The 62,560-nt window shown below is 37.9% G+C and overlaps 4 protein-coding genes across 7 annotated transcripts; 1 reads left to right on the top strand and 3 right to left on the bottom strand.

The window, feature by feature from the left end:
- Nucleotides 1-9,192: 9,192 nt before the first annotated feature.
- On the bottom strand, nt 9,193-15,061 carry LOC112167053 (potassium transporter 10). Of its 2 annotated transcripts, none has more exons than XM_024304007.2 (8): nt 14,644-15,061; nt 14,272-14,497; nt 13,372-13,617; nt 12,396-12,446; nt 12,069-12,308; nt 11,752-11,919; nt 11,214-11,465; nt 9,193-10,281 (listed from the first exon to the last, which is right to left on the bottom strand). In XM_024304007.2, the coding sequence occupies exons 1-8, from the start codon at nt 14,755-14,757 to the stop codon at nt 9,224-9,226; spliced, it is 2,355 nt and encodes a 784-aa protein (XP_024159775.1). In that variant the 5' UTR covers nt 14,758-15,061; the 3' UTR covers nt 9,193-9,223. The 2 variants fall into 2 exon arrangements, with proteins under 2 accessions (XP_024159775.1, XP_024159774.1); XM_024304006.2 differs by having other exon boundaries at nt 12,048-12,308; nt 14,644-15,055.
- An 8,361-nt stretch (nt 15,062-23,422) lies between these two features.
- Nucleotides 23,423-29,845, bottom strand: LOC112202406 (potassium transporter 11). Of its 3 annotated transcripts, none has more exons than XM_024343412.2 (10): nt 29,438-29,845; nt 29,227-29,314; nt 28,749-29,096; nt 28,164-28,389; nt 27,439-27,684; nt 26,308-26,358; nt 25,953-26,213; nt 25,668-25,844; nt 25,169-25,423; nt 23,423-24,699 (listed from the first exon to the last, which is right to left on the bottom strand). In XM_024343412.2, the coding sequence occupies exons 3-10, from the start codon at nt 28,875-28,877 to the stop codon at nt 23,660-23,662; spliced, it is 2,385 nt and encodes a 794-aa protein (XP_024199180.1). In that variant the 5' UTR covers nt 28,878-29,096; nt 29,227-29,314; nt 29,438-29,845; the 3' UTR covers nt 23,423-23,659. The 3 variants fall into 3 exon arrangements, with proteins under 3 accessions (XP_024199180.1, XP_024199179.1, XP_024199181.1); XM_024343411.2 differs by having other exon boundaries at nt 29,509-29,845; XM_024343413.2 differs by lacking the exon at nt 29,227-29,314 and having other exon boundaries at nt 29,509-29,845.
- A 20,967-nt stretch (nt 29,846-50,812) lies between these two features.
- On the top strand, nt 50,813-54,089 carry LOC112164582 (peroxisomal 2,4-dienoyl-CoA reductase [(3E)-enoyl-CoA-producing]). The gene is made up of 5 exons (XM_024300814.2): nt 50,813-51,054; nt 51,910-52,069; nt 52,212-52,381; nt 52,497-52,719; nt 53,584-54,089. The coding sequence occupies exons 1-5, from the start codon at nt 50,869-50,871 to the stop codon at nt 53,736-53,738; spliced, it is 894 nt and encodes a 297-aa protein (XP_024156582.1). The 5' UTR covers nt 50,813-50,868; the 3' UTR covers nt 53,739-54,089.
- A 2,382-nt stretch (nt 54,090-56,471) lies between these two features.
- On the bottom strand, nt 56,472-57,722 carry LOC112164581. Its single transcript, XM_024300813.2, has one exon. The coding sequence runs from the start codon at nt 57,607-57,609 to the stop codon at nt 56,647-56,649; it is 963 nt and encodes a 320-aa protein (XP_024156581.1). The 5' UTR covers nt 57,610-57,722; the 3' UTR covers nt 56,472-56,646.
- Nucleotides 57,723-62,560: the final 4,838 nt, after the last annotated feature.

The raw sequence follows: 62,560 nt of genomic DNA, 5'->3' as shown, positions 1-62,560 counted from the left end.
GAAGTAAAACTCGGTTTTTGGACACCGAAGGAGCCCCTGCGCCTCATGGCGCCGTTCACCCCCAAATCCGGCCATCCTTGGCCGGCGCCGCCTTCCCCCTGCGGCCTCAGGGTGGCATTGACGCCACCAAGGCTCCTTTGTCTCCAACTTTTACTTCTAAAGTCACTTGTGACTTCATGGCTCAACCAAAATCCTCATTGGTTATTTCTAAAGCCCATTATTCGTTCTGCAAAGCCTGCTCTTTAGCAAAGTTAGGATCGAGACCATCCTATGCAAAGGACACCAAAGAAAATATACCATTCTTGCAAAGAATCCAAGGTGATATTTGTGGACCTATTCAACCATCATGCGGACCATTTCGATATTTTATGGTATTGGTTGATGCATCGACACGCTGGTCACATGTCATGTTATTGTCCACAAGGAACGCTGCATTTGCTAAACTCCTAGCACAAATAATTAAGTTAAGGGCTCACCACCCTGATCATCCTATTAAGTCTATAAGATTAGACAATGCTGGAGAGTTTACATCAAAGACTTTTGATGATTATTGCATGTCCATTGGGATTGATGTTGAACATCCTGTTCCTCATGTTCACACCCAAAATGGTCTCGCAGAAGCCGCCATTAAACGACTACAAATGGTCGCTAGGGCATTGGTAATGCGCACCAATCTCCCTATTTCTGCTTGGGGCTATGCAATATTACATGCAGCTGTGCTTATTCGTCTGAGGCCCACTGCCACTCAACCCTTTTCTGCGTCCCAGATGGTGACTGGGTATGAGCCTAATGTCTCACACTTACGCATATTTGGGTGTGCAGTTTATGTGCCAATTGCGCCTCCACAGCGCACCAAAATGGGTCCTCAACGACGATTAGGCGTTTACGTTGGTTATGATTCTCCAACGATCATCCGCTACATAGAACCCTTGACAGGCGATCTCTTTACCGCAAGATTTGCGGATTGTCACTTCGATGAGACAGTCTTCCCATCGTTAGGGGGAGATAAGAACACCAATGTTCAACAGGAACGACCGGAATTGTCGTGGTCTGTCCCCACTCTGTCTCATCTTGATCCCCGAACCGCACAGTCCGAAATTGAAGTGCGGAGAATTCTCGATCTTCAGAACGTAGCAGAATCGATGCCTGATGCGTTTTCTGATATCGCTAAAGTGACGAGATCACACATACCTGCTGCAAACGTGCCTGCAAGGATTGATGTCCCTAAAAGTAGAGGACATGACGCCAACTCAAGAGTGCATGAGCATGGCGCCAACGTCCCATCTCTCAATGATGGTGACGTTATGGCTAGGCCCACGGCTCCTGCCAGGAAGCGCGGGAGGCCCATAGGTTCGATGGATTCTCGCCCAAGAAAGAAAGCGAGTTTGGCACAGAATAATCCATTAATCATCGATATAAATAATCCATCTCATGAGAATATTCCGGATTATGGTTATGTCCAAGAGACATCATTGGGGGACGCTCCAATGTCAGAACCAACTCCAGAGAATAGAGAGATCTCCATAAATTACACTAGTGTACATGAGATGATGGATAGAAATTCTATGGCAATTGATGATGCATTTGCATATCATATTGCGAAAGGGATTATAGAATATGATGATATCGAACCTCGCTCTGTTGAAGAATGTCAACGAAGAGCAGATTGGCCTAAATGGAAAGATGCGATCCAGGTTGAATTGGATTCACTAACAAAGAGACAGGTATTTGGGCCTGTAACGCAGACACCCCCAAGTGTAAAGCCTGTTGGCCATAAATGGGTCTTTGTTAGAAAGCGTAATGAGAAAAATGAGGTGGTAAGATATAAAGCCCGCCTTGTGGCGCAAGGTTTCTCACAACGCCCTGGAATCGACTACGAGGAGACATATTCTCCCGTAATGGACGTTATAACGTTCCGCTACCTTGTCAGTTTGGTAGTTTCCGAAAAACTTGACATGCAGCTTATGGATGTGGTTACAGCATATCTCTATGGGGATCTAGATTCAGAGATATATATGAAGATTCCAGATGGACTTCAATTACCCAAATCAAGTGGCTCTAAACCACGGAGCGCGTTTTCAATAAGATTAAAACGCTCACTATATGGATTAAAACAATCTGGACGGATGTGGTATAACCGTCTAAGTGACTACTTGATTGGGAAGGGATATATTAACAATGAAATATGCCCATGCGTGTTCATTAAAAGAACAAGTTCCGGATTTGCAATCGTAGCAGTTTATGTCGATGACATGAACCTAATTGGAACTCTAGATGAGTTAAAGGAAACTGCTAATTACTTGAAATCCGAATTTGAGATGAAAGATCTTGGGAAAACACGGTTTTGTCTCGGTTTAGAACTCGAGCACCGTAGTGATGGGATTTTGATCCATCAGTCTGCATATACTCAGAAAATTCTAAGGCGCTTTAATGAAGATAAAGCAAAGCCTGCGAGTACTCCCATGATCGGCCGTAGTCTTGAGCCCGGAAAAGATCCGTTTCGTCCAAAGGATGAGGACGAAGAAGCATTAGAGGCCGAAGTGCCCTATTTAAGTGCAATAGGCGCATTATTGTACTTAGCTCAATGCACAAGACCGGATATCTCATTCGCAGTGAACTTGTTAGCTCGACATAGCTCTGCGCCAACACGCCGCCATTGGATTGGTGTAAAGACCATCTTTCGATACCTAAGAGGTACGATTGATATGGGCCTATTCTATCCCTACAGAGAGAAAAGGAATGACGGAAAATTGGGATCGGACCCCAAAAGGCAAAACGCCCCCGTCCATGGAATGGCCGCCGGCCATGTCGCCGGCGCCGGCGCCGCTCATGGTGGCCGGCGTCCTCCTATCTCCCTCCATCAAAACGACAATGATGTCTTGATGGGTTTTGCTGATGCAGGGTACCTCTCTGACCCTCACAAAGGTCGCTCCCAAACAGGTTATGTCTTTACCATGGGAAGCACTGCGATATCTTGGAGGTCTACGAAACAGACCCTTGTTGCTACTTCCTCAAATCATGCAGAGATTATTGCTCTACATGAAGCTGTTCGTGAATGTGTATGGCTAAGGTCTGTAATTCGACACATTCAAGGAAGTTGTGGTTTGAAGTCTACCACAGATGAACCTACATGCATTTATGAGGATAATGCAGCTTGTATTGAACAAATGAAGTTAGGTTTCATCAAGGGCGACAACACCAAGCATATATCGCCTAAGTTCTTTTATAATCAGCAACAACAATCACTTCTAAAGATTGAAGTGAATCAAATCCGATCAGAGGATAATGTAGCGGACTTATTCACTAAGTCGTTACCTAAATCCACCTTCGAGAAACATGTGAAGAGCATCGGATTAAGAAAGCTATCCGAACTCCCACGATTATAGCAATCAGGGGAGATATCGACATCAGGGGAGTTATGATGTCTACATGTTCAATCTCGAAGAGTGAAGGACGTGTTGTGCTCTTTTTGTCCTTCGACCAGGATTATTTTTGTCCCACAGGGTTTTTGTTACCTGGCAAGGTTTTTAACGAGGCAACGGATGAAGCGTCACCACCAAGTTTGAGCGGCACAAGGGGGAGTGTTGAAGGAAAATCAAGTTTAGTGTGCCTTATCAAACTAGGAATAGGAATAGGAGAGAAGGTTCTAGATTTCCCAATCCTACACGGATTGGTATTCCTTGTAACATTAGATTATGCACTTTGTAATCCCTATATATAGGGCTCCTATTCTCTATAATGAAATACACTTCTCTCATCAATCTCTCTCAATACCAATATACTTAAACATTTAACACATTATCAGAATTCTTCATGAGATAGGCAGCCTGACCAGAATATGCTAATATTCTTATAATTAAGGTTGCTGCTTTCTTGTATTTAAATTCCCTTTATTTTATGCAAATATTGGAATATATGTTGCCAAATGATTTTGATATTTAACAAAGCGGAATTGTGGGGATTCACGCTTAATGAACTAAGAGTGTTCATAATTAAACGAACTAAGAGTGTTCGTGTGAACTAAGAGTGTTCACAATGCTTGGACTAAGAGCGTCGGTAAGCATCAAATTGTGACCATATTAAAACATTATTGTTTGGTCTAATCCAAAAGAAATTCTTGGAAATTGATTTCTTGGCAGCATAGCTCGGAAATCTTATTGTTTTAGTTTACATGGAAGTTTAACTCCGAAACTAATATTTCTTCTCTTCTTATTTTCAGGATGTCGAATGAACCTAGACTAGACTTTCCCATGCTTGACTCAACAGGCTCGGATTACCACAGTTGGATAACCGATGTTGAGAACCATCTCACTTCAAAGGGAATATTACCTATAATCCAGGCACCTAACCCGGATCTTGTGTTCGTGCGAACACCTACAAAGCATGCTTAAACAGTTATCTTGATGCGACGCCATATGGACAAGGCACTCAGATTGAAGTATATGTCGATCAAGAATGCAAGAGAGCTATGGGTAGCGCTAGAAGAGCGCTTTGGCAATGTCCAAGATTCCCTCCTCCTTGACTTGAAGGTTCAATGGAACAATCTGCGCTTTGCTGATTTCAAGTCTGTTGCTGAATATAATTCAGAAGCTTTTCGCATACAGTCCATGTTGAGGTTTTGTAGACAACTTGTCACAAAGCAAGAGCTAATTGAGAAAACTCTCTCCACCTTCCCCGTTTTAGCCATTGTGGTATCAAAGCAATACCGTACTGAAGTCAATGCTGGACGGATCACGAGGTTTCATCAACTTATCAATGTTATTTCTGTAGTTGAGAAACATGATAACATACTCGTGAGGAATTATAATTCAAGGCCCATTGGAACTAAGAGAGTTCATGAGGCGAATTATAATGCACCCAAAGGAGGGCGCAAGGAGCGGTACCCTAAGAATGGGGGATATGAGGGACGTATGGGCCCATATAACCGCCCTAACCAGGAAGGAAACCGCAAGTTTGGTGTGGATACACGTGGTGGTAATGCCACACGTGGGAGAGGAGGTCGTGGTATCCCTAGCCGTAATGGTGGCGCCATGGGTCGTGGTGGTGGCACCAACCCTCCTCGGGAACGCCCGCAACGTGCACAACGTGCACCTCAATCAAAGGGAAGCAACCACAATGATGAGTGTCATCGATGTGGATCAATTGAGCATTGGTTCAAGCAATGCAAGGCAAGCGAGGAATTAGCTGAAAGATACAGGGCATACAGGGCATACAGGGACCTGAGAGAGCAAGAAGTGTACCTTGCAGAAGAAGAAGAAGAAGATGGTGGAGATGTCAATCTCACCATAGAGGACTTCAAAGCTGAAGATGAAGTGCACAAGGATGCAACAGACTTTGATTAGATTAGTCTTTTTATTTTTCCAAGAACTTTTGTAATGGCAATTTGCCTTGGTCAATAAATGACAATTGTATTAACTCTTTCTTATGTGGCGGACCCAATAAAATGTGATGTCTAGGAAAGTCATTGAGATTATTGGAACTTAAGAGAGCCTCGCTCCACCAACGTCTCTCTCTACTTTCCTGGTCATATTTGATTGGAGTTACCAAACGGATAGAGTGACTACAATGTGTCTTACTTTGATTTTATTTTGGATTAGATTTTGGAAACTTTGATGTAATCATTGGCTATTAATAAAGTGTCAATTCTTTTACTTAATGTCTTGGACATACCTTAATTCGAACTTTATAAGAGCCAATGGTTTTCATGTGGAAACACATTATGAGAATGGATAGAGTTCCTTTGCATCACCTCTAATGACTACGGACATAAACGAGTATTAGAGAAACTTATGTGTCGCTCTAGTTGGTTGTATGCAACCACTATTTGAGTTATTGAATCCAACCATGTCATGAGAGACGATTTATGGGATTTTGACACATATAAGCTTTGACATGATGATCCGTGTATTAAAGACTTTACACGGACATCCATTTTTAGAACGAAGAAAAGTAAGAACCAAGAATTGGTTCGAGGAGCTGCACATGCGCCTCCTGGCGCCATGATTGTGCAAAGGCTGGCCATACATGGCCGGCGCCGCCTACCCCCTGCGGCAAATACATGGCATTGACGCCATAAACTCCTCTCTCTACTTCTCAAGTCTATTGTGACATTGTGGCTTAACCAAAACCTTTATTGGTTGATTATAAGGCCCATGTTTCGTTCTGTAAAGCCTGTTATTTAGGATTGAGACCATCCTATGCAAAGGAGATTGAGGAAATAATTCCATTCTCACAAAGAATCTAAGGGAATTCTGTGGATTTGATCAACCAACTTGCGGACCGTATAGATGTTTTATGGTGTTGGTTGATACACAAACACGCTGGTCCCGTGTTGTGCCATTATCCACTCATAATGCTGCTTATACTACACTCCTAGCACATAACATATGGCTACGAGCTCACTACCCAGATCATCCCATCCAGTCAATTTGACTTGATAATGCTAGAGAGTTTACATCGAAAATTTTCGATGACTATTGTATATCATTGGTTATTGATATCAAGTATCATATTCCCATGTACACACCCAATTAGTATGGCGGAAAAACCATCATTAAAAGACTGCGATGGTAGCCCGGACTTTGGTAATGCGCACCAATATTTCCGCTTGGGTTATGCAATATCGCATGCAGCTATGCCCATTCATCTACTACTCATAGCATCCACTCAACTTTTATTTGCATTACAGCTAGTGACTGGGTTCGAGTCTAAATATCTCGTACTTATGCATATTTGAGTGCGCGGTTTATGTGCCAATTGCGCCGCCACAGCGCATCAACATGAGTCATTGCAACGAATGCATATATATATATATATATATATATATATATATATATATTTGTTGGACATCAGTCTCCAACTATAAGTCAGCTATGTAGAACCCTTGACAGGCGATCTCTATTTCGCTGGATTTGTGAATTGTCACTTTGATGAGACAGTCTTTCCGTTGTTAGGGGGAGATTAGAACGTCAATGTTCAACAGGAATGACAGAAATTGTAGTGGTCTGTCCCCACTATGTCTCATCTTGATCCCCTAAAAGTGACAAGATCACATATACTTGCTGCAAACATGCCTGCAAGGATTGATGTCCCACAAGAGGACATGGTGCCACCCAGAAGATGGGTACGGCAACACCACCATGGATGGTGGTATGGTGACGCCACAAAGGTGGCATAATGGCGTCATAGGTCATGGGTTCCGCTAGAGAGAGTAGGAGACCCATAGGTTCGATGGATTCTCGCCCTAAGAAGAGAGCGAGTTTGTCATAACTTGATCCATTGATCATTGATACTCAAAATCCGTCTCATGAGAATATTTTGGATTGTGGTTATGTCCAAGAGACATCATTGGGGGACTCCTCAATGTTAGAACCAATTCCTGAGAATATAGAGATCTCTACGAACTACACTAGTGTACATGAGGACGTGGAATTGTTGAGACCAATGATATCGAACCTTACTCCGTTGAAGAATGCCAACGTAGATAAAATTGGCCTAAATGGAAAGATGCGATCCAAGTTGAATTGGATTCACTAACGAAGAGGAATGATTTCGGGCCTGAGATGCCAACACCTCCTAACATAAAATCTATTGACATTAATAGGTCTTCATTAGATAGCGTGATGAGAAAAAGATATGGTAATCTCGCCTTATGGCGCAAGGTTTCTCACAACGCCCTGGAATCGACTACGAGAAGACATATTCTCTCGTAATGGATGTCATTGCACTCCACTACCTTGTCAGTTTGGTAGTTTCCAAATAACTGAACATACAGCTTACGAATGTGGTCACTACGTATCTCTATGGGGATCTAGATACGGAATATAATGAAGGTTCTTGTGGACTTTATTTACCCAAGTCAAGTGGCTCTAGACCACGGAGCGTATTTGCAACGAGGTTGAAATGCTCACAAAAATGACTACTTGATTGGGAAAGGATATGATGAACTATGCCCACGCGTTTCCATGACAAGTTCTGGATTTGCAATTGTCGCGGTTTATGTTGATAAACATAATTGGAACCCTTGAGAGTTAAGGGAAACCGCTGAACACCTGAAATCCGAGTTTGAGAGGAAGGACCTTGGGAGACCACGGTTTTGTCTAGATTCAGAACTTGTATACTGTGTCAATAGACATTTTTGATAAAGTCAAAGATGCACCATGGTTGTCAATAGACATTTTTGATAAAGTCAAAGATGCACCATGGTCGTCCGTAGTCTTGGCCCTAAAAAGGATCCTTTTCGTCCCAGGGATGATGACGAAGACGTGTTAATAGCAGAAGTGCTTACTTATGTACAATAGGCGCATTATTGTACTTAGCACAATACAAGACCGGACACCTCAATTATTATGAACTTGTTGGCCAGATATAGCCCCGCGCCAACGCAACACCATTAGATTGGTAGAAAGACAATCTTTCGATATTTGAGAGGTACGATTGATATGGGTTTGTTCTATCCCTACAGAGAGAAAAGAAATGACGGAAGTGTGGGATCGGACCCCACAAGGCAAAATGCCACATTCCGTGCTCCTCTTCCCCTCCATCAAAATGACAACAAGCACTTCTAAATATTGAAATGAACCAAATCCGATCAGAGGATAATGTAGCGGACTTATTTACTAAGTCGTTACCAAAATCCACCTTCGAGAAACATGTGAAGAGCATCGAATTGAGAAAGTTATCCGAACTCCCATGATTGTAGCAATAAGGGGAAGATATTGACATCAGGGGGAGGCATGATGTCTACATGTTCGATCTCGAAGAGTGAAGGACGTGTTGTGCTCTTTTTGTCCTTCGACCAGGGTTATTTTTGTCCCAAAGGGTTTTTGTTACCTGGCAAGGTTTTTAACGAGGCAACAATCAAAGCGTCATCACCAAGTTTGAGCGGCACAAGGGGAAGTGTTGAAGGATGTCGACATTATGTGTGCCTCTACAAACTAACCTAGAGTTGTAATAGGAGAAGGTTTCGAGGTATTCAATGTATTCGGATTCTATTACCTTTTATGTACGTTGTAACTCCCTATATAAGGGCTCCTATTATCAATAATAAACAGACAATTACAATTCTCCTACAACACAAGAGGTCAATTTTAGTTCCGTGTGATTTTTTTTTTTTTTATTCTGTTTGTGGCTAGAGCAAAACTAGTCTTTGCCAAGTTCCGATTTTGCAATTTGGAGTCGGCACAAACATGATTTGGTAAGAGTCATTATATGAGACAACATTTTATACATAGAGTATCTGTCCAACATTCAAGAGGCTCTCTTGAGGAACGAAGAACAATACACTGTTTCCCCTGCATATCTTCCTAAGAAATGAATACAGATAATCTATAACTATCCGCTTCACAAAATTAGAATCCCTCCTAGCTCTTACTATGGTGTTTCCCATCATGTGAACTACCCCTGCATCTTTACAGTTGTGCAAGTATTCTACCTCATTCATCTCAATCTCGGCATTGGCGCTTGTCCGGTGTGACATCGTCAATGCACGACTTGCATTCAATGACACATCCTCCGGCGTTATTGTCATTGTCTCCACGGATGAAATTGTGAGGTCTGCATTGGAGAAAGGTATACTAACGTTGTTGTCAAACGGGATTTCTCTTGATTCGAAAGCTTGCTGGTCAAGTATAGAAGACACATCATCAGTATCAGAAGACGCTTCCATTAGGGACTCAAGCCGGATATACATGAAAAGACTGTCAAAGAGCTTTTCCTCAAAATCATCATCTTTCCTGTGGTCATCTTTGTAGCCATATCTCACAAAACAACGGAACATGTGGAAATTATTAGGTCCGATCCGCTTTACAAAGAACCGCTCTTCCTCAGGGACTGTACAGACAGGGAGGTACTTCACGCAGACAAATATGACAACCGAATGGATGGCAGGCAGGTTGGTTATAAAGTGAGAGAAGATACGGGGTACTCCACTAGCAAGCTCAGAATACACTAGTACTATGCCAGGTACACGAACCAGTCCTAAACTTGGACCAAGTCCAATAATCCAAGCCATTGACACCTTACTATGCATTTCAATGTCATATCGTCTTACAGTACCGTAATTCCAAACATACATCACGATAAAGAAAGCTGTTGCAATCACAAGAGGCGCCCAACCACCTTCATCAACCTTAAGGAGTACAGCAGATAGGTAAGGGCCCTCCACCAGTAATGATAAGCTGGTGAAGAGGAGGACAAAAATCCAATGTACGCGCCACACTAATATCATCACCAAAGTCATAAGAAAAGTGGTGACCAACATGACTATAACAACGGCCGTCCCTGTTGCAACATGTAATATCTGTTAGTTTGATTTAATCTTCATTCCACCCAGGAATCTTCAAATGATCTTTGGCAAGCAACTGTCAAAACAAAGAAGTTTGCCAGGAACTCTACCCGGTACACAGATGCTCTACATTAATTAAGAACCTACTGAGGCAGAACAGTAGTAACTCAAAACAGATGGAAAACAAATAAATTGGCAGAAACAGGAAGAAACTAAGAACGATTATGTATAAATCCACCTCATCATCAAGAACTATTGATATCAGTCTGGGAATTCAGCCCCCAGTATATGTGCAAAAGAAACAGTTATTTAAATTGATAAATAAAGTAGCTATATAGGTTTAAATGTATAAATACTTGATAAAGTTTGTACATATCAAAAGAAGGCAAAGGATGAAAGTCCAACTCATTGAAAAGGTTATAATTTAAGCTATCAATGGTATGTTCCTCAAGATGAGAACATGGTATGATAGGAGGAGGAAAATTCCTTTTTCACCAATGCTATACATATTAAGAAAATTTCAGTAGAAGCTTATTATCAAAATATACAAACCATGCAAGATCACTTTAAATAGATGATGCAAGAAAATAGAGGATACACGCACAGAGAAATTTCCAAGTCAGTTGTACACACTGACATGGCCTTTCATAAAACTTTCTGTACCGAAAAAAATTTCTGAATATTTATGGCACTAGCTGTGCACGCATGCATGCATAGAAGATACACATGCTTAGATATGTTTGGCCATAATATTGGGCCCTCAAGATGTATAAAGGTTGGTCCATAGTGCTTGGACAGTCTCTGGAAAGTAAATTAAAAGCTGAAGCAGCTGAAGGAATCACAATACTCTCCTATGAGACATGGTATAGCAATTTCAAAGAAGACAGATTGAATACGATTCAAAACATTCAAAGGAAGATAAACTTACCAGCAGCATTTCCAATCTGGGTTTTTTGGTTAAATCCAGCTGTCACAGAAATGCAGAGGATCATAAGAATCCAATTAACATCTGGAATATATATCTGGTGGCGGTGCCTTGAAGTATATATAACTTTGACTCTTGGGAAGCAGCCAAGTGAAAGGGCCTGCTTAATTAGTGAAAAAGTTGCTGTTATGGTGGACTGACTTGCAACTATAGCAGCTGCAATTGCAATGACATACACAGGCCAATATATAGTGTCTGCAAATATTATCAATTGGCATCTGTCAGTAACAAATTATAATGAATATGCCCCACGCCACTGTTGAAAATGTATTTAAAATTTAAGGAGTTTCTTGAGCAACAGACTTTTCATCGCATGAAATTCATCATGTATAATTTTCAAAGTTACTTTTAAATTCTACATGGTGTTAATATCTCATCCAACTATTACAAAAGTAACAGACTCCTACACCCAAAATCTGCAACACAGTTTAGTTTTCTTTTAGTGTTTGTGTTATATTTATACTTCTAAGATGAAACAAACCTGGAACAGACTGATAAAAAGCACGGTCCATATTGTTGGAATTTTTCATGAGGTACGCAGCTTGACCACAGTATGCTAAAAGAAGGCAAGGAAATACAACTACCGTAAAAGCAATCTGTATGGACAGGACTGGGAAATGGTTTAGGTCAGCGAAAAGTGTTTCTGTGCCTGTAATGGTTCACAAACTGTAAAGTATTAAAAGACTAATGTCATCAACTTGCTTGCATTTTTGGAATAAACTAATATTTATCAAAACAAGGACAAGGGATGCCATAAGAGCATAAGAGAACTTTTACCGTTTATACTAAGCATAATACCTCCTAGAGACTCCCACCCAGGTCGACCTCTCCTCTTAAAATATCGATACATATACACTGGTGAAAAGGCTTTTAAAATGCTACTATCATACTTCTTAATGTTGAAGATGCCAATTCCTCCAATTAAGAGAAGCCAAAAAAGTACTATTGGTGCAAACAGCCACCAAACTTTGCCTGTGCCATATTGTTGCATGATAAACAAAAGTACCAGTATGGCAACAGCAAAGAGCACGACCATTTCTATATAACAAAAGTGCACATAAAGTTAGATTTGGAGAAAGGCATAGATTGAGTCGCAAACATGACTATGAAATTGAAAATATGTACCCTTACTAATCCCCTTGTGATGCACATTCATCCCACCAACAGCTGAAAGAACTGCAAAGATAGTATGGTTAAGCAATATAACCGCATCCACATTACTGAAACATTGATCATTATAGTAACAAAAGCTTCATTCAAGAGCAGATCTAAGATTCTTTCAAAAGGGGCTCGCTTAATTGGCATATACGGATCACGATAGAAGTAACAAAAGATCCAGTGATGAAAAAAAATAGTCAGCTACTTAAAAACCTTGTTAACAATATAATAGTTTTTGACGTTTTTCAATCTTTCATCTTGGCATCCGACCAATTTAACCAAGTGTAATTCTTCTAGAATCAGGCCCTCTATATATCAATTATATTAGTTCAAATTCTACCATATGTTTGAACTCAGAAACCAGAATCAAGCCCTTAACTGGAGGCTTCAACAAGATTAGAATGGTGGTAATCTAATGTCCAGATAAATTGTTTAAAACTAGTTTTTTTTTTTTTTTTTTAAATAAAAAAAATAAAAACACAAGTAGATCAATAGAAAGAGAGAAGCTACAAGAATGAGGGATAATGTCCATTGCAAGAAGCTCCCTAACCAAGGCTTCCAGTCTGACATTTGAAATAACCCAATAGAACATTAAACCTTGCCTGGCTGCTGTTTTAAACCAAATACCTATATAACCCTCTTTTATATATGGCATTATGTATTTGATTATATATGTACAACTTGCTTGATCTCCAACAGTGGAAGTGCACTGTTATTCTACAAGATGCAGAAATCTGTTCTCATTAACACGCTAAGCTCTAACAGTTTATAGTCTTATACCATCACTTTTCTAATTTCATTTTACCACTCGCACCATCTCTTCTACTTTTTTGTTCTAACCTACTCACATACCATTAATTGAAAGGATCTGTGATTTTAAGCAGATTATTCGTGACAATCTAGGATAGACAAAAGAATGATACTATAACATGAAGATTTATACCTGATATGGCCGGAGTCAAAATCCCATCCCCAATCACCATGCAAGAGCCGATCAGCACAAGGATAAGAAGCAAGTTCTGCAAGAATTCATGTTTCTCCAACCCCCTCTTGATTCTTGCTGCAAATGATTTCTCACCAAATGTAGAACGACTAAATGTTGTTACCTCCTCATCAGTTACATCTTGGTTAGGAACACTCTTTATTTTTGCATGTCGACAAAGTAATGAATAAAGAGCAAATGTTCCGCCTGGAAACATGAGGAGGATAAGTTTACAAAAACTAGGTGTCTCACCAGAATCCCATAAAAGTTTGCCTCATTGAGAGGGTAGATAGCACACTTTGCATTTTATATGGAACTCTTCTTACATCAAGATTTACTTTTTGTACACCTATAATTTCAAATAGTAATTTCCCTTCTCTAACTGCTTCTATGCTGTCATAGAGTAAACTATTAGTGGAATGGCGGTTATATTATAAGGGGAAAAGATGTTGAAATGGATCAAACATGAGAAGACTACCCTCCACATTTTGAAAGAAACAATGAACGTCATTCCTTTCAAAATATTTATCTGACCTACTTTACAATCTCGCAAAAATTCTTATCAGCATTCATTCACTCTGTTTTGGTGCATCTGCATAAAATGATGCACATAAATGACTACAGACCATTGTCCCGTAAACGGGGCCTATAAAAAATCAAAATCAAAGCTTAGCTTCTCAAAGAAACTGGAAGTTAATGTAAACTGTGAAGTATGCAACACCTGATGGCCTATATTGTCTTACTCCCCAATTGTTAGTTAATTATCTAACCACAACATTCAAGGTAATGACAGCTTTAAACATTGATTATATAGAACTACAATAAGTAACTTCAATAGGTTGAGAACTTCAGATGAGTTACCTTGACCATTGTCATTTGCTCTACAGACAATAAAGACATACTTCAGAAGTGGAACGAAAGTAAGAGACCATATAATCACAGATAAAGCTCCAACAACATCCTCTTTGTCATCAACCCCATCAGGAAATATATTATAGAATACATATAAAGGAGATGTGCCCAAGTCTCCATAGACCACACCGAGGCTTTGAAATGCAAGTTGCAGAAGCATCATTGATGAACAGTTCTGGTAAGAAACATAAAAATTAAAAAAACCAATGATCACCAATCAAGACCAAGATTCATTCTTTTGCACATATTCAATTAGTCTTTACAAAAACATGAACTGGGTACCAAACAAAAAATGATTTGTAATATTTTAGAGTAAAATACCTTGTGAATGTTCGTTTCTTTGACCTTCTTGGCCTCCACATCAATGGGCTGATCAAGTTGCTGGTCCAAAACCCAGACACCACCTTTTTTGTCAGGGTCTTCCTGTGCAGCCATTATTTTGCAGAATTCTTCTCCTTCTTCTTCCCTTTACAAATTCATCTCCAAAATTTCTTTTTTGTTTTTTGTTTTTGTTGGGCCTTGTTCTGAGACCCCAGAATTTGCCATTTGTGTATGCGAGTGAGTTGGGGCAAGTGTTTGTGGATGGAGTTGTGTTAGTCTCATTGTTTTTCGGGAGGGCAATAGAGGAGTTGATGATGATCTTTGGGTATATTGTGAAGCTTACACCTCTCTTTCTATTCTGGGTGTCCTACTCTTCCGCCTTTTGCAGCTCTTTCCTTCTGTAATTCCTTTTTTTTCTTTTTTGGTATAATGCAAGCTGCTGTTCTCTCTAATGCAAACCACATCATTCATATACGTGGTGGTGTGTTCTATGACCTGATCCCGCCACCACATTTTCTGCAACGCGCATATATATAGTTGTTTGAAATGGACGGACAACAAAATATATAGGATATGAAGTTAACGGATTTGGACAGGCTATTACATGACACGAACATTGATATATTATTATCCGGCAGAGACGGATTGGTGTCAACTGTCAAGCATGTGTTTAACTATCACATGGCTCCTCTCACTTCACCGAGTAAGGCAGTGTGTGTGTTTTTGCACCCTCTAGATGGGAGTCATGGGACATTACATACATCTGGACAGAATTGGTGGCTTCCAAGTTCTACCAAAAGCCAAGCATGGTGTTAGTGATGTAATTATCGGTAATCATGAGAGACTTTTCGCAAGGTAATTTGATATTTCTATTTTCCCTCTAATGGTAGAGTTTGACCATCTTAACTCTTGAGATTGAGGTTGTTTTATTTGTGAATATCGAGGACTCTTTTACCATCTTGACTCTGCGTCTCTCTCCTTCCCTTCCTTTTCTTCACGAGCACACTATTAAAGAAACTATGTATATAGGTACAGAAAGATGAGTAAATTGAAGAAAACAAACTCTTATTTCTCTCATCTTTTTATACTATTCTTCTGACAAGTCACATGGAATCACTATAATTGATTCTATGCATCTCGTGAATTAGTGATTTTTGGTTTCTTGTTTTCAAAAGTAGTGATTTGTTTTCCTTAGGAGGTGAGGTTGTCTTTGCTTGCTTAGGGTTGCTTAAATACTGTTGTCTCTTAGACTTGAATGAGTTTCATTTGCTTAGGTAGGTTTTTCCAAATTTTCTGGTTGAAATTCTTATTTAAGTGTATGTAAGCCGTAGCTTTTGGCTATTGAACTTTAATGATATCAATTAATTCCAAAAAATAACAATAATAAAGCTTCCCAACAAAACCATATTCGTCTACGAAAACAAAAAAGGAAAATGATAATTAAGGTCATCTATACTAACGGGGGCTCGAACACGCAACTTCCTTCCACCTTGACAACATGTGATATGTCAGATTAGAGCACACAAAATATTTTATGTTAAATCACTCCGGGGGTGTATTATATTTGGATTTGTGCAAACTTTTTTTAATTGATAGACTTTTTAAAAAGTCCATATGTTGATAGACTACTATTGATTTCTTAAAATCATTGATTTTAGCAACAAACTTTTTATTCATTCTTGAAAATCCATATATTTTATTATGAATGACTTTTATAGATTTTCTAGTAAATAAAAATAAAAAACAAAGAACACAACCAATGCAATCTAAATGCAAAGCAAGATAATAACTCGTTATCTATTCAATGGTTGAGTATCTTCTAGTAGAACTTGACTCAAATGAACGATTACTCTGTCTAGCTAGTTTGTTCTCATTTCTAATCTCACAATCAACTTAAAGATATAATATAGCTCACTTGATGCTTATGGTTAATTATTCTCATCAATTTTGTTTTCACCTATATGGTTAATTATTCTCATAGATCAATTTTGTTTTCACCTATTAACATATATCATAAAAATATTGATCAATGTCTTGATCTATAATCAATCAATCGAAATTCAATTGTTCAAGGAAAGAGCTTTTCTTGAACAATGATATAAATTCAAATTGATTAGGTATCAAAAAATATTAATATCATGAAAGATTAGAGAAAAGATAAGAAGAAACAAGAAAGAGAGACAAGAGATAACCAACTTCTTTGCGCGCAGAAAGAAAAATTTGATAGAATAAAAAATAAAATAATAAGTCTTTGATAGACTTTTTCAAATCTTTGGTCTTATGGCTAGAAAATTATTAAAATTTAGTATGTATAGTTAACACTACAAAGTCCATGATTATCCTTGATTTTCTAATTCCATAAATATAAATGAAATTTTGAATACCTCTGAACTTTTGTTCATTTTTAAAAGTCTTAATTGAATACCCTTAGATTTTGGTGGAATTCATAAAGTCTTTAAAAATCATAATCGAATACCCCAAGACTTTCATGGACTCCTGAAAGTCTATATTGAATACAGTCAGACTTTTAAATTTCATAGATTTCTTAAAAAATTCCACTAATTCCATATACAGTACAGCCCCCCCCCCCTCCATCTTTTAATAGCATACCTTAAAAAGACTAAAAATTACAACTCATGTCATTCTCTCTCTCTCTCTCTCTCTCTCTCTCTCTCTCTCTCTCTCTCTCTCTCTCTCTCTCTCTCTCTCTCTCTCTCTCTCTCTCTCTCTCTCTCTCTCTCTCTCTCTCTCTCGTCATTGGCCTTCTATCCCCATCTCCATCATCCTGAGACTACGAGCTTCATCAACAGAATTTCAAAGAAGTTAAGACGTCTTCGACCTCCACGCTTTACAAAACAATAGTTCAAGGAGCCGGATTAGCTTAGGACTCCGGCGAGAGGTGGAGGAGCTCGATGGCTTGGGTTAGCGGAAGTTCCAGAAGTGCCATGAAAGAGTTGGCGTTCTCCAGCGGCAACGTCATGAGTCGCTGGATTTTTTCGCGGAATTGGAAGATCTCGACTCTGGGTTCTTCATGTTCGGTCAGGTACAGTGGTGATTCGGACACTGTTCCATCAGTTGGTTTCATGAGTTGTAGCAATTGAGAAGGTTTAGAGATTACATTGAAGCATGAAGCATCTCTTTCGGCGGCACCTTTATCGATCTGACACCTACTAATCTAGTTGAGATACACACATTGGTGAAGGTTTTGGGTTGATATTGATTTACATACGTGGATTGAAGCCCAGTTTAGGATTGCTATGTTGTGAGAATAAGTGTTTCTTATATTGTTATAAGAGGAAAACACTTCTGATATTGTTTTGAGAAGAAGCAACTAAGGTGTTTAGTAAACTGTTTTTAAAAGTGCTCTGAAAAAGAAAAGCAATTTCTAAGTGTTTGGTAAGTCATAAGTAGAAAGTGCTTTGATTGGGTAAAATGGACATAAGTACTCAATTTAGTACTAGAATTTCTCCTTAAGGTGGACATGGGAACATGAAGTTATCATATAATTTTGTAAGCCTCAGTGGAGAGATGGATATGTGATCTCACAAAAGCTGCCTGTTCTGCTGCTTCATCTACTGTCATCTTTTACTCCTGATGAGTCACCTTCGTTTGCACTTCCTTGTCTTTGATCCAAGTGCTTAATTCGGTCCGCGAACAAGGCTTTCAGGCTATCCCCGAGCTCCACGAGATCCGATGGCATGGCGAAATTAGCATCAAGCTTGGGCATGAAATTGTGAACCTGGTCGAGCCGCGACTCTCAGAGCTAGACAAGAGCTTCGAGCACATGCACCATTGCGTATAGAATAGCGACACGACTATGCAGTTTGAGGGGCTGACCTGAAACTCTCCAACTTCACCCTGCACAAGTTGAATATACCCGTAAATTTGGTTTAAGGGTAAAAGTGGAATCAAATGGCTCTTGACCATTTACCAATTTGGGCCCAACAAATGCCCACTTATTCCACTAAAAGATTTGTGTGCTCACTTATCCAATTTAAAGATAAAAAGACAAGTTTGCCCTTCAAATAATTAAAAAGTCATTGGAGATTTCACTGGACTCTGGTCACAGGCAGCCAGACTCTTGTCCGCGGTCCCCGATCGGAGGTTCCCAAAGAGGTCGCTAGAGACTTTTATTACCCCTAATAAAAGTCAATAAATTTTTACTAGGGGGCAATAAAAAGTTTATAGTTTATTGGGTATTTTAGAGAGCGGGGGGGGGGGGTAAACCAAACGCTAGACTCCGGTCACCGATCCAGAGGTTCCCAAAAAGTGATCGTCGGAGACTTTTATTATCCCCCAATAAAACCCAATAATTTTTTATTGGTGGGCAATAAAACAAGATGCCGTAGTCCGTCACAAGTCGCCAGACTCCAATGACCGATCACTGGTCGTCGGAGACTTTTATTACCCCCTAATAAAAATCAATAAATTTTTATTGGAGAGCAATAATAATTTATTGAGGGACAATAAAAGTTTATTGGGTATTATTTGGGGACAATAAAACCAGACACCGGATTTCGAACTTCGGCCACTGGTCTAGAAGTTGCCAGAGGTTCCCAAAGACTTTTATTAACCCCCAATAAAACCCAATAAATTTTTATTGGGGGCCAATAAAGTTTATTGGGTATTATTGGGGGGTAATAAAACTAGACGCGGGACTCCGATCTCTTGTGACCAGATTCCGACAGCTGATGACGGAAGTCCGGTGAAGTCTCCGATGACATCTCTCTCTCTCTCTCTCTCAGTGACAAAGAGAGAAAGGGAAAAATTTTTGGGATAAACAAAAGTAAATAAATAAAAAATACTTAATTAGGTATTAGGGCAAAAGATATGTGATTTATTGGGTAAATAGGTAATCTCATAAGATGTTTGGGTAAGTGAGATTAGTGTAGCTCAAATTTGGGTAAATTGACATTTATTTTTGTCGACTTAGGGTTCGAAGGAGATGGAAGGCAAATTCTCCAAAAATAATACCTGCGAGGAAGAGAATCTGAACAAAATCTGGAAGGAAAAGGTGGGAGCAGTCTTTGACTCTCATGGCCCTTCATGCAAACTGAAATGACCGTCGATCAAACATAATGTACTTGATCTTATGAAGCATGGATACTCCAAAAATCTGACTATGGTGTATCGTATCCGTATTGGATACAGATACGGGTTGGATACGTGTTAGGTGCGTATCTGAGACCTTCAATACGTATCGTTGACTATGTAGTGGTGTTGACCATGGGGTTACATCTTGGATACATGCTGACCTATTTTTGGATACGTTTTGGGGGGGTATTCTTGACAAATTGAATCAATTAAAACCTGAAACATACCACAGCCGCACTTGTCTCCAATTCTCCCTTCGCGTCTCTGTTCTCTCCTTCTTCACGGCTTCGTCAACGAAATGGTAGACCAAGACGTATGTTCAGATTGAAAGCTTGAAGATTGAAGCTTTGTGGGTTGAAGGCTTTAAGCTTGAAGGTCGATCTCCAGATTTTTGAATCATCTTATATCAATTGGTTTGATTGTTATTATCCCATGGCAGCAACCATCTGTTTGAATCGGAGTAGGGGTTGTTATTGATTGTCATTATAAAATTATAAAATTATAAATTGGTTTGAATTATAATCTTGTGGTAGCAACCGTCTATTATTAAAGCTTGAAGGTTGTTTTGGAGTAGGGGTTGTTACTTGTTAGGGGAAATGATCATTTACCCAATTTCAATAACAAAATTGCCCACTTGCTCCACCAACAGTTTTTTAACCTCATTTACCCAAAACACTCTAAGTTATTATTTCCCTAATACCCAATTAATTCTTTTTTAATTTTTTTGGGACTTTTTTGCCTTCTCCTTTTTTCTCACATAGAGAGAGAAGTCATCCTCCACCTTGCTGTGCTCCGGTGACCAGTGGCCGGCCGAGGTCTCCTACGACCGATGACAGGAATCCGGCAACCGATCACCGGAATCTCAAATCCGAGTGCCGGACTGGTGACCGGATTTCGGCGTTTGATTTTATTACCCCCCAATAATCATATTATTGCCCCCCAGTAACAAGCTCATTGGGGATCAATAATTACTGAAAAATGAAGATGTTTTTAATTTTGAATGTTTTAGTAGGTTTATCCAAATAAATAATCTTATTATTGCTCCCCATAATCTTATTATTGCCCTAATAAACATTTTATTGCCCCCCAGTAATATTATTATTGCCTCCCACTAATAAACCAAAATGAACATGCTACAAACTCATTTGATCAATTTATATGTTCAATTGTACACGTTACTTTTTCTTTCTTTTTTTTCCTTCCCCATTCTCGGAGCTCACAATATACCCAAAAAAAAAAGTAAAAAACACAAATAACAATATACCAAAAAAAAAAAATCTATGGGCACCCACCGGAGTGTGAGGCCGACAATTTCACTCTTTTCTGATCGAGGCTCTGGGTTCTCTGAGGCGAAGGCTTGGAAGTTGACGAGGACTTTTAGGTGGAAATGGGGTTGGGCTTCGAGGCGCGGCAGACTCCTCCTCCTTCGCTGCCGCCCCCAGAATTTGCTTTGGGCACCAGATCGGATCTACCGGAGATGAAATTGCTATGGGAACTTCGTCGACAGCCGTCAAATGGGTGGATAAAGATGGTCGACGATGGCTAAGCAGCGATCGGAGAGGTCGATGGTGGGGATTGGTTGGACGTCGGGTCGGGTCGTCAGTGAGGGGGATGGAGGAGAGACCCGAGTCTGGAGAGAGAAATCGATGAGAGAGAGAGAGAGAGAGAGAGAGAGAGAGATGTGTATTTTATTAATTAAAATGAGGGTAATAATGTCAATAGATGTTAGATTGGGTAAGTGGGGTTAAAAAACTCTTAATGGAGTAAGCGGACAATTTTGTAGCTGAAATTGGGTAAGTGGTCACGGCGCCTAATTGTTATTGATTGTTATTATAAATTGGTTGAACTTTTTGTTAAATAATTTAATCCTTGGACTTATGTTTTGTATGATTGTTTTAATATTATGTCTTTTAATTGCTTGTTTCATTGCAATGCCATCATTTTATATACAATATTCATCAGACACATTCATTAATACCATATATATATATATATATATATATATATATATATATACACACACACACACACACACACTATATATATACAGATCCTATCCAGAGCGGAGCTCCGCTTTGAAAATCAACGTGTGAAGTTCGAGTTTTCGGTCTCATATCCACATCTCGACTGTTCAGTTTTTAGGTACTAGTGTATAGATTGTCTCTGAAAATTTTCAACCAAAATGATGATCGTTAAGGCATTGATAAGTGCCTTAAAGCTAGTACGGTTCAGGTTGACAGATTCAGTCCTTCCATTGGTTTAAACGAGTTAGATGCCTTAATGATCATCAATTTGGCTGAAAATTTGCAGAGATGATCTATACAGTAGTACCTAAAAACTGAACGGTTGAAATGTGGATATGCGACCGAAAAGTGACTGAAAACTCGAACTTCACACGTTAATTTCAAAGCGGAGCTCCGCTCTAGATTGGATCTGTATATATATATATATATATATATATATATATATATATGTTACATATTATTTTAGAAAACGTATCCGAAATGTATTGTATCCTGTTTTTTTGAGAAAAAACGTATCCACGTATCGTACCTCGTACCCAGTACCCCTGTCAGTGCATCATAGACTTGATCTCAACCGAGATATGACATGCTCTCCTTGTTCTCACATGTGGTCTCAGCACAGAATGGGATGAGTCAATAATCTCAGACAGTGTATACCATGAATAGGAAACCAGATGGTATGAGTGAGGAAGATTTTTCCCGCAAGTACTATGATGATTTTATAGCCAAGTTTGAAAACGACTTTGGACTTGCTGAAAAATGGTCATGCTTTGTTTCTTATCAAGAAGCATCTGTTTTCGTTCTTGGCAATGTTCCTGTAAAGACCATTCTGATGTACGTCTTGTTCCTTGACATATATTTAAAGAACTGAACCGGATGAAGATTGGATAATGATCACATTAAGGGCACTCCTACTTGAAATAGGTATAGCAATGAAGCGAGTACAAAACATTTTAGCATAGGCTTTATATGTGTTTATGGGGTTGGTCTCAATTTCATTCTTTGTCTAAGAACCAGTTCCGCACCCAGAACCCTTTCTTCTTCTTCTTCTTCTTGGTATGGAAGCTTGGATATAAATTTGGTTTGTACGAAATCACATATTTTGTTTCACTTTCTAGGCCGTGAACATTTGTACCTTGTTTCTACCTCTCTAGTTCAACCGAATAATCTTCTACAATGTGCTTGTTTTTGTTGGGAAGGTAAGGCAGTCATTAACACCGCTCTGTACTGAACTACTCAAATTCAGCCTCCATCAGCGAATTAGAAATCAAATATTGATGCACTACAGAAGTGCCAAGAGTGGTGTCAGTGACGTGATCCGTAATCATGAGGGAGCTTATGAGAAATCTGAGCTCTTTGCTCTTAAAACGGGATTGAGCTTGCTAGTCCCATTTTCAGTAGTGAATAAACAAGCATACGTACTCTTCATGCTCCGAAAGGGATTCTTATTTCGGAAATCAGGAGGCTTCTTGCACGAATTCATGTCACAAAAGTGTCCTATCAATCACATAACTGCAGTCAGGTTGCTCATACCATAGTAAAATTTATTGCTCTGGCAGATATTTCATTTTGTTAGCCAGAAGAATTTTTTTCACAAAATCCATCTGTAAGGTTCAGTTCTGTATTAATGTGAGCAGCTTGCAAGAAATAAATTGATTCAGTAAAAAAAAAAAAAATTGTTGACATATAGAATACCAGAATTTACATTCCGCCCGTCAAGGCTAGAGGTCAAAACATAGCCATCCAGGAGTACAAATCTCAACTTTCTGATTGTAATCCTAATATATGTGCTACTATCTTACAGATCCAACAAAATGGGGGAGGCATTTACAAGTTTGATACAGGTATGATCTCAGTTTTATTGATAATGATGGCACCAAAAAAATCATATAAAGAACTTACACGTAGAAAATTTGTCCAACATTCAAGAGACTCTCATGAGGGACATTGAAGATCACACTGTGCTCCCTGCATACTTTTCTAAGAAATGCATATATATAATCAACAGCAATCTTCTTGTAGAACCTGGAATCCCTCCTTGCTCTTACTACCGTATTACCAAGTATATGCACCACGCCGGCGTCTCTACAATTATTCATAAATTCTAGCTCATCCATCTCAGTCTGGTTGCTCATCTGAGAAGAGACAGTATTGCTTGCATTATTCACCGGAGATCTAACAGGCACAATGGCATCCACTGTTGACATGGTAAGGTCCCCCAACGACGGAGAAGTGTTTCCATTATTGTTTAATAGGATTTCCCTTGACTTCTCGGTTTGCTGGCCATATACACTGTACTCATCTGAGTCTGAACACCCTTCCATCATGGCTTCCAGTCGGACAAACATGAAAAGATTATCAAACAGCTTTTTCTCAAAGTCATCATCTTTTCTGTGGAGGTCTTTGTAACCATACCTTGCAACACACCGGAACATGTGGAAATTCTTGGGGCCAATCCGCTTTACAAGGAATCTTTCTTCTTCTGGGACAGTATATACAGGAAGATACTTCACACAAACAAAGATAACAACAGAATGGATAGCAGGCAGGTTGGTGATGAAGTGGGAAAAGATATGGGGCACCCCGCTTGCAAGCTCAGTATACACAAGTCCTACCCCAGGGACCCGAACCAGTCCTAAACTGGGGCCAAGTCCAAGAAGCCAGGCCATTGAAACCTTGCTGTGCATTTCAAACTCATAACGTTTCAATGAACCATAGTGCCATACATACATGATGAGAAGAAAGGCAGCTGCAATCACAAGAGGAACCCATCCCCCTTGATCAACCTTGAAGAGTACAGCAGAAAAGTAAGTGCACTCCACAACCAGTGACAAACCAGTGAATATCACAACAAGAATCCAATGGCAGCGCCACACCAATATCATGATTAGAGTCATAAGGAAAGTGGTTGCCAGCATGACCACTACAACCGCCGTCCCTGTTATAACATAAGATATTATGCCATTGAGTGCAAGAGTGGTGAGAGTAAGAGTCAAAATCAGTTGATTTCACAGAAGACATTAAAGTGATAAAGGAACCTACACAGTTTTCTCTATTGGCTATGAAGTTGCTCATCACTTATGTGAAAGACTAGCTGGATGTTCATTCCCCAGAAACCAATCAATAAACTCCCAAACAAATAGTGAGCATTACATAAATAGTTTGAGAAAGGTAAACTAACAAAAACAGAACAATTTATAATGGTCTCCTCTAAAAGTTGACCACCCCTGCCATTTCTTCCACCTCCTAATTTCTCTCTTATTTGATTCTTGATTATCTATAAAAAATTTCACATATTTTTGTTCTTTTAACTTCACAAAAGCATTGAATTTGCTTAAGCCTATTAGCACAAAGTAGGAAACATGACTTGCTTAAGTTTCATAAAATTTAGGAGATAATGAACTTACCATAAGCATTTCCAATTTGGCTTTGATTTTTGAATCCAGCAGTCACAGCAATGCAAAGAATCATAAGGATCCAATTAATATCTGGAATATATATTTGGCCAAGGAACTTCTTTGATGTATGTACAACTTTGACCCTAGGAAAACAGCCAAGTGCAAGAGCCTGCTTAATTATTGAAAAAGTTGCAGATATAGTTGCTTGACTTGCAACTATGGCAGCTAGAGTCGCAACAACGAAGACTGGCCAATATATCCTATCTGCAATATAAGAAGCTTTTAGCATCTTGAAAGGAAAATATGGTATTTTGCTATTACATAATGTTAGTCATTTGCCCTATTTTTCTTGGCTTATGAGTACAGAATCAATAGAAAATGAAACAGTGAAAAAACTTTAGAGAACCCAAATTGTAACTAGGCACTCATGTAGATGAATGATTTCTTGATTTTCATATAATATATTCTTCATTATATGACATAAGCATCCTTTTATATTAGAACATACCTGGAATAGAACGATAAAATGCTTGAGTCACAGTTTCATTGTTATCATGATGTACTACAAGAAAGGCAGCTTGACCAGAATAGGCTAAAAGAAGGCAAGGAAACACGACTGTGGTAAAAGCAATCTGTACAGCTGAAACTGGAAAATGGGCAAGGTCGGCAAAGAGTGCTTCTGTCCCTGTAGTATTTCATCATTTGTCACCAGAATCCAAAATAGAAGATATTCTATGATTTTAATGAAACTTGAAGAGGGCAGGAAAGAAAAATTAGGATACAGAAATTTTACCTGTTATACTAAGCATAATACCTCCAAGGGAAGTCCAACCATCTCTCCCATTCCTTTTAAAATACCGATATATATACACAGGTGAAAAAGCTCTCAAAACACTACTGTCATATTTCCAGATGTTGAATACGCCAATACCTCCGATCAAGAGAAACCAAAGCAGCACAATGGGAGCAAAGAGCCAACCAACTTTATCTGTCCCATAATGCTGCATGCTGAACAAACCCACTAATATCACAACGGCTACAAGTATGACATAATCTGTACCAGAACATATAAAGTGTCAGTAAAAGACATAGTCAAGTAGTAGTGAATGACAGCTACAGAATGTTTAGTTCAAGTAACCCGATGGTACCATTATTCATCTTAGGGCTGTTTACTTTGATCCCCCCAGCAGCTGATAGAACTGCAAGAGAAAGCATAGTTAATCATCTACAATGAAATTGAGAAAACTAAAACAACTTATGAAATATTGATGAGTGTCACTTTTGTAAAGTTGGGTAGTAAAAGATAATTCATGTTAAGAATCCATGTTAGGGACTTAGGGTTGGGTTGATACAAGTTGAGAAAATCCAAGAGAGGTTGATCTCCCAACATGCATATAATAAAAGATATGAACAGAGAATCCATTGGAATCTCACTTTGCTGTCCACAAAAGAAAATGAATGATCAGGAGTTAGACATGAACCACATGGTCAATGAGCTCTAGCAACTAGATTATGAGGCAAGAAGCAAAGTAAGAAGGGAAGTCCAAAACAATTGGCAAGCTCAAGACTGTCCTGAAAGCAAGAGTTGGGGCACAGTTGCTTCATTGGGCACTATTTGACAGAACTGTACTCCTTTCCTTGGAGGAAGACTCAGTATTCTAAAACCCCCACTAAAGTGATTCCTTTGTTCAGATAGAAACTTTTGAAAAGAGTTTAGGTTGGGAGGAATTAGGAACCATTAGTTTTGTATGTGTATGCATGTAGAAAAGCAGTAAACTAATATCTCTTGTCACATTGGTTACATCTGGTGTGACATTGCCGTGTGGGATATGAGTAGTAAGCCTTTTCCCTATTGTATTAGGAGATCACAAGAGCTTACTTAGGCACTTGCTTCTTGGCATGGCCCCTTTGTTGGTAAGAGCAATCATGGAGTTTGGATAACTCCTTCTCTGCGTGGAAGAAATCCTAGATCATTTAAAGTTATGCACTTAATTTTGAGACTGTTAATCGTGTCAATAATTACACTCACCCCCATATCCCATGATCGTTTTCTAAATTTTCTTCATTTCGTTAAATTTTTTCCCGTGTATACTTCTTGTGTACCTGGGTTGTGCCACATTAAGCCTTTTGATTAAAACTAATAAATGCGTATCAGAGAAAAACAGGCGACAAGCAGATAGATCATCTGGTGTGACATTGCCTTTTCCTTATTGTTATTAGGAGATCACAAGAGCTTACACAGATTATGATCTATGCTTTCAGTGGGAAAGATTATGTACCTGATATAGCTGGTGTAAGAATCCCATCTCCAATAACCATACAAGTGCCAACAAGGACCAGAAGAAGAAGTGCATTCTTCCTTGATGCATGTCCCTCCAACCACTTCTTGGTTTTTGCAGCATACGATTGTTCATGAAAAGTAGAACGACTATATGTTGTTAGCTCTTCATCGGTCCGGTGCTGATTGGGAATAGTTTTTACTTTTGCATGCCGACAGAGCAATGAATAAAGAGCAAATGTTCCACCTGCACCACAGAAACCACAAGCTCTGTAAAACTTATGGTACCTCATGAGCAACAAAAGGTACCATGAAACTCTTGGAGGCATGCAGTTTGAAAATTTTGGTTTCACAATGGACACACAGTATGTTTAATCAACTTCAGGAAACACACAAAAATTGGAAATTTGGTAAACACATCAGGGATGGTCTATTTGAAATCAAGAAGTATAAAAGCAATGCATAGCCAAATTTTGAGTTCCCATGACTGATATTAATAAATAAAATTTACATTATAACCCAATTTGTTAACCATGTGTACTGCTTTTATCACTACAGGTAGACATAAATGTGAATCATCCAATCAAACGATGATCTTTCTGTGCTGAAGCAAATCTACATACAGAATTTGGTAAAATGTAACCATGAACATGTCCATCTATTGTATGATCCCACATAATTACTTGACATTTAATGAAGCAAGTCTACATACACAATTTGGTTTACCTTGCCCGCTGTCATTCGCCCGACAGACAACAAATACGTACTTGATGAGTGGGATAAGAGTAAGAGAGTATATAATCAATGAAAGAGCTCCAACCACATCCTCAGGATCTGCAATTCCATGAGGAAATGTATTGTAGAAAACATACAAGGGGGAAGTGCCTAAATCTCCAAAAACCACTCCAAGACTTTGGAATGCAAACCGTAGAAGCAATAGCGAGGAGAATTTCTGGAGAATTGAAAATTGCATCAGCAAAGGAAATCAAGAAAATATCAAGCAAGTTCTTAACCATATAGCCTACCACTATTACAGTCACTAGTATTACACTTAAATTGTGTCCAACTAAAACCAAGAAATTCCCATATTCGCTTCCAACAACCTAAGATGTGCACACCACTTTTCACCAGGTTTAAGTCATTGTATACAAGTCAAAAGCCTTTGCAAATGGGATTACATATCAGACTGAAGGTTTATGTTGATTGATCAAGGAGGAAATGTTGTTTTAAGTTAAATGAATTATATCTGTACTCCTGTAGACTGACATAAGTATAGACATACAAAGTCACAGACAGAGAGAGAGAGAGTACTTTTTCCCTGTACATAGTTCTAAGCCTGCCAGCCTCCTCATCCATGGGTTGGTCAAGCTTCTGATCCAAAACCCACATACTACCTTTGTTGGTATCACTGTCTTCACCAATCTCCCCTCCTAAATCCATTGGACTATTTCAAATGATTCTTCACTATGCAGATTTCCACAAAGCTATTCCTCTGATATCTCCTCCCACTCCTCAAATTGACATCCAGTAATATGAACACGTTTATAAGAACCAATACGAAATCACTTCAGAAATGACTGAATCCCAGATCCTCAGATTTTGATCTTCACTTGAAAACCATTCCCAGCTGAACTATGAATTCAAACCCCTCAACACAACCTGAAAATCAAAGAAGAACAGAACAAATACGGGTGATTAGGCTCATATGTCCAAGTCAAGATCATCTTTTTAAAACAACAAAAGACAATTCAAAACAGTATCCAGAAATTGACATCAGTTGTAGGTGTACCCTTGCTGAGCTCAATAAATTGACACCCACCAAAAGCTGAAAGAACCAAAACCAAAGCTTCAACCTTGGTGACTCCCACCAAGACAAGCTGAAAATCAATCAAAGCTAAAAGATTCAAACTTCAACCAAGCCAACAAACCCATATTCAGAAATTTAACTAAAACACACCATCTTCAAAAAAAGAAGAAACAAATCCCATTAAAACACAGACCCAATTGAGTAGAGAACAGCACAAGAACACCTCACACAGATAATAAGTGTTGAGAGTTGGAAGACAAAGACCTCATAATTATTGCTTTCCCACTGCAATTCCCAAGTGGGGTCAACTCGGACTTAGCCACAGATTCAATAAGCACCTCATGTACTTCTTCAGCAAACCCAAGTGGGGGAGGCTTGAAACAGAATCTTTGAGACTTCTTATTCTTCTCTGCAGGTTTCAGAGACGGTTTTTGGCTGTTTATAACAGTCAGAGGACCCAAAAGTTTGAGTTAAATAACAGAAAAAGAAACACTGCCTTTTATCAGTTGCTTTAAGGACAAACTGTTCAGACCAAAAAAAAATGGACAAACTGTTTACGCAAGAGAGAGAGAGAGAATTGGAGAAGGAGAAGAAGAACTTGTTCTGGTTTTCACTTTGTTTGGTCACTTCTTTCATATAAATACTTGATGAATAAGGTGAATCTGAAGCTGACGAAGTTGATTGGCATTAATCATTTGTCCTTTTATAGAAGGAAAATACCAAACAGAAGTAAATTAACGGTTATGAGTAGTAGTAAGAACTAGGAATAATTACTGGTGAAAGGTCTTGTCAGTAAAATTCGATTCCATAAAGTTTTTAATGTTCAAGTAGTGGGCCAATAATGGTCCCACAGAACTGATTGGGTGTGTCGAATTTGGTGGAAGATCCACTACGGTATGTAACATGTGCCCTACTTTTTTCCATCCAGCAGAAAATGGGATCGTGATCGAGAACAAGACGAAGAAAGAAGCTGCATTTAGGCAAACATGCATCTTGCACTTGCATAAGAATAAGGTTCTGTGTTTATCCTGTTCTCCTTGGTGAGGGACATCATTTTTAGTTTTGATCAAATTGAGGAATGGAGCATGGAAAATAAAGCTACTTTGTTGGAGCAATTTGAATAGATCATTTTCATGTACCAAGTTTTGGCCGCTGGTATAGTGACTAAAACAACAACAAAAAACCCTAGCAATCTCGTTGTTTTCAGTCCCGGCATTATTGTCGTCGAGCACACTACTCAATGATATTCGACCATAAACATCGCGCATCTAGTTAATTTCTTTTACCACTGATTGTCTCCGCATATATTGTATTTGTGGTTGTACCTAGTCAGGTCGGAACACAACTCACCAAACTAGTTATTTAAAAATAAAATATAAAAAAATGGGTTATTATCACAAATGGTACATAAACTTATCATCTATCTTATCGATGGTATCTGAACTTCAATTTTGATCACAAACAGTACCTGAACTTTTCGATTTCATTTCAAATTGTACTTATCACTAACTTCCGTTAAAAACTAACATGTACAATACACATGACCTATATTCAAGAGTAGTTTAACGAAAATACCCATTTAAATAATTTTGTTTACTAGATATTTTGATCAATTAATATGTTAATAAAAATAGAAGTTCAATTAAAAATAGAATTAAAAATGTATCTCTACCCTCTTATGAAAATAAAATTTAAAAGCAAGATCTCAACAAAAATTAATTTGTTTTATAGATACAGACAAAACATTTCAAATAAAACTATAAAATATTTTTTTTTTTGGACAAACTATAAAACATTTAAAACCAAAACCTTATCAAAACTTTCGTAATTCTTTTTTTTTCCTGTCATTCATATTTTTAATTGAAGTTGAAAGTTTTTCCTTTTGATAGTCTCATTTTTTATAGCCACAATATAAGTGAAAATAAGTGATATTACAAAAAAGAAGAAGGTAATTTTACAAATTTATCATTGAAAATTGAGTCACATGTTTGGCACATGTTAGTTTTTAACGAAACATTAACGGAAGTTAGTGATAGGTACCATTTGAAATAAAATCGAAAAGTTCATGTACTGGTTGTGATCAAAATTAAAATTCAGGTACCATTGATAAGATAGATAATAAGTTCATGTACCATTAATTTGTGATAATTACCCTAAAAAAATATACAAAAAACTCACCAAACTAGGAGTTCTTCACTAGCTTGTTGCATAGATGAGATTGTTGTAAATTTTTGTTGCTTCAAGTGATTTTAATTGTTATAATCTCCAAAGTCCAAACTTGATTGAAACTATGAATCTGGACACTATTTTGATGTTGTCACATCTCTGTCAATTTAAGAGGAATTTCTTTAACATGGGAAATTATTTTACATGAACCATCAAGTTTCACTTAATAAAAACAATAACGAGTTCTCCCCGTTGTATCTTCCTATGACTATTAATAATAATCTCAGGCGTGGAGATGAGCCTCCTAACTAGACTAGATTTCAGACCCCATTTCAAAAAAAGAAACATTAACGAGTTCTCTATGCATATGCCAAATTTGGTCACTGTGTATAGACCTTGGTCCAAAATCATCTCGTTGAATTAATGAGTACACTATAGTGAGTAGTTTGTCAGTTTGGAAGAACCAAAATGTGCCATTAATGAATATCAAGTTTACTATAACAATACAGTTATACAGGCACGTCGGTCCACCCACCAATTGGCATGGTCTTCAATTAGTTAAGAACTTCTCTCAAAAAAAAAAAAAAAATTAGTTAAGAACTTAAGATCAAGTTTGCTTGCAGTATATAACCTACATCTTTTCTGCATAAAAAATTAAAAATAGATATGTTCTTACGTAAGTACATATGAATAGACAGAGAGGAATAAAGATTTTGTTTCCCTTATTCGATCAGTTTATGTGTATGCACATCTTACATGATAGTGGCCTAGTGGGGTGCCTCTTCTAATTATAAATCAAGGTCGAGATTAAACTTATTGACTATTTGGACGATCCTATAAATTTACTTCTTCAGTTTATGATTCTTTTGATTGGCTATTTTTGTTAATGATAAAACTTATCATTTGAGTATGTAGTTCGATTATGTAAGTACTTCCCTATTCATGTACTTTGGAACAGCAACGTGCATGTCTCAGATAGACTATTAGCGAAGTCACCGAAAAAAGTGCGCTGCCCTTTTCATGCATTCATGAATTCCTACTTTTTGCCCTTTTGTTAATGATGTGACAAATACAAGAAATTCATTAAATCTGTGACCAATACATGAAGTTCATTAAATTCATTGAAGAGAAGTGTATCCTGAAATTCATTTTGATGAACCCTCGGTTTAAAATATTTCGTACATCTCTGTTGCAATATTAAAGAAAAATAATAGGCTCCAGTAAACTTTTATGAAAATTTATTCACGTGATATATAATTCACCGGATATAAGTATGAAGAGTCCAAAATTAGGGCTGTAAGTAAGCTCGATACAGCTTGTGTTCGACTCGTATTCGGCTCGATTTTAGCTCGTTCGGCTCGTGTTCGTAAGATAAATGAGCCGAGCTTGAGCTCAATATTAAGCTCGGCCAAAAAATGAGCCGAGCTTGAGCAAGGATATATTCGGCTCGTCTAGCTCGTGAGTAGCTTGTATTTTCCATGAGTAGCTCGAGCTTGTTAAAACTCGGCTCATTTGTTAAAGCTCGACTAATGAAATTTATACTATAAAAATATAATTATTCTAATCTCAATTCTTCAATTCTTTTTATTACATTCCTTTTCAATTGGAAGAGAATCTGAGTTGGCCCCATTCTTATTTAATTAGTTTAAGTGCAATTTTGAGTTGGATTCATCATTTTGAGTTTATTCTAGACAATAAAAGGGATTTGTATGATGGTCAGACATCAAATCTGGATTATTAATTTAAATTTTTTTCTATCTTTTTTATTTTTTAAATTTAAAGTCAAATGAGCCAAGCTGAGCCTATTCAAGCTCGAGCTCGTCCAATAAATCAAGCCGAGCCGAGCCTAGCTCGGGCCTAAGAAAAATATTCAAGCCGAGCCGAGCTTGAGCATGGAAAAAAAAATTCAAGCTTTAGCCCGGCTCGAGCTCGATAAAAAACAAATGAGCCGAACATGATCACCTTGGTATTCACTCCGGCTCGGCTCATTTACACCCCTATCCAAAATAACAGTCCATAACTTAATATGAAAGTTAGGAAACAAAAACATGTTACTACTAAGTACTAACTAGGTATTTTACAAAAAAAAATACATACTGATAATCATAAATTGAGAAGAAGTGAGAAAATGTCTTTACTTCTTCTTTAAAACCTAGTCTAAAAGCTGGTCAGTTGAACTAACACAAACATTGCTGGCGTCGATAAAACCTTGTTAAAAAAAACTCAGCAGGACAAAATTTTGAACCAATGACTTAAATATCCTCAAAAAATCTGTTTTTTACAAGTGCCGATATTAATTTTTACATCTTTTTCTGATATTTTACATTTAGTATATTATTTTTGATTGATTATATAATTATTAATTATTTTCATCCAAAATTTCATTATAATTTCTATCGGTATCAGATATTTTCATCAAATTTTTTTTTTTTTCAAGACTATCGATATTTTAATCATTTTCTGATTCGAGAAAAGAGTACCAACTACTTCTCACTAAAACAAAATTCGTAAGTATAATGCACAGGCTGCAAACAGCAAGAACAATCCCGAAACCTAAACAGTCATCTCTTAATTCGGCAATCCATAGTGTAATTCACAAGCCGCATTCCAATTTGAAATAATGAAATCACCACAACGTTGGTGAAATATTAAAGTAGAAATAAAAAGTTAAAAACTAACCACAAAGCACAATCTTATTGGATCCACGATTTATTCCTTAGATACTTTATGTCAAATGCGACGAAATGTATTGTTTTATGCCAAATAAAATACTTTAGATTGTACGGACCTGGAAATTCCATGTGGTTCACTTAACTTGCATCTGGCTATCTATCACGAATGTGAGAGGTGAGAACTGGAAAGAAGATAAGGACTAGAATGACTAGTTGGACAAGCACATGAGAAGCACAGAAAATAATTATGATGGTATGTCCCCATATCTGTGGCGGAAGAAAGAGTCTCTGCCTCATGCTAGACATTATATTATCTAGTCTTTCAATGCCCATACTTCTCATTTCTAGAATCCAAGAAGTTTAGATTTGCTCTATTCAAGCACTGTATTGTTCATAGAGATAAATAATGTGATTATAATCGAATCATCTATTAATTTGATGCAATAAAATGATGTACATAGAAATAAGAAATTATACACTAGCTATATGATTACGATCTATTCAATTTGGACTTGTATGCATGTAAATTGAAAATAATTCGCTTGAAGCATAGTCATATGTAAACATTGTAGTCAAATTCAGAATCTCGTACTTATGAATGAGACGTTTAAACTATTTCGAACTAATAATTTGCTTAAACATAAATAAAAACTTTTAAATTATAAATGAATTTACGGATATAAATAATTCCACGTACACTAAATGTTAATACATCTAAGTTTGTTGATATAAAATCACAACAGAATTTGAAAGTTACATATCCCTAGAAACACCTATTATCATTTTATAAACTCCTTATACTTGGACTGTATTAAAATAGTTGTCATTCTAAACATTAGGTAAGACTTTGGACATAGACATGTATATTAATTGTATTACGTTCAGTTAATATAGGTTGCAGTCACGGTTAGGAAAATCTCACACGACACTATCCAAATATATGTCTAATCCTAATCTAAAACAGAATTATGTTTTCCATATTTGATAGTAAAACTCGATAAGGACGTTGTTCATTTATTTGTGTGCATGCATCACCAATTATATTAACAAAATTAATTAGTTGAAGTAATGAACGACGTCGAAACTTAGGTAACAATATGCCAATTAACTGTAACATGCAACCCTAATTCTCTTCTTTAGTACTTAACTGTCAAGTTTCAACTTAGTCCGGCCATCTCTCATATCCGATCTCAATTAACTTTGAAAAATCTAAATCCCAACCTCCTTTTGTGCTTTAGCACATCCCATGCAATATGAGAAATTTGAAGTCTCGGCGGCTCGGCGCCTCATCAAGATGTTAATATTAGGTATATATTTTCATTGATTACTATTTTTTTTGAATTATATGTTCTAGCTTCTACATGTTATCATGGTTGGTTATTCAGGTTCAATAATGCATATATGCTTCATGTCATCTAATAGATGTTATTTATGTAAGTATTTGCTTAACGTATCATGAATGTAAAATTGTCAACATTTTTTATATTTTATCAGTAATCTATTTTGAGTTTTTTTTTTTTTTTTTTTTTTGCAGTAATCTATTTTGAGTTTGAATGCTCTAACTTCTATATTTTGCTTGTTAATACATGTTACAAATTTTATGGTGGGTGGATTGGTAGATCTCGTAGATATCTGGTGTTGTAATTCTCTAATTTGTATCAAGGGAGAATTCTACAAATGGTCACTCAACTATGACTCATTCGACACTTTGGTCACTCAGGTTTCAAATATATCACTTTAGTCACTCAAGTATTACATTGTCATTTACAAAAGTCACTTCGTTGTGAAAAAAAATGCCCATTGGGTGACTTTTATGAATGACAGTGTAATACTTGAGTGACCAAAGTGATATATTTTAAACTTGAGTGACCCAAACTTGAGTGACCAAAGTGTCGAATGAGTCATAGTTGAGTGACTAAAGTGACTATTCTCCCTTATATGCGATTTTACTTGCCGATATATGTTGTTGCTCTTGTTGTACGTTGTTGTATCTTCTACGTACGTACTTCTAGCAGATGCATACAAGGCCAATCATTGTGAGCTGGAAATTGAATATATGAGATATCTACATGTTATTTGTTTCCACAATATAGTAGAAGACGTATATGGCTTCCATTTTAAACACTTTCGTGGTCCTCTCCTGCCATTTATATCTGCGTTTGTTTGCGTATCAACTCCCTTTTGATCATCAGAGTTTGGGGACCATATTGCACAATTTCATCTATGGTTGGAAACAAGTATGATCCACACGACACTCGTATATATGGAAAAAGGGGTACATTTTTTTGTCTGAATTTTTTTTTTTTGGACAAGTTCTGAATTGATACTGCATAAAATAATTAAGTTATATAATACAGATCGACTATGTTTCATTTGTATTTTTGTAACATATGTTAATTGAGAAACGAGGGAGTAATAACTATATATATAAACTATTCCTTTGCAAGTTTTGTTTTTATACTAATTTTGAGATTAAAAAGAAAGAGTTAAAAGTCAGATTAAAAACTTTGGGTTTCTTCTGCGGTGGTTTCTCTTGTCCAGCGGCGCCCTAGCGTTGACGAAGAGGAGTATGGTGGCTGCAGCCGAGCGGGGATGTAGTTGCTTTAGGGGTGGTGTCGTGTAGGATCTCTTTTGCTTTCGTATGGTGACGGCAGCGGTTCATGGAGCACAATGGTGGATGGGGAGACAAGAATTCAGCGGCTGGGCTTCTCTGATTTTGATGCGTGGTGGCTATGGTTGGTGGAGTGGTGATCAATGTCGATGGTCAGTTGACCATGGAAGGGGACAGTGGTATGTTGGTGATAGTCAGGCCCTATGAAAAAGGGTTGATGGCTAGGTGAGTGGAGGGGGGTGGTGGCCTGGAGATGAGAAGATCAGCTGGACAATTCTTGGTTCTTTGATGATTGCTCTTAGTCCGGTGTCAGAGCTTTGGGGAAAGGAAGGAGAGGGCTGCGGCTGGTTCTTATTCTTTATTGGGGTTTTAGTTTTTGTTAGGGTTAATAAGTCCCCACTCTCTTGAGCTGGGGTTGGTTTATTTTGTGGTGCCATGGTTATGGTGTCATACCCAGGGACAATTAGGTTTATGTTCGGTTTATTCTTGTTGTCAATATGCTGACATGCAATCCTTGCACGTGGTCTTGGCCTTTTTGAGACACGGTGTCGAAGAGGATGTAGTCTCTTATGCTGTTATTTACGAGATTTTACTGAGAATCTCGGGTAAATTTTGTCTAAGTAGCCTTTTAAATTGGCATATTGTGGTTATAGTTGAGCCCCTATCGGCTCATAGTACCTGTAACTGTCTTCTCTTGGGGTTTTGGTCTATGTTCCCCCAAATGTATGGTTTTGGACTTTTGGTGATTGAATGAAAGTTCTTTTTTTCTCAAAAAAAAAAAAAAAAAAAAAACCATATAAACTATGGGACGTACTTAACTAATTAAAATGAGGCATCGAGTTTTCGACGATGAGACTCAAGAGATTGAAGAGAAGCATATTATATCGTCTCATATCGTGATGTGGATTCCAGTAAGTAGATGGTCTAGAATATAATTTTTAATTAATATACTGTGTTTGATTATTGTGCAGGAGATGGTGATAGGTTATCAGTTGATTATTATAATCACTTATGATAATCTGATTTCAATATTTATTAGGGTACCATGAACCTTTGAAAATGTCCATAATGTGGGTGTGTTGACTATTATAAACATATATAAATAAATAAAATCCACTAGTATGAAACAATTATAAAATGAATAGAACTATTAATTATACTTTGATGAAAAACAAAATTGAGATTTGATTGTTTTTTTTTTCATTAATCTCTTATTTTCAAGTGTTTCAAATCTCGGTTTTTAGTAGAGGCTGCAAAGATATTTTGTTAGCATTATGAATATTACGAGGCCTAACGATTTGTTATCATATTTCATGATAAACTAGTTATTCTAGCAACACAAAACGCAAACAACACAGAGATGAGAAAATATACATACAAAGATGAAGAAGCAATAGCTGCGGTACCCAAGAAGTAGAATATAAGAAGCAGCACCGAGGCTTGCTAAAATTGCAGCACCGAGTGTAGAGAGGAAATTGACTGAAGTGCTGAGGAAATTGAGTGAATGTTCCCTTCCGTCCTCTCCCTCTCTCTCTTACTCTCTCCGCTCTCATAACCTCACAAGATCCAGACGTGGAAACAGAACCCTCTCTCACTCTTTATCTCCATGCATATCAAAAGAGCAAATGTCATTCTTCGAAGCAAACACACAAAAATAAATCAACACCACCTGGCGTGACAAGTTGTCATGCAACACCTGGGGAGGGCAATCAAGTAAAAGCCCAGAAACAGCTCAGTTAGAGTCGGCATTGTTCCTAAGCCGATGTTACTGTTCATAAGGAGATAGAGCTTTTAAATAGAGGATTAGGTGAACCACTTCTTTGTACTACCTAAAAATCAATTTTTGTGAATAACAAACCTATTAATGAATTTCGACAATATTACTCTGGGTTATATATCTACCGTACGTTCGCCTTAACATATGCATATGTTCTACTATTAAAATAGATATATATGAGATCATATATATGTCACACACCTAAATTCTATGTATAGACCTGTAAATAGACCGGATTTTGATCCGAACCGGCTCCAGATCCGTGGCTATTGGACGGGTTTGGATCAAAAATTTTGATCCGTTAATGATCCGAATCCGTTAACCCGTTTATTTAACGGATCAAATACGGATTTAGGTCGATCCGATCCGTTAATGATCTAACCCTTTTTTTAATAATAAAATATTATTTTTATTAATATATTATTATTTTTTAAAAATATAAAATATAAAATATGAAGAATTTCTAATACAAATTTTTTGCATAAATCTAAGGGGATGGTCCGTCACCCTAGATTCCAAGAAGCATAAGAATTTTGAAAATGTAATTCTACTCTTGGTAATACTTTTCATGTTATTTTAATATTTTATTTATATCTTATGAGTAAGGTTCGAAAAGTAGCTAGGCGCTAGTCGGGCGGCGGCTAGGAGACTAGCGCCCAGACGCTTAGTCGGGTACCTAGGAGGTTTTTATTTTTTTTAAATTTTAATTTATGTTATACCATATAAACATATTATAGACCTAAAATATATATATATATATATATATATAAATACTTATTATAATTTATAAATAACAATAATATGAATTTTCTATAAGGTCATTTCATGCATGTCGAACACATGGCCGGATGATTCCCAGCCTATTCAAACACGAAGTCACAAACCCAGATAACCCAAAATCTTCCAAAACCAATCTTACAAACTCTTCTAAAACCAATTCGCACCTTCAATCTTTCAAAACCCAATTCCCAGATCACCAAAATCAATTTTCCATGAAGAGAATTTGATCAGATCAACCAAACACAAGTCCTATTCCGCTCATTGTCCCAAACATCCATCCACCCACAACCAATTTCTGAAATGTAAACTCAATAGCGGCGGCGAAAACATTGAGCTTGAAGAAGATGATTGTGGCCACCCACATGTTCCCTCTAAATAACGTTTATGAATCATGAATCGGAGTGGTCAAGGAGCCCACAATGTCCCAGCGATCGGGTATCAAGATCTGTGGAAGGGCGCAATTGAGCTTCGGTGGCTTGAGGGGAGCTTCGGTGGCTTGGGGGAACTGTGGTGGCTCGAGGGGAGCTGCGATGGCTCGGGGGGAGCTGTGGTGGAAGCGTGGAGAAGAGGTGCGGTGGAGGAGTGAATAGAGCGAAAGCTTTTTGTCTAATTTGAGATCGAATGCTTTCAGTGTTTAGGTTTAGCACTTTTGCAAAGACATAAAAAAAAAATTAAAAAAAAAAAGGAAAATCGACTAGACGTCCAGACCACCCAGACAGGCGCCCAGGCCGCTTAGGCGGCCGCCTAAATTCTCTCCTCCTAAGGCCGCTGATTACCCCTTCCTCGCCTCAGTCTCTTGTCGACCAACGCCTAGGCGGCCGTTTTTTAGAACACTGCTTATGAGGTATCATGATATAAATTTAATATTACTATTTAAACTTTTAAAATAATTGAAATTATAAACGGGTCGGATTAGCGGATCGGGTATCCGTTAATCCTGCGGATACAGATTTGGATCAAGCTATCAATGATTCGCCTGGTTAACGGAGCGGGTTTGGATTGAATTTTTTTTAAGTAAACGGATTTGGATTTAGGTCGATCTGATCCAAATCCGGTCCATTTACAGGTCTACCTATGTAGTTGGAAAAACATGTACTATTCATTATTGGATATAATATAGACTTAATTTTGAATATGCCTATTCAAACCTAGCGCTGTGCTAGAAATCGGGAGCACGTCACTCTTATGATCGACGAGTATCTGTACCTTCTCCATTCATATGGAGTACTCTTCAGGCTTCAGCCTTCTCTTGACTAGCCTCATTCTTTTCAGAGGTGTGGGTGTGACGAGGACTGGGTTGGAAGACGACGGAAGTCCTTCAATGGTGTGTAGGGCGGTGATCGGTGATGGAGGTAGCTGGGATGGATCATGGATGGTACCTAGGTCGAGAGGCGGGCTTGATGGCTCTCTATCACTGCATTATGGTGAGTAGGGTCGTTGTGGTGGCTCTACTGTTTGGAGCAGGTGGTGGACGAGTGCAGTTGACCTGTTTTTGCCAGATTATAGGATTCCAGCGTTATTGTTACGAAGCCAATGGATGGGCTGTGTTTGGTACTGCAACAACGAGGATTGGGTTCCATAACTGTAGATTCTTGGTCTGCACTTGCAATTGAGGTAGCAGCTGGGTTAGGATCGTTTGGCTGGCAGTTGTTTTGAGTTTGGCAAAAAATCACAAATGATCACCGAGAGTCATCACTTAATTTATTAACTTTTCAAAAATATCACTTAACTCTCTCACATTTACCATTATCTTACACTTAACTCGCTCCATTAAATCTCCTGATAGAAGCTATTAAAATTAAGGGTATATTTGTCTAAACACTAAAGTATACATTTCTAACTTGAAAAACATTTTCTTCTAAATAAAAATATGACAAATTTTTATTTTGTTTTCAATTAAAATTCCAATTCCAATTATCAGAAAACTATGGAAATTTGAAAAAGAAATCTAATAAGTTTATTCAAAAAATTCATTTTTTGTCATTTTAATAAAAAATATTTATATGTAATTTGACGAAAATTATCATTTTCGTACAAATTTTTAATGACACAATAGACGGGAGTAAGTTATGTGAAAGACGGATATTAAAGTGAGTGAGTTAAGTAATATTTTTGAAATATCAGTGAGTTAAGTGTCGAACGGGTCATAGCTCAGTGCTCATTAGTGATTTTTTCCCTTTGAGTTTTGAGCCCCAGGTTTCGGATCTAGGTCTGGAGTTGTCACCAGATTCGGATTTGGGATCCGAGCAGGCTTGGCCTCGGGACCCGAGTCATTCTTTTTGTTGGGCTCCTTCCAAAGGGATTGGTATTGGGCCCTTGTTCATTTTTGGTATTAGATTGGGGACCCGAATTTATGATACTTGTTTGTAAAGGATTATCTGCCAACATGGCCATGTTCTGATACCCTTGGCCAACTCCAATCTTTTGGTGGATGATTGCCCTCTATTCTGCATCGAAGTGATTGTTGTCACTTACTGCGTTGGATTTGCATAGGTAGTCATATCATAGACTACAAAGTTCACTACAGAACTGTAATACATAGTTGCAAAATCAGCTATACGCTTATGCTCTTGTTTTATTTATATTCTCTATATTTTCGATGTGCATCTTTTCTTTCACATTGTTTTCTTTCTTGATGCATTGTTGCCTTTCTTCACTGTACGTACTCATTTTATGTTTAATAAAGTTTGACCTCCGTTATCACCAAAAAAAAAAAAAAAAGCCGGACCGTTTATCATATTTAAAAAATGCAAGTTTAGTAAAAACTAATTAACTAGATATATATAGGTGGAATAAACATGGATATCCACGCCAAGCAATACGATGAAAGCTACATGGGATTTGAACCATATATTTATATGTGATTGTGAATTCATTTCCACGGTTTGTTTTTTCTTGTTTGTTATCATTCATTCTATATTTCTATTTCTATTTCTACTTTAACATCTTGTTAATTTGGTGGAGAGGTTGACCAATAGAAATTCGAATATGCCATTAAGCACATAGTTGGATCCAATATAGATCGAGATGGAGGCTGACGATGGCTGCTTGACCGATCGAGATATGTCCCAACCTCCCTCGGTTTATTATATATGTGGTGGGTTGACATCAGCATTTTTCATGTGGGAATTTTGTGAACGTGGGATTAGAAAAGGAAGAGAGGCATGCATCTGGACATAGTTTATGAGGTTTAGATCTAAGATCTTCTTACAAGTTTTCGCACATCTCTGATTTTGACTTTTGTAGTGTGTTCTGTTCATCTTTTTTGCATTACTTTGTGAATAAGTGTGTTTTCGTTTTCCATTACATAGAATAGTTTTGGCTAAGCATTAGATATTGTTCCAACTTATTCAAAAAAATAAATAAAAAATAAATAAAAAAATAATAATAAAAAAACACTTATTATGCTTTTGAAAGTTCTGCTAGAAACTATTGGCTGTTAAAGAAAAAACATATTGTGTGCCTTCGTTAAAGCAACTGACGGAGAGGGAATCAAGGAATCAGCGATTACCACCAATCAGCACAATTATAGATCAATCAGCATTCAATGTATTTAATGTAATTAATATTTCTGTTGTAATTCTATCCCTATATAAAGGGATTATGAAATGAAATGAGTAGACCAATTCCAATTGTCATTTTACTTTAACACGTTATCAGCACGCTCAGAGCAAATAGCCAATAGAAAAAAATCCTACTAGTTTTCTTTCTATCGAAAAGAAACCAAAACCCTAGAAGAAAAAAAAATCTTTTTCTTCCTTTTTCCTGCCGCCACCAACTAAAATATATATATATATATATATTCTTCTTCCGGCCGCCAAGACCAGGCCTAGCCTAGGCCATTTGTTGCCCAAACGCACGGCCCAGATCCTTCTTCCTGCCGCCCAGACGCCCGCCTCCCGCCCTGCACCGCCGGAGCCCGCACAGCCCAGCAAGCACCCTGCATCCCAGTGCCTTGCAGCAGCGCAGCACCGGCCAAACCCTCCTGCAGCAGATCCCAGCAGCAGTCCGCTCGGCTCCAAGCCTCCACCCAGGCCTCGCTCACTTTACAGATCCTACCTTGCAGCAGTAGTCCATCCCAACTGCAACCTCGGCCCAACCCAGCAGCCTCCCTCGTCCAACGCTGCAGCCTCCAGCCAGCCTCCTCCCTCCGCCACGAGAGCAGCCCCACAGATTGGCCTCTTCAAATCATTCTTCCGGCCTCCACGATCGGCCTCCCTCCCTACTGCCTAGCACCCGCGCGCACACCCACAGTCCCGACACCCCTGTTGCAACGCCCCGAAACCCGTAGTAGCTTCGCCATCATCTGCAATCCAGAAAGAAGAGAGGGAAGAAAAGAGAAGGAGAAGAAAAATAAGAAAGAAAGAAAAAGAGAGAAAAAAAAAGGCCCAAAGAACAGAAAGCCCAGAGAAAAAAATAAAAACAGAAAGAAACTCGGCCCAGACCGAAAAAAAAAAAAAAAAAAAAAAAAAAAAAAAAAACTCATGCCTTTCTGCCCAGAAACAAAAGAAGTAGGCTTGTGGCCCAGAAAAAAGAGAAAAGCAAAGAAAAAACAAGGCCTTGTGGCCCACTGCTGAAAAAAGAGGAAGCGGCCCAGTTTTTCTCAAGCCCAAAAACATCGCTACGCACGCCTGCATCAACACGCGCGTGTGCTAGAATTGTTTTATTTTCTCACAACCAAGTATGTTTTATTTATTTACTTTATACTTTTAAAGCATGTGAATTTTATTTATATCTTTAAGCATGCTCTATATTTAATTGTTTATAATTAGAATTTTTTTGAGCGTGTTTAGTTAGATAATTTTGATCATTTTAAGCATGCCTTATTATTTATGTTTTATATGATTATATTTAAGCATGATTTATAATTATGTTTAAGCATGTTTTATATTTTATTGTTTATGGTTTATTATGAAATTTTGAGCATGTTCTTATTTTTATTTACGCATATATAAATTATGCCTACGCATGCTTTGTATTATGCTATTCTTTACATTTTATTTTATGTATGATATATTCTTGCTATTATTATGTGTATAATATAATTTGTGGTATATTTGTGAAATTTGAGCATGCATGCCATGTAGTTTATTTTTATATATGCTATGTTTAAATGTGCTATGATTAATTTCTAGTATGCAACATATACAATCCGCTTTGCCATGATAATGAAATTTCATGCGCATTATACACACAACATTACCGTGATAAAGTATTTTCACATAGCATCGAAAAACAATGTGACCATTACGAATCTTGGTCTTGAAACCTAATTCATATTTTTGGAAAATAATTTACGTGGATGTCTTTATGACTGCGTAATTTATATCTTCTCTCTTGTTTATGTAGATGGCTGATCCAACTCAACCTGAGTTTGACATCTTGGACTCAGAAGGACTTGAATACCATCGTTGGGTTTCCGATATGAAAATTGTCTTTGTGGCAAAAGACTACACTACCACCATTACCGACCCCAAAGATGATGAACTATCTAATAAGGTGAAAGCAAATGCCTTAATGTTTCTGAGGCGACATATTGATCCTAGCCTATGCTGGGAGTACCTTCAGTTGAAGAGACCCAAAGAACTGTGGGATGCCTTTAAGGGATGTTTTGGGAACATTCACGATACTTTGCTCCCAGAACTGGCCGTTCAGTGGAATGGAATCCGCTTGCTTGATTATAAAAAGGTCAATGACTTCAACAAGGACATGTTGCGCTTAAAGGCACGTCTCAATTTCTGTGGAAGGGAAATCACAGAAGATGATATGATCTACAAGACTCTTATCACCTTTCCTACTTCAGCATTTATACTAGCGAACCAGTATAAGTTGGAGTATGACAACAAAAGAATCACAACCTTCAATAAGTTAATAAGCCTACTGCAAGTGGCTGAAAGACATAATGAGGTTCTCTTGAACAACAATGCCAAGCCCACTGGGACAAAGAAAATTTCCGAGGCTAATTATGGAAAAATGAAAGGTGGAAAGAACTCCAATGCGAGGGGGTTTAGACGTGCTGATCCCTACCCACGTGGCAACAATGCACCACGTGGAAAGGGACATGGGGATCATGGAAACAAGATGCAAAAGGAAAGAGTTGACAATGAACCATGCTATAGGTGTGGATTCATTGGGCATTGGTACAAGAACTGCCAAGCAAACAACAAAGTAGCAGCCAATTACAAGAGGTATAGAGAGTCTAAAGAACAAGAGGCTCACTATGTGGAAGAAGGAGGTCATGACCTAAACGTCAACCTAACAATTGCAAACTTCAATGGCAAAGAGGAACTTGCTAAGTCAATGGATGCTCTCAATCTTGACTGATCTGCTTTATTAATTTTATTTTCCAAAGATAGTTGTGAAGGCATAATGCCTCATTTTTAATTAGACTATTATTTGGTCTTAAAGAATGGTTTGGTGAATTAGATTTTTGAACAAAGACCTTGATTTGCTTATCGTTGGCTTATTAATAAATTTTGAATTTTATTCTGAAGCACTGAATTTATTCAAATTTATTTTCTATACACATATTTACATGGTTTGAAATTGTAATATAAAGATGTAAAGCAATACATCTAGAGAAAAAAAAATTATTAGAATGAAAAAAATTATCATTCTACTAAAATAGAAATACTCTAAAGAATCTGAGATATATTTAAAGTCAAAAACGCTCTATATGCACCAAGAGCTAATCGAACCTTGTTAAGTTTCAAAGATATTCGTGCCAACGGTTATCATGTAAAAACACACTGTGAGAATGGAACTGAATACATTTATATTACCTCTAATGAATGTGGAAGGAAACACATTTTAGAGAAACTTATGAGTCAACCTAGTGGACTATACCTCACTACGATTTGGATAATTGAATCCTATGCTGTCACCAACAATGAAATGTGGGACACTGACTCATACAAGCTTTGGCATAACTGCCTAGGGCATCGAGATCGTGACATGATGATCCATATTTTAAAGAACTCATATGGACATCCCTTATTTCGAGTGAAAAATAAAGTGGGAGAAAAATCCGTCACACTGCAAGGTGTCGGTCCTAGTACTGCTCAAATGCAGTCATTGCTTTCTGAAGTACCAGAAGCACTACCTCCCATTATGCCTCATTGACTATTTCAAAGGCACAACGCTCGTTTTGCAAAGCCTGATCTTTAGCAAAAACAGGATTGAGACCTTCCTATGCTAAAGATACAAAACAAAACATTCCATTCTTACAAAGGATACAAAGAGATATTTGTGGACCTATTCATCCAGGATATAGACCATTCAAGTACTTTATGGTTCTGGTGGATGCTTCGACAATCTGGTCACATGTTGCTTTATTGTCCACAAGAATTGCTGCAAAACTCCTAGCACAGATTATACTTTTAAGGGCTCACCACCCTGATCACTCTATCAAGTCTATAAGACTTGATAACGCTGGAGAGTTTACATCAAAAGCATTTGATGATTATTGCATGTCTATTGGATCAATGTGGAGCATCCTGTACCCCAAGTGCATACACAAAATGGTCTCACAGAAGCCACCATCGAAAGGCTACAGATAGTGGCTAGGGCATTGGTTATGCACACTAACCTGCCTATATCTGCATGGGGTTATGCAATATTGCACGCAGCTTTACTTATTCGTTTCAAATCCATTGCTAGCCAACCATTTTCTGCGTACCAGTTGGTAACTGGATATGAGCCTGACTTACGCATATTTGGTTGAGCAGTATATGTGCCTATTGCTCCCCCACAGCGCATCAAAATGGGTCCTCAGAGACGATTAAGTATTTATGTTGGATACGAATCCCAAACAATTATCAGCTACTTGGAACCCTTGACAGGCGATCTCTTTACCGCTAGATTTGCGGACTGTCACTTTGATGAGACGGTCTTCCGGTCGTTAGGGGGAGATAGGAAAAAGGATTTTCCAAGGGAACGACAGGAATTGTCGTGGTTTGTCCCCACTCTGTCTCATTTTGATCCCCGCACTTCACAAAGTGAAAGTGAAGTGAAAAGAACAATCGATCTTCAGAACGTAGCAGATTCGATGCCTGATGCGTTTACTGATATCGCAAAAGTGACGAGATCACATATACCAGCTGCAAATGTGTCTGCAAGGTTAGAAGTCCCCAACAAGGGGCACGGTGCCGCAGATAGAGGCACTGCAACCGCACTTAGTAGAGGTGTGGTTGAGGCCGTGGCTCCCCAAGGAAGAGGGGGAGGCCACTTGGTTCGATTGACACTCACCCAAGAAGAAGAGGGCGAGTAAAGCACAAACCAATCATCAATGTATAGAATCCCTCTCATGAGATTGTCTCTGATTATAGTTATGTCCATGAATCAATACTGGAGGACGCTCTGATGTTTGAAATGATTCCAGAGAACAAAGAAATCTCAAAGGATTATGAGAGTGCGTATGAGTTAATAGAAAGATCTTCCATACACATTGATGATATATACTGTTGCTTAAGGAATCATAGAGCACGATGATATCGAACCATGCTCTGTTGCAAAATGTCAACAAAGAGCAGATTGGCCTAAATGGAATGAAACAATCCAGGCAGAATTAGATTCTCGGACAAAGAGACAGGTATTTGGTCCGGTAGTGCTAACCCCACCAAGTGTAAAGCCTGTAGGACATAAATGGGTCTTTGTCAGAAAGCGTAATGAGAAGAATGAAGTCCTGAGGTACAAGGCTCGCCTTGTGGCGCAAGGTTTCTCACAACGCCCTGAAATTGACTACGAGGAGACATACTCTCCCGTAATGGACGTTATAACGTTCCGCTACTTAGTTAGCTTAGTAATTTCCGAAGGACTGGAAATGCAGCTCATGGATGTGGTTACTGCATATCTCTATGGGGATCTATATTCAGAGATATATATGAAAAGTGCCTGATGGCCTTACATTACCCAAGTCAAGTGACTCTAAACCACAGAGTGCGTTTGCAATTAAGTTGAAACGCTCACTTTACGGATAGAAACAATCCGGGCGGATGTGGTATACCCGTCTAAGTGACTACTTGATTGGGAAGGGATATAAGAACGATGAATTATGCCCCTGCGTATTCATAAAGAAAACAAGTTCCGGATTTGCAATTGTAGCAGCATATGTCGATGATATGAACATAATAGGTACTCTTGATGAAATAAGAGAAACCGCGGGATACTTGAAATCCGAATTTGAGATGAAGGATCTTGGGAAAACTCGATTCTATCTAGGCCTTGAACTAGAACACCTAGTTTGTGGAATACTAATCCACCAGTCTGCGTATGTCCAAAAGTCAGGCGATATAACATGGACAAAGCGCATCTTGCTAGCACTCCCATGATCGGTCGAAGCTTGGATGCAAGGAAAGATCCATTTCGTCCAAAGGAAGATGACGAAGAGGTGTTGGGAGCTGAAATTCCCTATCTAAGTGCAATAGACGCATTATTGTACCTAGCCTAATGTACTCGACTAGACATTGTATTCTCAGTGAACTTGTTAGCTAGATTTAGCTCAGCGCCAATGCAGTGTCACTGGAATGGTATCAAGAACATTTTCCGATACCTAAAAGAAACCATTGACTTGGGACTGTTCTTTCCCTACAGAGAGACAAGAGGGACCGCAGATGGAACTGCAATCCCTAAAGAAAATGTTGATGGCGAAAGCGCCACTCACTATACCGAAACACCAAATAACGTTTTGGTTGGTTTTGCTGATACTGGGTACCTCTCTGACCCACATAAAGATCGTTCCCAAACTGGTTATGTATTTACCATTGGGAACACGGCGATATCTTAGAGATCAACCAAGCAAACCCTTGTGGCTACCTCTTCGAACCACTCAGAGATCATTGTTGTACATGAGGCGGTTCGTGAGTGTGTATGGATAAGAACTATCATTGCACATATTCGAGGGATTAGTGGTTTGAGTTCTACCACTGAAGAGCCTACTTGCATTTATGAACACAATGCAGCTTGCATCGAACAGATGAAGCTAGGTTATATTAAGGGTGATAACACAAAACACATATCGCCAAAGTTGTTCTACAATCTGCAACAACAGACTCTCCTCAAGATTCAAGTGAATCAAGTAAGGTCTGAGGAGAATGTGGCAGATTTGTTCACCAAATCACTGCCTAAGGACACATTTGAGAAACATGTGAAAAGCATAGGAATGCGAAGACTTTCCAAGCTCCCCTGATTAATGTAAGTATCAGGGGGAGGTGTAGACGTCAGGAGAGTCTAACACACACATGTCATACTCAAATGTAAAAGGTGCGTTGTGCTCTTTTCCTTCGACCAAGGTGTATTTTTGTCTCACAGAGTTTTTATTGTTACTTGGCAAGGTTTTTAGTGAGGCAACAACTCATGCACCATTTCGTCTTTGACTTGGCACAAGGGGGAGTGTTAAAGGAAAAACATATTGTGTGCTTTCGTCAAAGCAACTGACGGAGAGGGAATCAAGGAATCAACGATTACCACCAATCAGCACAATTATAGATCAATCAACATTCAATGTATTTAATGTAATTAATATTTCCGTTGTAATTCTATTCCTATATAAAGGGACTATGAAATGAAATGAGTAGACCAATTCCAATTGTCATTTTACTTTAACATTGCCGAGCCTTTATGATTTGTAATATCTCTTTGTATTTTATATTTTATTTTTTATAAGAAACTTTTGTCAAAGGCTAATTCATCTGAAATAAGTTGTTTGACCAAGATGATCGTCAAACAGTACATATAGTTGCTCGAGCTTCCAAGTCAGCTCCATATATTGCATGGCAATATGCGTTAAACATTAGAAAAAAATAAAAATACTTTTTTTTTTTTTTTTTGGAGAATGCAATAAAAATTACTAATTTGATCAGTCGGAAGTCGGAACAAGCTAGAACTCACTAGCCTGTCTAGCCATTACAAACATTCTTTTCACAAGAATAAACCTCGATGAACCATTGATCTTGATGCATGCGTCGTTGTCAATTTCTAAATATCAAGGCTTTGCGTTAGAGAATACAACTTTTGACATCTCGATAGCATTATTTGAGGCATAACATCAAGCCTAGTACTTACAAGAACTTAGGAGATAAAGCATCTACATCATCAAATATGAAGTTAAGAGTACTATGATTGCAGTGGAAAAGTAAGCACACTCTCGAGTACTAATTGGACTGAAATCTAAAAATTTGATCAAGCACTATATAAGCAAAAGTTTATCTTTAACATTATCAAAGTCTCTAAACTTTGTAAACAAGTCAAAAATTTATTATCTTAATCTGTTTAGTCTATCACTTATATTTAGAATTCACAAGAAATAACAAATAGAACACCCGTGAATTCTTACGACCTCATCTTTAAAAGAGTAGTCATCTCCATCAAGCCAACCTCGGTCACACGTGCTGGTCCCATAACTCGTGCAGCATGTCAGTCAAGGCTCAGACTCAATGACTCATTTGAGCAGACGGAAATTCAACTTTAGAAAATATATGGGCCAAGGTAATGGCCCGACCCGACCCGGCCCATTAAGACTAGAGGTCCTCATATGTGCATGTGCGTCTTTAACAAAACGGGTCGTTGGTCCGTTAAACTCCAAAAATAGGAAGTTAGAGAATTGAGGAGTCAAGGCGGCAATGGAGTCACCATTCAAGGCGGAGGTACTGAAGGGCAAGGTGGCGTTGTTGACCGGAGGAGCCTCGGGAATTGGGTACGAGATATCAGTTCAGTTGGGCAAACATGGAGCCTCCATTGCCGTCATGGGTCGTCGTAAAAACGTCATCGACTCCGCTGTTGAATCCCTTCACTCCCTTGGCATTCCGGTAAAGTCCTCTTGTTGCTCTGCTCTATTCAGTTTGTGCTGTTCTGTTCTTCTTCTTTTTTGGTTGGTTTCGTTTCTGGGTTTGTTTTTATGTCTTTTTTTTTTTTTTTAAGCTTGGTTTCAATTGTAGGCAACAAGATACTAACTTTTGTAGTTTGTGGAAAGCATGCATCATTAAACATTGATGTGTATACATGGAGCTTAATTGTTTGAGCTAGATAAACAAAGAATGTGTACTTATCTATTGAAATCTAGTTGGATAGTTTGCGAAAAGTTGTTTGTTTTACTTCATATATAGTGTTTTGCTTATGTTGATTGTTTTTCAGCTATATGATCTTGGAAATGCCACCTGATTTACTTAAAGACATGATCTTGCGTTCTCATGATTAATTCAGACAGTGCACATGTACAGAAATGAGCAATTGTTTGCACCTATGACCTATGAGCGTGCCGGGTTTGTTCCCGGCAACTTGATGCAAAATTTTTGAACATGGAGAGTAACTAGGAGTTCGTCTAGATTCCCTAAAATCTGTCAGTAAAGTAGGAGTAAAGATAGAGAGGCTGTAGGAGTTGCTCTAACTTGGTATATTGCATCTCGTTAGTTTGCTCAGTCGGTGTCTTCTTTTGCTATTTTGCAGTAGGAAAGTAGGGCCCAACTGTCTTCTGATTGATTTGTTCATGAAATAACAAAATCAATGTCATTTCTTTTTTCCTGCTATCATAAATAAATAAATAAAATTTACATTTGGTTGATTGATGAAATGGTTGTAGTATACGTCTACCTTGATTTAAGCATTGAGTTTAATGGCTAGAAGAAGGATATAATAAGAGAAATAGTATTGTTGTATTGTTGCAGGCTATCGGACTTGTGGGTGATGTTCGCAAAAGAGATGATGCAGTTAGAGTTTTGGAATCAACTGTCAAGCATTTTGGTAGGCTCGATATCCTTGTGAATGCTGCTGCTGGCAATTTCCTTGTCCCGTCTGAGGATCTATCCCCAAATGGATTTCGAACAGGTTGTATCTTTAGAAGTATTATTCTAAGCACAGCGATCCATATTATAAAGAAGGATCTACCACATTACTATTCTCCTGATATCACTTTCATCCTATAAAACAAGCTTAGAGCTGATTCTAATTCTTTCATTGGCTCCTGCAGTTTTAGATATAGATGCTGTTGGCACCTTTACAATGTGTCATGAAGCACTCAAGTATCTCAAGAAGGGGGCACCAGGGAAGGATTCATCTGTCGGTGGAACAATAATGAACATAAGTGCCACTTTGCATTATACAGCTACTTGGTATCAAATTCATGTATCTGCAGCAAAGGTTTGTCAAATCAGTAGAAACTTTACGTGTTCCCCTGAAAATGGGAGGTACAATGTAGTACTAGGCTGAAAAGGCTGATGTGACTGAAATGGGTTCGTTCTTTCTTCCATACCAGGCTGCTGTTGATAGCATTACAAGAAGCTTGGCATTGGAATGGGGCACAGATTATGATATCAGAGTCAATGGTATTGCTCCAGGACCTATTGAAGACACTGCTGGCTTTAGTAAACTCTTACCTCAGGAGATATTGAGCAAATTTAAGGTGAATGCTCCTACAACAAAAGTAGGACAGAAATGGGATATTGCTATGGCTGCAGTATATCTTGCGTCTACCGCAGGTTAGAAATCTCATTCACTTATTTAATATTGGTCAACATGTTTCTTCTTAAGAATTAAGAATTCCAAATCCCTTGCATCTTAACTTTATTGACTACATATTTTGAACAAACCCTTCATTTGATACATTTTTCTCCACCTTAACCAGGGTGAATCACTATAACTAATTGCTATCAAATTGTGTACAGTATTTTATCTGCATAGCCTGACTCCTCTATATTGACTTTTAATTTTTTGGTGAGGGATGAGAAAACTGGTTTCCTCTTGTAAGATTTCTGATTTTAAAGAACTAAGATTTCTGATTTTAAAGAACTAAATAGGGTTCAGGTTCAAGCACTACTTGTCAACTAAAGGCCCCAAGCACTATGGATTCAAATTCAATAGAATAGATTAAACCTCTCTAATGACCTAGACCAAACAGGCAAACACCCTAATTGCATATTGCTATTAACACTAACCGAAATTTGAGGAGCCAGCGACTTGTTCCTTCATTACTTGGGGATCAGTCCTCTGGAAAAGTTACAAACAGACTGGAAATTAGCGGTTTTTTAAATTGAAATGAAGTTGCATTGTTTTGCGCATCTGAAATATTTGAATGACCATATACACTTCTACCGCTACATTTTTTCCTTCCCATTTGTTATGCGTACCTGTAATTTGCAAATTATGTGTATAATGATCGCATTAGTTACATGGGTTACATAACTTTCAACAACTAATTGAAAGGTTATATCAATGCCTTAATATTGAAGCTAAAACTTCATATTGAATTTCAAGATCTCCAATTACAGCCTGTGTTCTCTTTCATTTCTAACCCGTATGGAGACCTGATCTTGAAATCTTGTACATCTTTCTGGGGCTTAAAGGGAAATACATCAATGGAACAACATTGGTTGTAGATGGGGCAGATTGGTTGACCAAACCTTCCCATCTTCCGAAAGAGAGGGTAAAGCAACTGTCCCGAGCTGTGGAGCGAAGGTCTAGAAATGAACCAGTTGGCATTCCAAAGAGCAAGCTCTAATCATTCCACTTGGTGCTTTTGCTCAACATTGAAGTCAGCTTATTCTGTGAATTCCTTCTGTGGGAAGATCCATACCCACAACATATTAATGTAATGTTACTCAAAGCAATACCAGTCAAATAGATACATTGTTTGATCGTGTAATAATTTAATAGTCAAATAGATACATTGTTTGATCGTGTAATAATTTAATATTCATCTTGACAGACTACACAGTATGTGTACGTATATATATGTATTACAAGCGCGCGCAAGGCCTACAGCGCAAGGCAAAGCACTGAATAACACAAAGCATTACGACTCCAGTGCTAATCCTTAGCTCAACTGAATAACATAAGCATTATGACTCCAGTGCCAGTCCTTGCCCTTTGTGCGGTTTGCTCTACTATTGATTTTACTAGATATACTTCGTTTTGCTTGTAGAATATTTCTGGAGTATTTCTCCATTGCCTTTCATGAACAGTTGGCCTCGTTCCTAGAAGAGGACCTTTCAGGCTGTCAGGTATTGAACTCTCACTTTCTCAATAACGATTTCAATTCATATATTAATGTCATCTAATGTAAGAAAGTTAAAAGAAAAGACGAGTCTTCGAAATTCGTCTTCAAACAATAGTAAAACACAAGGTCCTGTGTGGGTGGCATCTCTCAGAAACAATTTTTTCTTTTCATTTTAATGTAGTGCTTGTATCTTGTTGTATCGAAAGTCCATATACCCGGAGGTTTGATTAATCTTACATGCATTCCCTGACATGATAAGTGGCCACATCATGAATTTCACTGAGTGCTGAACTTGAAGCATTTCATGTTCCCCCTCATACCTCATTTACCGGGACAGATAAACCCCTTTTTCAATGCTCCCTCGAATCATGATCTATAAGGTTCTAAGTTTATGTGGTTTGGATTAAATAAAAAGGATCAGCCTTCTGTGATACTGAAGAATCCAAGACGCAGAAGTGGTAGCAATCTATATCCACAGGGACTAAAGTTAAAAAGTAATAGACACACGGGACCAAATATGCTGCCACTAAGTTGCGAGAACCTAACCAGAACTAATGCAAAGTTGTGGTAAGCTCTCACTTTGCTTCAATCTCGTCAAACAACCAAGTCCTGATAAGGACTGGCATTGATAATCTTGGTGGCAGCATAAGTTTCCCTGCGTAGATAACAAATCACTACACGAAAAATTAGTAGATTACAAATGTCAGATAGGATGCATACACAAACACATTGACATATTCATATATCCATGATCTTGTACCCACAATCTATGTCTAGAAAGAAAGGTGAAAAGTGGATGGTCTCATGCATCTTTGCAATTCTTGTTCTACTGGTGCCAAGTTTGACTGATGATGTTCAAGTGAATGGAAAAGTTACAATGAACATTGCAACCAAAATATAATGAAATGCATAATGACACTACGACCAAATCCTGTGGCATACAAGGACCTGAACCAGTTGGCCAATAATCAATTTTCCCAAGACGTATATGCTTTAGTGCGCAACATGTAATTTGACACACAGAAATTATAAATTCCATTCAGCAAACTACAATACAAAGCATAATGATTGGCCAGCTTAAGTTTCTTCAACAGATTATAGTGACAAACATTGGTAAGGCATGGAGTTTCAGTAAGCTCTCCAAGCAGCGAAACTGAAAAAGTGAGATGGGAGATTCGTTATCACCGCATCTCTTCAAGTTCGGATGCCACCCTAGACCTAAATTCATCTGAAGCACAAAGCTCTCTATGATGGAAAAGCTAGAAGTTGTGTATAGATATGAAGATAGTAAAGCCGATGAATTTACAGTTGACATGAGAACAAGTAGCCATTGGGAAACCTGACCAACCTATGTGCACTTCATAGTATTATATTATCATACGAGGTGAACAAGTGATCTGATAACATATTCACATAAAATAGCAAATACTTCTGAAGAATCACATCTAATTGAACCCAAGCCTATAAGTATGGTACTAGCTGTGTGATACAACCTGTATAAAGCATGTTTCAAACTAAAGCACTAATATTTCTCTTTTTCTCTTCTGTGCTGTTTCACAGCTCAAAGATAGAATGTAGTTATCAGTAAAGACAATTATAGTAATTTTTTTTTTCTTTTTCCATATTATTTGTTTATGCAGTCCAATTGATTGGCCAAAGTGACTCTTAATAGTATTACTTACTCACTTACCATATCATATAGTCTAGTCTTCTGGAAATAAATACTGAATCAGTTCTAGCTCTATCCATCCAATAAAAAAGAGATACAAAGATACAAAAACAACTAAAATAAATGGTTGAAACAAAAAAATAGAGAACTGTCCTTTTCTGTTAATTTGTATAAACTCAATGAACAACTAAAGTGCAATGAAGCAATACAACATCAAAAGCTAAATGTAATACGCCAACTGTGAGAACCTGATCATACTTGGCATCCAGCTAGACCTATTTAATAGTTTCTAAATCTGACTAGAAAATTCCACAATAAATACAAAATGATAGAGGCATAGTATTCAAGCACATTATTAACATTCACAGAAGATATCTCGACTTTTCTTAATATATCTTTTCCCAAGTAACCAATTAGGTAGCAATACTTTCTTATCTAACGAATCAGGCAACATATAATGACCCTTGGAATAAGGCAAAGACCAAATTCAAGATAATAAAAATCCCTGTTCCATTGAAAGTGCAGTAATGAACAGAATCTCCAGCATATATCGCAACACAATAAAATGTTAAGTCCCAGCCAATTAGAATCAACAACAAACTGAAACATTTATTAGGAAAAAAAAAATGTATGGTGAACACAGAAAACATAAAGCTTTCTCAATTTTTTTTTCGTTTCTTTCTTTTCTTTACAACATTTAGTACAAAGAAACTTACACATAAATTTCTCCATCTTTCCTTGTCAAACATCCAAGTTCTCCATCTGAATGCTGCTTTTGAGAGGCACATACTCTCCGAGATACCCCCCAAGATGATCATGCAAAGCACTCTTATCGATACCCTGATGATGATAACTCTTGCAAACATAGTAAAACACACTCTGCAGCAACAAGCCCACCAAATTCACAATCACCAAAAGCCCCACCAAGAAGCCCCCAACCACAATCCTTGCGAAAACCCCGTAATCACTGCCGCCGTGCACCACCACCGTCCCGAAAACCACTCCAATAATCCCACAGCTAGTCAAGTACCCGAAAACAAGCGCAAACGCCATCCCAGTCTTCCCTTTCATCAGCTCATAGCTCTTCTTCATCGCCGCAAACCCATAAACCGACTCCAGCACAGAAACCACACTCGCCAAGTGCCACAGCGCAGTGATGTACACATGAACCACCAAGAACAACACGACAACGGCGACCCCCGAAAACAAGAGCAGAAGAGGGTTCTGGGAATCAATGGCGATGATCAGGAGAACCAAGAACCCAACGAAGAGGAAATTGTAGGCGACCATGAGAAGCGAGACCCAGAGGAAAGTGATGAAGAGGCGCTTGAAGACTTTGGGGATGGCGGAGAGAGTGTTGGAGAAGGAGACGGGCTTGGAGGTGTAGAGGGAGGCGACGGTGAAGACGACGGCGGCGGTGGAGAGGAGGGAGAAGGCGAAGAGGAAGATGAGGTAGAAGAACTGGAAGAGGAGGAGGACGGTCCATTTGTGGTGGAGCTGGGCCGGGTCGGTGGAGGGGCCCTGGAGCTGGTTGAGGAGTGGGTGGGTGAAGAGAGAGTGGGCTAGGATTGCGAAGGAGAGAGGGAAGATTAGGGTTAGGGTTATGAGGTAGAAGGTTTTGGGGGACTGTTTGGGGATGGAGGTCGATTCTCGAAGAATGTCTGGGATTGAGAGAAATTGAAGTTCTTCTGGGGCCAGATCCATGGTCTGATTCAAGAAAGGTCGAAGCTTTGGCGCCAAAGATCGAAAATTTGGGGGAGACTTTGAGAGAGAGAGAGAGAGATTGGGAGCGGAAGAAAGGTAGAAGAAGAAGAAGAAGAACTTCTGGTGGCAGAAGAAGGCTTTGGCAAATGTCGGCACGTCGTTTTTGACTATTTACCGCAGTTAATTGTCAAAGTTGTGTGAATGAAATGATTTCCTAAACTAGTTACCTTCACTCTAGGTTAGATTTAGAGAGCTAATTTTAATTGAACTTTAGTTTATTTATGGAGGGGGTATAGGACACGTGTCGGTATTGGAGTGGGCTGGTGATGCATAGGGTTGGTCTTAATTGGAGGCTTTACCCAACTGAAGTAGGAGTGATTACTTACCTATTTCATATACTTGAGAACGTCTATATAAACCTCTCTTTTGACGGTATAATCATTGAAAAACTTATACATTAACTAGATTTTGACGGATTAACATCTAGATGTTAATGCCAATGGTTTTGATCGAGGCTTTTCAGGTTTTGTGGCGATTCTATGTGGCCTGGCTTATGCTCTTCAACGCATTTGGAATACTGAATGAGGAGAGGTTCCTTTCTCCGAGAGGGTACACAATGCGACACAGTCAATTGTTAGCGGCACTAAGAGAACGAGATTTTAGAGGGAGAAGAGACTGGAGGAGGATTATTAAGGCTGCGCTTATATTAATCTTGAATGCTGCTCGTTTCCTGAATTTTCTTCTCATAGGGTTAAACACCATCTGCATTGTCACACTACTCTTGTTCAACTCAACGATTATCAAGTTCAATTTGTATTTTGCGGTTGTATTGCTCACAATTACTCTCTGCACCTACTTGAAGATGTATATCCCCAAGATATTTGAGGAAAGAAAACCTGGGTTTGAAGGGATTCCTTGGAAAGCAGCTAGAATAGGTGAACGCTTGAGCCCCTGGATTGCTGCTGGATGTCTTATATCTTCGATTTCAATTATGTTTACATTTATCTAGGTCTCACATGGGAGGCGCGCAATAGAAGAAAGGTAGATCACTACCTAGCCTAGCCTAGCCGATACCCTATTTCTTTCCCCCTTTTTTTTTTTTTAATCTTTACCGTCTTCTTATTGTCTCTATGAAACAAATGCTTTATTATGTTTTGTTCTTGACTAGATGTTAATTAAAAAAGAAAAAGAAAAATGTATGCAAGTAAGGTATTTTAAGTAAAAATCAATCACTCATTCAATCAATTTTGAGTTGATATAAGTTGTACTAATGTCACTAAGTATTTTGATTGGAGGTAAGTATGTAGTCGATTTCATGTCCCTAAACCCTATACAATCTACATAAATTTTATGTACACCTATCTATTTTCTTAATACACACCCTAACTTATTTTTAAATTTTTTTTGAGTAAACCCACCACTAGGGTCAAAACTTTCTTGCACCGGACAAAATGACACATAACTTTCAAAAGTGATCAAAATGATACCTAAAGTTTTAAAAGTGATAAAAATAATACCTAAATTTTTAAAAACAAATCAGCTTGATACCCAACTTTCAAAAGTGATCAAAATGACACCTAAATTTTTAAAAACAAATCAGCTTGATACTCAACTTTCAAAAGTGATCAAAATGATACCTAAAGTTTTAAAAACGAATCAATTTGATACTTCAATTTTTTTTTTTTTTTAGAGATAAATACTGGTTACTACCCTATGGTTTAGGTCCAAAATCAATTTAGTCCTTGGACTTCTAATTTCATCAAAAACACCCATGTACTTTCAATTTTGATCTAATAGGTCCAATTCATTAATATTCTGTTATGAGTTCAAGTTATAGTTAGATTATTTATTGAAAAACTATTTACTTGATAGATTTCTAATAGTGGGACTCACTCCAAAATTGACTATGTAGGCCACCTCAACACCACATCATAAAACATAGGCCATATATAAGTCACGTCAACAAGTTAAATGACTCAATTGTCGGAAGACTAACAAATTGGACCTATTATATGAAAATTGAAAGTGCAAGGGTGTTCTTGATGAAATTAGAAGTTTAGGAACTGAATTGATTTTAGACCCAAACTACAGGGTAGTAGTCAGTATTTAGCCATTTTTAAAAACTTTTTGGTTAAATCAAATGCAAAATCAAGCACAAAAATTGAAGTGATTTGTGGTCAGAGGGCCATCAATCATCTATAACCAATTTTCTTCTTCTATAGAATTTAAAAAAAATCTTCCTTTCAATTTCAATTCTACCATCGATCGTCAAAACAAATAAAGTTCGGATATTTCCCAACTTCTAAAGAAACAAAGAAAAATGGGAAGAGAGAGAGAGGCAGAGATAGAAGAAGAGAATTAACAAAGTAAAATAAAAAATAATTGAAAAGTAATTTTTTGTATAAAATATGATTATAACTCCACAAAATACTGCACCACACGTGATCAATTTTAACAAAAAGTTACAAAAAATTAAACTGAGGTATCAAATTGATTTGTTTTTAAAACTTTAGGTATCATTTTGATCACTTTTGAAAGTTGGGTATCAAGTTGATTTGTTTTTAAAAATTTAAGTATCATTTTGATCACTTTTAAAAATTTAGGTATAATTTTAATCACTTTTGAAAGTTATGTATCATTTTGTTCGGTGTAAGAAAATTTTGACCCTAGTGGTGGGTTTTACTCATTTTTTTTGTAATACATCTTTACCCTTGCAACCAAGATTAACCCAAGAAATGGGAAAAAAAAAAAAACTTAGATCTGGACCACCATGGTTGAGAGGTACAAATTTTTTTGTATTTTCAATTTATTTATATTCGCTATTTTATAATCAAATGAAAAAAGTTAGAAAAAAAATGGTAGAAAGAGATGGAAAATATATACAAAAAGGATGCGATCGATGACTGTTGAAAATTTTTGATAGGTTAAAATTAAATCAATTAACTGCACACATCTTCCCCAAATCCATATTGCAGAGAATTCTTTGAGACCAATATTTATTGCTTATAGCACTAATTAAGCCCATGCACATAATTCATGCTATTATCTTACCAACTTGTACGATTCATATTATGAATACAAATAAAGAATCGAAAATAAATTTTGACATACGAAAATATAAATAAATTATGTGTACTTTTTTTTTTTGGGTGTAAATTATGTGTACGTTTCTCCAGGTCTTATTTCGGGGAGGCTTGTTTTAATTTGAGGTGATATGTCACCAAGTTGTACTAATGTCCCCGACAAAAAAGTCTTTTTGGATTGAATTTGTAATAGTATATAAGTAGTAGATTTCATGCCCTTAAACTCTATACGTACAATCTATAAAAGTATCTCATATTCACATTTTCCTATAAACATGTTTTGGAGAACCGGCCTATAAGTGCTTGAGGTCTCATCTCGCAGATCCTCTAAAAAGAGATGTGGTGTACGCCCTCCAAAATCATCAAATCGATGATATATTGGGTTATAGTTTTTTTATCTAGCTAGCTATAGGATCGAGTCTTCTCTATTTGATATTGATGAAATCAAGTATGGGCTGTAGTTTTTTTTTTTTAGCTGATTGTTATTCAATAACCAACAGCTAAAAGACCATAGCTTACAAAACTTACATAAGAATTCCGGCAAAAAAATCCTGTAATACCTATCTAAGCTAAAGCAAACTAATTAACATCATTGCGTAGCTCACATTGAAGCAAGCCTATCCAAGAATGACAAAGTTTCGCCTCATACGGAAATAAATCATTCAACTAGCCCTCACTTGCCAATCACGCAATTGTGGTACAAGTAGGAAACCAGAAACGTCATAAAAGGCTCATAGAAACTGAATCATACTCACACTAGCTTAAACCTTAATAATAACAATTAAACAATAACTAGCTCCTTCCGTGCCGAGTTGGAGCTTAGATTCGCACCTGCATTATTACCTGTATCTTTTGCTTGAATGCATTTACGTGGACGACCCTTTTTCTTCGGGGCTGGCCCTATAGAAATCGAAACCTCCACCAACTCACCTAGCTGAAACTCTTGTGGAATAATCGCCAAACTAGGTTTGAATTGCCTCTTTCTCACACCCAAAGCCCTTGAGTGTTTGTCACCAGAAAAAAGCCCAACAAAATCCTCCACATATGCCCCATTAGCATTGAGGCCTAGCCCTAATACTTGCCGCTCTGATCCAGTAGCAGACCCATCACTATCCGGCCCAAAACCCTGCAGCCCTGGCCTAATTAACCCGACGGTCAACCCTAATTCAAAATAACGGGAAACTGTTGGTTTTTCCAGAAAGACCACCACTCCACTGGCAGCCATAGCCGCCGATCCTGCTACTGTCTCCACATGCGCTTTTCCCCCTTCTGTAGTTTATTTGTTTAGCATTTGGTGATTTATTGGATTTTTTTTTACAATTTCTATACGGATTTCTTTGATACTGAGCAGTTGGTTAGAGAAGCAGCATAAACCAGTTCATTAGACAAATTGTCAATGCCTTTGGTAATGTTACTTTCCCACTAGTGTGATATGCATCTATTATCGCAGATCTGTTTTCAATTCTGTGGTTTCTTAAGCACCACCATACTTATATTTTCTATGTAGTTAAGAACTTAAGATCTTGGTGATGACAAAGATTTATTAGGTCATATGGTATCTGATACGAACACTTCTGTTCGGGTAATATTTTGTTTCTTTTTGTTCTTCAAGAATTGTGCCTTTGTAATATATGCAGTGTTCTTCAAGAAGTCTATTGTGCTTGCAGGGTGGGGAGCATATATTGCGTGCATTGATTGAAAGTTCTGAGAACCACAGGCAAATTAAGGAAGAATAGTTTTTGTCCAAGTGTTTAACATACTCTACACTTGTTCTTTTTCCCTTTGGCAGTTTGGCGTATCTGTCTCTATTTTGCTGGGCACGTGAGCTTAATTTTTTGCACTGTATTGATATAATTATGCAATATAAC

The sequence above is a fragment of the Rosa chinensis genome, chromosome 5, assembly GCF_002994745.2.
Source record: "Rosa chinensis cultivar Old Blush chromosome 5, RchiOBHm-V2, whole genome shotgun sequence".
Taxonomy (NCBI): Eukaryota; Viridiplantae; Streptophyta; class Magnoliopsida; order Rosales; family Rosaceae; genus Rosa; species Rosa chinensis.
Note: the sequence above shows the minus strand (reverse complement) of the source record. Positions and strands in the feature narration are given on the sequence as shown.

Bases quoted from the DNA above. Each gene is read 5' to 3' on its own strand.
- LOC112167053 (XM_024304006.2), bottom strand. From the start codon at position 14,757: ATGGCTGCACAGGAAGACCCTGACAAAAAAGGTGGTGTCTGGGTTTTG. The intron at 14,498-14,643 runs GTATTTTACTCT...GTTTCTTACCAG, and splicing joins AAGAAACGAACATTCACAAG to AACTGTTCATCAATGATGCT. The intron at 11,466-11,751 runs GTTTGTTTCATC...TAATATTTGCAG, and splicing joins TTTTTATCAGTCTGTTCCAG to ACACTATATATTGGCCTGTG.
- LOC112202406 (XM_024343412.2), bottom strand. From the start codon at position 28,877: ATGGATTTAGGAGGGGAGATTGGTGAAGACAGTGATACCAACAAAGGT. The intron at 25,424-25,667 runs GTATGTTCTAAT...CTTATATTGCAG, and splicing joins ATTTTATCGTTCTATTCCAG to ATAGGATATATTGGCCAGTC. The intron at 24,700-25,168 runs GTAAGTTCATTA...ATGTTATAACAG, and splicing joins CCAAATTGGAAATGCTTATG to GGACGGCGGTTGTAGTGGTC.
- LOC112164582 (XM_024300814.2), top strand. From the start codon at position 50,869: ATGGAGTCACCATTCAAGGCGGAGGTACTGAAGGGCAAGGTGGCGTTG. The intron at 51,055-51,909 runs GTAAAGTCCTCT...GTATTGTTGCAG, and splicing joins TTCACTCCCTTGGCATTCCG to GCTATCGGACTTGTGGGTGA. The intron at 52,070-52,211 runs GTTGTATCTTTA...TGGCTCCTGCAG, and splicing joins CCCAAATGGATTTCGAACAG to TTTTAGATATAGATGCTGTT.
- LOC112164581 (XM_024300813.2), bottom strand. From the start codon at position 57,609: ATGGATCTGGCCCCAGAAGAACTTCAATTTCTCTCAATCCCAGACATT.